The following is a 72089-nucleotide window of genomic DNA, read 5'->3' on the forward strand; positions in this document are numbered from 1 at the left end:
TGATATATACATGCAGAATTGATGTATGGTCAAAAACCTATCATGTCGATAGAAGAGATGACTCACATGGAGTGTGCTACCTTGGGAGGAGGAGTTGAATCGAGAAGACTTGTTGGCCTTGCGCATTAGACAGTTGGAAAGAAAGTCAGAAGACACAGAGGTAGCAGTTGCAAAATTAAGGGCAGCAAGGATACAGAACAAGAAACAGCTTGACAAAAGATATAGATTGAGGCCAATAACGATACAAGATGGGATTGGGTATTGGTTTATGATAGCAGTTTAGACAACTAGCATACTGCCATGCATAAAGTTTCCAAAAGATGGTTTGGACCTTATGTGGTAAGACATGTATTTGATAATGCTACTTATGCATTAAATAAGCTGGATGGGATAGCCATAAAACTTCCGATAGCAAGGAAAATAATCAAATTATTCAAGAGGCGTGAATCTAATGCCTATGAGTTGCCATAATTGGAAGAAAATAGTGGCCATGATATAGGGGTTAGCTAGGAGGATATGGAAGATGAAGAACCAAAGGATATGGTTGCAGAGGATGAGAACGATTTAGAATCTAGTGACAACTAGGATTTTGGCACATACCGGAGGATGTGTAGATTCAAAGGGGGTGGATGTTGTAACATTACGCGGACACAGTGTGAAAAACTTTGGAATGCGTCATCATCCGACTTTCTTATTGATCAAGTGAGTCAATGTGATCTAAGTCATTAGTACTAGTGTGAGTGGCATGAATGGTCCAAAAAATACTAGATTTTTGGATAATTTTAGCTTATTTTTTATATTATTTATTGTAAAAATCCAAAAAAATCTAGGAAAGCTTCTACATTAGGATGACATGCAAAAAGTAAGTTGTTTTTTTAGCCAGTTATTGGATTTTTCATAAAAAAGACAGATGAACGATATCGCGTGCGTCGCGATCACTACTGACAGGCTGAAAACTACACTTTGAATTGGAAGAAGAAGAAGAAGTGATCTGGGAGATCCCTGGGATTTTACCCTTCTTCCGAAGCCAACGAAGCCATCAGATTTGGGTTCCAAGCCACTGAGAAGGAGTTGTTATTTGGATGCACATTTTTGTTCTACAAAGAAGCTCCAGGAGATCTAATGCCTGGAGATTGTTTCTGAGTAGTACCAAACAAAGGATTTCAGGTTCTGTCAATACATATCAATTCAATTAATTGTGTTTTATCTTTGTCATGTTTACCTCTTGTCTATTCTTTTTATTCTCTTCCATCTCCTATCTATACTTCCTTCTACCTCTAATCCCTGGTGGATTTGACCTTTTGACAAAAACCCCTTCGACACCACCATGAGACTAAAGAAACTACAAATTGGAAAGCTTCTCCAATTTGTAGTGGTTACCCTTTGTGAATTGAAACAAAGAATCCACAAACACAATAAATGGAGTGAGGACATGTTTAGGCATGACAACTCTACTAGCAAACCCTACCTACACCTTTGATATCTTCTTAATCTTGGTTAAGAATTAGCATCAAACCAATCAAAGCTCTCATGCATAGTGACACCTAGGTCCAAAGGATAGCCCATATGAAACAAAATTTCACCCCTCTTAATTACCTTTAAATTGATTAATTAAAGCCAGGGTTATCAGTCCAATATGAAGCACCTCTATCTTACCTTTACCAATCATATTAAAAAAATGCAAATTCATGAAAGACCACCAACAAGGTTTGCCTTTAAAATGATTGAATTATCATCGATGAACATTTGAGAGTATAACTAATCACCATTTGGAATTAGTTGACCTTTTATCAAGCCCTACTACACCTTCATCTTGATTTGATTGAGAAGCGATTGAGTACCATGATGAAAGCAAAGGTGCAATACAATACCCTTGACAAATGGACTATTTCAACTCAATAGGCATGAATGGAAACCATAGTAGTTGCATTGTTGAATAAGGCAAAAATCATCTTGCAAAAATACATGCTGAAATCATAATAGTGCAATACCTTCAAAATGAAATGCCACTTGACCCTATCATAGCCTTGTCCAAATCCGTATTCAATGGTAGAAAATCATCTCCATTTTTCAAAGCCAACTCATGCCAAGTGAAATTCATGAGGGCATCATGGACCTTTCACCCAAATATAGAACCAAAGCCTTGTCCAAATCCATATTCAATTACAAAAAATCATCTCCATTTTTAAAGTCAACTCATGCCAAGTGAAAGTCATGAGGGCATCCTGGACCTTTCACCCAAATATAGAACCATAGGGATGCTTATGGAATGAGCTTAGGCAACACAAACTTGATGCATAGAGCCAACCATTCGGCCATAACCTTTTATGTTGTGTTTAGCACTTTGGTAGGACACCATTGGTTCAACTTCAATCTCTATCCACAACTCTACCACATACGAACCATATCTTCACATATAACTCTAAAGGAGAACCATTTGGCCCTAGGGATTTACCCCATTTTGCACTATGAAGAGCAAGCACCACTTCATTAAAAGTGAAAGACCTCTTAAGGAGTACATGGTGGATTTGCCCCATCTCATGTTGAGAATAAAAAACTCCATTTCAATCCAAAGTGAAAGACCTCTTAGGCACTAGAGGTGGGATTTATCTTGTTCTATGTTGTGGAGAGAAAACTCCACTTCATAAAAAATGAAAGACCTTTTAAATAGTAGAACTACCTCTATTTCTATCTTAGGACAAGATTTATTAAAAATTCATCTTTGTGAAAGCTAAAAATATTGGACAAATGATTATGAAACACCAAAGCAATACCTTCATCATGTTTTACCAAATTACAACTGAAGTCTTTGATCATGAGGACATTCTCCCCTTTCTACTTAGCTAATAGCATTGAGAAGAAGAACTTGTTTGGGGCTTCACCCTTCAAATCCCACCCTACTCTCAACAAAGCCTTAACATATAAAACTTTTTTACTCTCCTAAATTGCAAGGAAATCTTCAAGGTTTGGCAATAAATCAAGTAGAATATTGATGCTAAGAAAGAGAATATGAGAATTGATCATATATCCTCTACATGCTTGTAGCGCTATCACGTTCCTTTCTCCTTGAACAAGCTTAACGATGCCCATATTCCTTTGGCACTACTATAACAGTCTTTATGCAACCTTCCCAATGAGCCACGTGGTTGATTACTAGTCTTGCATGGTCAACCCACACTTGGATTACCTTCTCGAATAGTCCCACCTTTTCAAAATTTAGATATTTAATTTAGAGGTTATCTTTGCATGCACCAACCTTAATATAATCAGGCAAGAATGTTCTAAGTGCGAAATGGTATTAGCCATAGCATACCTCGACTAATGTAGCATCTATGTTTGGTTTGTGCATTTGTTATATTAGTTGTAATTGTTGTGATCACCTAGACTCACGAAATCTCATTGGAAGCTCATTGTCAAATTAGAAAGTGGTATCACCTCAGCACTATCTCCCTTCATGCATTGCATGTACAATAATTTGATGGAAACTTGAGAATGGAGCAATTGTCTTCATCAATGTAAAAACTATTGGTTGTATCAAATCATAGTCCATGAGCAAGATATTCCAATTATCCTTCGATAACCCTACTATTATCAATCCACTTGTGCAATTTGTTCGAGTCCCCATTCATTCAATATTTCCCATTTATTCTTTGTGAACATCACCCAATGCACATGTATCAATTAGTTGAAGAGCCCAAAAGCACAAAAGATTGTTTTAGACATTTGTCAACTACAAACCTCGGCCTACCCAAATATGATCTTCTTCTTGAGATCATAAAGCATGGTAGAGACATAAGTATTTGTGGTGTTTTTATTTAAGGAGGACATCTCATAACCTATAATGCTATTAAGCTCAAACCTTATGAGTATAACTATCCTATTTATGATCTTGAATTTCTTCATTCATGCTATGTCAAACTTTAGATGCATTATCCAATGGGAGCATAATTTGAACTTATATGATGAAACTAACCTTTGACCATATCCTTAATTACTAGTATCTTAAGATGTTATAGGGTAGATGAATTGAAACTATTCAAGGGATCAATGATACTTAACTATTGAGTTGTAAAAATACCATGATAGCATATGCCATTAGTATAGAGCTACCTCACATCACTATGTCAATCCAAATTAGCCTCTTCTTCCCCAATAGTCTCAAAACTATTTCATGATTTCTAAATTGCAAAAGTAATTCAAATACTTTGCATTTAGAACACGTACAAGAAGGCATCCAAAGATGGCACTGTAATAGTAGTATGTTGAGTGTTGAAATGACTTGTTTTTTGGATGATTTTTGTTGTTTTTGAGAGCTGAATGGTTGATTTTAAGGGATGATTGATTGATTAGGAAGTGGATTGAGAGTGTTTTGGATGATATTGATTGTGTTTTGGAAGTTCATGATGATTTTTTATGGTTTTGTGATGTTCTGATAGGTTTTGATAGGTTCTGTATACCTTCTGTTTTGTTCTGTTTTGGTCTGTTTTGTTCTGATTGTCTTCTGTAAGGAGGGATGGAGTATTGATTGATGAAGAATGAGATATTGTGAAAGCTTAGTGAATGGTTTGTGAGAGTTTGGAATGATTTGAGAATGAGTTATGAGGTTTTGATGACCTTCTGTAACCTTCTGTAGGTCTTCTGTAGAGCTTCTGTTCTGTACTGTTTCTGTTCTATTTCTGTACTGTCTCTGTTCTGGTACTGTTCTGTAGACTGTTCTGTAAGTGTTCTGTGGAATGTATGTGTGACTTTGGGAAAGTTTTCTAGCCTTGGAAAGAGGTGAATACAAGTGCAAAAGAGCTGAAAGAAGTGGAAGAAGTAGCTGTTGAAGACTCGAGAGAAGACTAGAGTGAAGTGACAGTAGTGAGCTGTGAAGAGACACTGTAGTGGCTCTGGTGACCTTTCATATCAGACATACCTCTTAGGAGGGGTATCCACGACCTAAGAGTGATTATTGAGAGTAATTTTTGAGAGATTGTAGTGAGGATATGATGTATGATTGATGGAGTGAGAGTGAGAGAGTCAGAGATAGCCAATTCTACTGAAACAGAGTGATTGTATATGAGAGATTGAGAGAGAAGACTATGAAGATATTGAAGATGAATACTATGTGATGTATTTCCATTCAAAGATGGTGTACTTCTTTGCTTTCTTTGTTCTATTGATGGATTTTGTGAAGATGTTGAAGAATATGGTTGATTCTATTAAAAACCGTGGGAGATTTACATGATGCTGCATGAAGATTTGTTGTGCCTGGTGTTCTTTTCTTCATTGTGATCATATGAAACATGATAAACAAGCTTGTTGATGTTACAAGATAGATTTTCTTGCAAGAGAATTCCCTTTTCCTTGGTGTTCCTCTCGGGGCTCCATAGTACAAGACACGCATCTTGCACATGACACTATTTACAAATATCTAATTGTTGGATCTCTAAAATGCAAAAGACACATGCTTTAGTTGGTCAAAATCCTCTATGGTGGACTAAAGAAGTTGTGTCCTTTGCAATTATAATGTATTCACCGAGCTTTGCCTTGCCAAAGTGAAAAATCAAAAGTAAGTTAAAACTTATACATTTGAAGACAAAGCTGGCAATACAAAAATCTAGACAATGGTCAAATAAGATTTCTATATGAGCAATGTGATAGTGTTATTGGAAGCAACAAATGCATACCACTGATGTGAGGTCAATAAAATATTTCAAACATCCATCAATCAATGTTAAGATGAAGAATATGCCCAAAGGAAAGAAACATGTCAAGGATAAAGGAACGAGGCATGCTATTCCAAATTATAATGCAAATTTGCAAGGAGAGCTATATGATACAAGGAACACGAACTAGAAGCATTAGGTCATATACATAGTTTAAAAGAAGCAACTCAATTCAAAGGAAGTTGAGGCAAGGGTGTTAACATGAGGGAGAAAATGCATGGAAAGAGATGTAGGCATCTAATTAAAGAAGCTTAATAGGTCACAATTAACACCATGATACCAACACCTTCTCATAGACTTAGACTATGCATGATGCACACCATAATATGCAACATGGTACTCAAACAAGCAAAGCACAAACATCATTGGTGCAAGTCAAGGTTGTCATTGATGGGAAGTGCCCTGTGAGACATATCAATGTAAATGTTGCTAAGGATATTTAAAGAGAAGCTATGTAGGCAACATTTGGCCAATTGTTGGTAGCACATCAATAACTAGACCATGCATGCTTCACCTTCCCAAGTAACTAGCTTGTATATAAAATCCAAGTTTGCTTGTCCACCACTTCACTTTGTCACTAGTTCCATGACATTGCCCACAATTGCAATAAGCTTCATCATGCTAGGTAGGAGTCCACAACAACCATGTTGACAATGTGTAGGAGCAATAGGCAACAAAGCATCGAGAGTCACCCTTACCATCACTAAATAGTTGCCTATAGCTAGTACATGTGCAATACAGCTAAGGGTGTAAGGAAGAAGATATAATACAAGGATGCTAGAAGAGGAGAGAAACTCAAGTAGCTTACTCCAATATCATAGGATGAAAGAAAATGAAGGATGATCAATTGCAAGAAGAATGGTGGGGTGGATACATAAATCAAAGATGCGAGAGGGTTTATATATTCTAAGTGGGGTATTGCAAGAGGCCAATGAAGGAAATAAGAAGTGAAAGAGCATCCAAAAGATGGGTAGCTGGGCAATTAGACCAAAGTGCCCAAAATAGAGACCTAAGTTCAAAGCACTTTGATGTTTCTAAGGTTCATAAGTTCTCACATGCCATTGAGCACTCCATGCTAACCCTCACTTGTTGAACACAAAGTAATAAGTGAGAATTAGTTGGGTATATATGGAGCTCACACATGAATGCAAAAATAGGTGGTTGGATGAGCATTTTGTAATTGGGGCCCTATTCATATTCATGTGAAGAAAGAATTTAAGATAAGTGCCATAATTTGAGTATGTCATCCCTCTCTTGCAACAACAAAAGGGGTGGAGTATAGGTCGAGGGATGGCTCCATAAGTGGTCTGCATTGGTGGACACATTTTGCTCTTGAGACCACAAATGATTAAGGTTCACTTCTAAGGGGCTAGTCAAACTTGTTTGCCCCAAGTTTAGGGTCATGAGCTAAGGCTTGAATTAGTTTGGTATTGAAACAAGATTCAAGTCTACATGCTTTAAGACATTGACTTGGCATTGCCAAAAATCAAACTTGTAACGATGAGAGTTGCTCAGGTATTGTCACTTTTGCCACATGTTGGAAAATTGGTTCTCTTGGTCATTTAGAGCCATGCCACATGCATACTTGGTCTACTTTTAGAGAGTACAACAAGCAAAGCAAATTGCATGTGCTAACTTTAAAACCCTCTTACTTACCATAAAAGGGAATTTCTTTACTTACAAGACATTAGACATAGTCTAATTATTATGTTTGTGTGTGACACAACCCTTAATGCTCAAGCTTATATGTTAGAGCAGCCTTTTTGGACCATGGCCTCTGGTCACTTTGAGTGGGAAACCATCAAAATTCCCACCCATCCAAGTGGGGTGATCTATTACCACCCATACTCTAGAGTCTAGGTAGATCCTAGTGGGAACATATTCATAGCTTCTCAATGTATGCACTCGTCACGCCAGGGCCAATGGGGGTGATGGCACATGTGACACGGGTTTCATTGCGATCGTACATCCTTGCTCAAAATAAGGCTTTTATATAAAACATAAAAAATAATAATTATTCAACGACTAGATGGTCTTGTTTGATTGGATGCTGCACGTTGCACGTCTTCCATGGCGAATGAGAGGTAAGCCTCTTTGCCCTGAGTTAGCATGGGCTCTTTTGGACGGTTTTAAGGCTGATTACACACCAAATGATGGACGCCCACTTTGCAAGTATTAACCAATCAAAATACTTCTGTACGTCTTCCATGGACGAATGAGAGGTAAGCCTCTTTGCCCTGAGTTAGCATAGGCTCTTTCGGACGGTTTTAAGGCTGGTTACACACCAAATGACGGACGCCCACTTTGCAAGTATTAACCAATCAAATAACTTCTTTAGAGGTTGGGTGTCTACAGTCCTTTACACTTTCGAGAGGACATGACCGGTTGTTTACCTGTTAAACAGGTGAACTCCCTGCCCACTTTTGGATAGGGAGTCTCCCTTGCCCAGTTTGTAAAGTGATGGACAAAAGTGCACTTTTTATATTTGCAACCAATCAAAAAATTTATAAATATAAGAATTTTTACTTTTTTATAAAATGTATCCATTTGGTGTGTAAAGGCTTTGTACCCATGTCTGTGCCCAATTTCAAAAATTACACGCCCACACTCTGGGTAAGGGTTGGGTGTCCCCGCCATTTGGTGTGTAACCATCCTAAGTGAAGGGTGAGAAAACCCCACTCCCCATGTTTGCACTAGGTGCGACTGAGCAACGTTGGGGGGAGTGGGGTCTCAATACCCCAAGGGCCCTGCTCCCCTGGCGCGACCTGCCTCTTTGCACCCATTGCACAAATCGACACGCGCCGGTGACAGAAGTCAGTATGCCTAAACATGACCCTCTTCTTCCCTTCTTTTAGCCTACCCAGCCCCCAACTCACTTAAAAGCTTTTAGTCCCGTGTCCTTTCATCGGTATCGACTCTTCTGCTCTCTCAAACCCTAAAAGTAAAGCCAGAACCATACCCTGTTCACCTTCTCCCTCGCCGTCTTTTTTTTCTCGTGTTCTCCCTCAGATCCTTTGAGCTCTTCCTCTCACAGATTGCTTGCTTTTGAATGTCCGGCATGCTAGGCTCCGAAGTCCCCTACGGCGGCCAATCTGATGATGGAGGCCGTGGTAGCCACGGTGGGGGCGGCGACAATGGTGGCGGACGAGGCTACGGCTCGTATGGTGGCAGCGGTGGCAGCGGTGGCAGAGGTAAAGCAGTTGGAAGCAGGATTTGAGCATTTATTCCTGTTTGATTGCCCTAGGTTTCGATGGTTCTGGATCTGACTTTGCAGGAGGTTACGGTGGCGGTGGGGGGAGTGGTGCGGGTCCTGGCGGTGGAGGGGGTGGGTTTGGTCGTGACAGCAGGCGACCTGGTGGGGGCCGTGGTGGAGGCAGCGGGGGTGGCAGCGGCCAGCGTGACGGGGATTGGGTTTGTCCAAACAGCAGGTCATCTTCGAACCTGTTTTGAATACTTTCTTTTGTTTTTATGCTTTCTAGGTATTTTTGTTTTGATATAGCTCTGCTACATTCTCTTGTATATCTGCCTTATGTTTTTTGCAACTTACGCCTGTAGCTGTGGCAATGTAAACTTTGCCCGAAGAACAGAATGTAACAAGTGTGGTGCAGCGAAGCCTCCTGGATCAGCACCTGTGTCTGGCCCCAATAGTGGGTATGGCAGTGGTGGAAATCGCAGTAGTGGCCGCTCTTATGGAGGTGGAGATGGTTATAATCCCCAAGGTGGTGGTGGAATAAGACAGGGGTCCAACTATGGCAATCAAGGTGGCAGCGGAGATGGCTACAGTGGTGGAGGAAATAGGCAAGCACACAATTATGGCAACCAAGGTGGGGGTGGAGATGGTTACAGTGGAGGCTACAGACAAGGCATCCCTGGTCAAGTTGGGGATAGCTACAATTCTCAAAGTGGCAGCAGTGGGTATAGACAGGGAAGCAACTATGGGAGTCAAGGTGGGCCTGGTGGTTACAGTGCTCCAAATGATCATAACCAGCCCGTTGGAGGTGCGGGCTATGGTTACAATAGTGGTGGTGGTGGTCAATTTCAAGGGAATACACAGGGTTCTGGCAATACATATGGGCCAGGGGGAGGGTACGCTAACCAAGCACATGGAGATAATAGGGGTGGTAGAGGTGGGTCTGGAGGTTTTGACAGCCATGGTCCTGACAGAGGGTCCAATTATCCCGACTCACGGAGAGATTATGGAAGGGATGAAGCAAAGTCGAGTGGCCAGTATGGTGGTTCAGAAGGTGTCAAGGTCAAGCAATGTGATGCCAGTTGTGGAGATTCTTGTGACAACTCCAGGATCTATATTTCTAATCTCCCGTTAGATGTTACAATTGATGAGCTGAGAGAGCTCTTTGGAGGAATTGGCCAAGTAAGACATCTGCACCCAATCTCTGGGGGTGTGTGTGTGTGTATGTGTGTGTGTGTGTTGGTTCTGAAGGGCTTTTAAGGTGTTGTTATTGTCTTGTGAATGAGGGCCCTGCCCTGTAACATAGGCTGAATGCCAATCTGCATGCATTGCCCTTTGCTTTTCAATTCACAACAATACTCCTCTAAGATCCATCAAGTGTCTATCCGTTCTGTATTTGCTACTGCACACCTATTAGCTATATGACCTTGCAGCAGAAAAACTGCTTTGGCCTGTGCATGTGTGTGCATAGGCCTATTTCTACATTATATGTGGCTGTAGACTTGAGGCCTTTCTCTGATCAAGCCCCTTCTGTTTGACCTTCAAAGTTTTGTTTAAGCTTTCAATGGTTAATGTTATCAGCAAGGCTTAAAAGGTGCCCTTGTGAATGTAAATTCTCCTTGAGTTTGGATAACAGGGTTTTTCCACTGTGTGCAGAGTTAGATGATTTTTCTTTTTAGATTTTGAAAGCTTTATTATACGAATGACCTCTACTCATGACGTCGCAGATTTTTGTAGCCTGCTGTGGATAAGGCTGAATCAGGTTGGTAGAAACTGCAAACTTTAAATTTGTGCATTGATGAAACAATGCCATTACTTAGGTTGGGGGATGTGTGCGCCCCCTTAAGTTCTTATTTCTTCATTGACTTTGAAGAGAGCTTTTCTTTACCTCACATTAACACACTAGTGCATGTGTACCCGGTTCAGCCAGATTTGTTTCACTTGCAGGAGTCTGGCATTTTCTCTTTGCTTGCCTGTGTGCGTGCCCCCAATGGCGATGATGCTACGGTTTGTACTCAGATGTGCAAATTTCATCACTTGTAGGTGAGTGCCAATGGTAGGCTTCAGTCAGATTTACCCCAATTTGCTTTGCATTCACAGAAACTGCATGGAAGTGGTAGCTCCATGTCATCTTTTAACTTGGTCAGCTTTTTGTGAATCACGTACATAGCAGGCCATCTTCTAGCTGCTATATTTTATGTTACCCGTACCCCCTGCTTCAGTTAATGATGATTTAATTAAACACTTCACCATTAAACACACGCTATCTGACTTCTCCACCGATAGGTTTGGTTGCTAATTGAAGGAGTAAACTTTTAATGACACATTTGGTCACAGCATTTACTTCATGGCAATTGCTGAGGAATCAGGCTTCTGTATTGCTTGTAATACTTTTATGAACACAGGGAAGAGACATTTTGTTTGGTCAATCGATATCTGTCAGGAGATTTAGTTTTCTGACAGACTACCTGTGTGGGTTTTTCACCGAATTCTGCTGACGAGAAGCTTTTGAGTTTTTGGCTGTTTTGATGTTTCTGTTTAATATTGTTGTTTAGATGTTTCTCTCCAAAATCTTTTTGATTACAGATACACACAGAAGTAAGCCTTAGCTTTGAAACTGTAGAATTTGTACCTCTCACAATCATGTTTTGATAAGCATCACATAAATAAGCCTTAGCTTTGAAACTGTAGAATTTGTTCTTCTCACAATCCTGTTTTGATAAATGCTTATCCTGGCAGCCTTTGGATCTAGTGAGAGGCAATAGCAATGGTATGATTTGAAGAAAAGTATCTTTTCAGAATGATGAGTGCTAGCATTAATATCTTCAAAGCTTGACTCAAGGTTTGTTGGTCTCATCGTGCATGTCCACAGCTAGCATCTGCTGATGCCTTTGATTATATATGATTCTCAACAGTAAAAACAAAACTGTTTTTCAGTCTTTGCAGCTTCTAGAGCTGCTTTTTGATGTCTGTGCTGAAGAATTTGGGTTATATTTGTGTGTTATGTTGAGGTAGCAAAATGCTTTAAGTTTTCCTCTTTTTCTTATGAACCCTGTGCATGAAGCTTTACTGAATTTGGCTGCCCATTATCTATTGTAATTTGAAGGAATCTGACAATAGGCATGGATGATAGGTGGCAAAGATAAAGCAGAAACGTGGCTATAAAGATCAGTGGCCATGGAATATCAAAATCTATACAGATGAAGCTGGACAAAACAAAGGAGATGCAGTATTGTCTTATGAGGATCCCTCAGCTGCACATTCTGCTGGTGGCTTCTTTAATGGTATGCTCTGTAATAATAGTAAAATTATTTAGCTGACAGCAGTTGTCTATTCTGAGCCGTTAATATTTGGACTTTGACAGATTATGTCTTAAGGGGTCATCAAATCAAGGTTACAATGGCTGAAAAATCAGCTCCTCGGTCAGGTGGTGGTGGTTATGGTCAAGGGTACGATAATCTGTGTACACTTTTCCCCTGCTTTCCATAATCAGGTTGCAGGTTTTCCCTTAGTGTATGAGATGCATGAGTGTTGAGGTTACTGCTTTTTGCTGAACTTGAATAGTTAGGGTTCCGGTTCCTGCAACAGGGCAGCATAGAACAAAGATATTTGGAGGCTGAGTTCCACTAGCTGTAAACTTGAATTGAGCTTTCTGGTTTACATTGGCTCACTGATATTGCATCTTCTTTAAGAATATCCTTTTGAATTGCGCTATCACTTTTCTTGTCAGTTATCAAGCTGTTAGTTCCCTGGCAGTATACTGCATAAACTTATGTGCATTCATTTGATACCCCTGAAAGGCTGCCACCAAAAATACAGTATAGTTGGAGCTGTAGAGCAATGGTGTGGCTGTTATTCTGGATCTGTGAGGCTATACTAAGGTTTGTGCATCTGTGTGGCTATCTAGTAAAGGCCATCTGAGGCTTGACTTGAAAGAGATATATGGGTGTTGGACCTAGACAAGATCTCATGATTTTAAATTTGAAGTCTGGAGAGGGTCATATAGAGATAAAGCAGTTGTTGGTGTTTCATGTCACAAGACGAAATATCTATTTGTTGAAGATTGAGCATATCTTTTTTGGGGTGCATAGAGGCTTGTATAAAACTATATTAGAGCTCTTATCTTAGAAAGTGGCAGATCAGCGGTAGTTAATTCATTGCAGAAGGTAGACACCAAAGATCTCATTGAGCTGTAACTACGTACTGTCATGAGGTGGGATACCGTTATTTTGAATGAAGTATTGCCATAATAGCTAGTTGAGAACATGGAGCTCTGTACAAGTCTTTCTTGGACTACAATGAGCTGCAATTCTGTGGTGCCTTTTCTGAGTTAAAAGTCTCCCATATTTATTTTTATGCCAAATTTATCAACCATGAGAGTGACGTGTTTTGAGGTTTTTTTTGCAGTCATGGAGGAGATCGAGGTGGTGGATATGGTGGTGGTGGTGGTCCAGATCGGCGATTTGGTGGTGGTCATCGTTCAAGGCCATACTGATTACCCTTGCAGTGGTCTCATAGCTGCAGCATGTGCTCTATTGCATTGTTGAAAGGTAGGTTACTGTTAGACCTCTCAAGAAACAGATATATGATTACCTGTGAAATTGGTTAGACTGCTTGGGCAGTTGATTTTTTATTTTGATTCTGTAGATGGAATCTTCTGTGTTTGCTCAACTACAGGTGATCTGAGCTAAGTCACTTCCTTCTTTGCATTCTTTGCACAAATGCACTCCAGAGATTATCTTATTCTCACGTTCCGTTCAGCCATTCTAGATAGAGGTTAGCAATACTCCAGATCATCTGATATATGTTGTGAAGTTGCCCTCTTTCATCAAGATGTACAAGGAGAGTACTAGGAAAATGATGCTTGTGGTTTTGAGTCCACATCAACATAATGCCATACCATCATGGGGCCTTTCTTCTCAGAAGTCTCACTGTTTCAATTGTTGAAAATAAAGGCTTTTTGTTTGAAAAGAATAAGCCTTGTCTGCTAACTTTTTGTTGGTAACTGTCTGGTTGATAATGTGTGTTGGGGAATGTCAGAGCTGGGTGTTTGTTGATGGCAAAATGTATGGGTACCACCAGGCTATTGGGCTGAGTTTTTCAGTCTGTATTCTTAGAAGTCCAGTGGAAATGTAGTGTCTATTGGAGGTGGCATTTTTATTTGAGGTGAGAAAGTCACTGATAAGCTGCACATCTGCAAGATGTGGCTTTTTGGCAAATTCCTAATGCAAATCTTTCTTTTAACTTCTAATGTACGATTGCATACTTCTACACGCTCTTAACAATAATATGCCGATGTCTGTTTTTCACTTTTGTAATTGTGCACTTTTAAAACAATCATAAATCTGGGAATCCTAAGAGCTCCTGGCAGTAAGTACACCGTATTTCTTTTATACATGCTACAGCATCTAAGCATCTGTGGGTATAAACTTCCTAGTGTGTGTCTAGGAATTTTTTAACAATTGTGAAAGTTGTGGGATATACCAATATGCTCCAGATGCTGGGTTCATGCAAGATGATTTCTGTGGGTGTAAACTTCTAACGTGCGAAGGAGTCTAGAAACAATTTAGCAATCATGGAAGATCTTCAGATTGAGGCTTTGGGCATTTCATTTTTCTGACCATTTGTCTTGGTATTTTGCAAGGCAGGAGTGATGGTATGTTTAATAGGTTGATTGTAAGTGCTCAAATGCACCAAGGATGTCCAAAATGTGGTTTGTTCAGTGCTTATGCATCAAGCATTTCGCGTAAGGCTGTTGACTGTTCTGTCACTGTAGTTACTTGTTGGGACAACAATCCCCTTCAATCTACCCTGTGCTGAAAACCTTGCCTGTTGCAATGCTAGATCATATCATGTCTTCTTAGTTCAAATATTTTGTCAATCCCTTGTAAATATTCAAAGGATTGACCCTACAGGAATCTGAGTGATGCTGGGTTCAAGACCTTGTTTCTTGAGATGTATCATCACGTTTGGAATCAAATATTCTATCCCTCCCTGATAAATGCACCCCTATTCCTCTTCCCCTTGCTAAAAGAAAGGGGGGAAGAAAAATGACTTCCATATCACTCCTCCACATTCGTTATTTTTCTATGGTGCAAAACTCTCAACAATTTTAAGCAGCATAGACCCAGAGTAAGCATTTTTGATGTAGCACAAGCCTAGCATACAGATAATTGTACAGCTCGAATGTGCTCATTTGTATAAGTGACATGTCAAAAGGGCAATTTAATGTTTGTTGTTTTACTTTGCAGAAATACTGAGGTTATCCTTAAAAAGCAGTATCCTGCTAGAGCTCCCCACTGTTTTCTAACTTCAACACATTGAGGACTCTACAGAAGCTGGGTTATAGGTTCTTTGTTTTTTTGCTATTAAAATGACAATCATCATATAACGATTTGTTATGATAGTGATGGTGTGATTGTGTCATCTCTTCAAATATGACTTGCTTTGCAGCACTCACTGAGGCTACCTAGTTGTCAAGATTTTCTCTATTGATAGTGCAGCTGTTATTAATATCACTTGTGCCAAGGGTTTACACGTGTATTGTTGAGGTGGTGGGCATTGATAAATTCTCACATTGTTCTTGTATGCATGTTATTGACCTTAATTGTGCAGAAGTTGTGTATGGACTTCAGTGCTCACATGCTAAAGCTTCTAATGTGCCTTTCCTTGGTGGTATATCTTGGGGCCTGATGATACTCTGAGATGATCTCTTTTGATGCTTGATCATTTTGTTCATCTACTGTTGACATTCAATATACTAGCGTGACATTCAATATACTAGCTGGTTCAATCTGCTGCTAGGTTGCACATGGACCGGAGTAGGCTAGAACAAATTATTGTAATTGTGTGAACTCATGATACATTGAATGCTTGTGTCAATTAATGATATTTTTGAATGTTTGCCTTTTCGAGACCCTATTGTTTGGCTAAACTCATTGATTGTTGCAAATTGGTTTTGTTTGTCATTGCATCTCATGTTGATCTTGTTACTTAATGTTTTTGTTTCTGCTAATGATATTTCCATGTGATGTTTGGAACTGTGGTAAATTTAGGGGATTGTCTTTATTCTCTAAAGATGCTGCAAGTGCCTTTTTCATAGGATTCCAACTTTGAAAGGAAAGCTGCCATAAATGTGGAGAATTGAATGCTTTCATGATTCTATCATTGGAAATCGCTTGCAGCAATCATCCCAATCTTGGTGGGCTACTTTCCAATGATTTAACCGTTCATTGCAACTAAATGCACAAACCTAACATTTTGCTACATGGTGTTACACCACTTGACTAGGGAATTGTCTCATTGAATCCAACATCTGAATGCACAAACTTAACATTTTGTCAACTGTGCTCACAAGGCTCCATAAAGGAATTGCAATTTTGATGTCATAATTGCATAAATCTAGTACACTCCACAATGGATAGTGGAATGAAAATAAATGCATGTTACCTTCACATGAGAGAAGGATCTATTGAAGGGGTGTTTTCAACGTTAGCAAAGCCCACTTAAGTTACATGCAATAGCTCATAGTGAAAAGGAAGGAGCATGGACTACTCAATGTGGAGCATCTCGGGCACTAAAGGGAGGCAAGGCAAGGAAAACCAATAGTAGATGCACATGAGGGAAGCCATGAAGCAGCATTTCATTGATGGAGATAAAGAAATTGGGATCAACCAACGGTAGTATGAGCATGGATAACAAAAGAATGCTACATTTTTGTACCAGTGCCTGCTTGAGGCGGGCAGTTTAAGGCTTTCTTCAGAAACATATGGCCAGCAGAGATGAATTGATGGAATTCATAAAGAAGAAAATAATAGGGGATGCGTGTCATGTATGTGCTCTACTTCTTTTATGCTACACCATGGTTATAGTTTTCCTATTCTTTGAGGCTATGAATGTAATGTATGTGCTCTACTTGTTTTATGTTGCACCACATTTATAATTTTCTTAGTGAATGTGAAACTTCAATTAATGTCTTTCTAGGCTCGTAAGAAAGTTGGGGTGCAAGATCCTCATGATTTAACTATGCTTTCAAGTGAGTTTGGAGAATTTGAGGGAGAGGACTCTGCTAATGGTGTCCTTAAGGAACATAATAGTTTGGGGAGTGAGCTTGAGGAAGATGACTTTGACCATGATGTTGTGCCCCTTCCAAGATGGAAGTGTGGTGTGAGATGGCTATGCGCATTGAGTGCTATTGTGGTTGCCTTGTAATTTGAGTTCATGGTTGCAAATGTAGGCATGATGGTGGAGATATCATGTCCCACCTCACATGCAAGTTTTGAAGCACGTCACACTTTTTCTAATATATGATCATTTAATTATGATGTAAGTTGTAAATTTTGTTTAGAAGTTTGAATTTTGAACCTTAAAAATTTTGTGTTGAAGTTTTAAATTCTTATATTAAGGAACCTATATCATCAAGTAGTAGAAGCATATACAAGTGGAGTCCAAAAGGCTAGAGCTAGTTGTGAGATTGATTAACCTCTAATGGCTTTGTTGCTATGGTTAGTTGAGATGTCCACCCAATCCATCACGTTGTTTACACTATGGTTAGTATGTACCATGACAAAGGATGCCCTATGACACTTCTACATGGTTGATCCTATGTGGCCTTCTAGTTATGAAGGAGAAGATTGACCACACACCAAACAAAGTGTTAAAGAATTTCTTTAATACTGTTGGTATTGGAGCCCATTATTATTATTTGGTCATTCATCAAATGTTAGTGATTGTTATTTTGGAATGTTTTATAGGCCTAGTGATAATTAGATTGTGCTTTAAAAATTAATGGATTTGTAAATGTAGGGGCATTGCTCTTTGTTCAGGCCAACACCTTGGATGATGGTATTTGCAAGTTACCATTCTTACCATGTATTTTGTACTTCGATTTTTTCGGCGTTGTCTCCCTTATGAAGAAGAGAATAATATTCTTTCTTAGTATCAAATTTTTTCTAGGTTGATGGTTTATATGAGGTGTCTTGTCATCGCACTATGCCTTCAACCATTTTTCATGTGTAGAGCTCTTAAGGGCATGGGATGAATGAGCAGTTTAGAGGTCACTTGTAAATGAAGGTTTAAGGAATACATGTGCCTTTGAAATCCAATCCACATGTTATGGAGTAATTAGGAGGTTAGTGAAAGGGGCCCTTTTAAAGAAATGATGTGCGAAATAGGTAAGTATTTATATTATTTTCTTCCCTATTGATGATGGTATTTCTACTCCATTCCCTATGACTTCTCTGCATTGGCAACTAACCAAATTTTGGTTCACTCACATGGATGTTGTGGAGTTGAAGAATAGACCAATGGGTGGTGTAGAAGCTTCTTTATTACCAATGATGCTTACATCATTTAGGATAGTTATATGGCTTGTTGCTATGTTGTTTTCCATGGGGTGCTTTATGTATTTTGAGAACAAGAAACTTGCATAATTTCAGAATATAAAAAAGCATATGGATTTGATGTATTTTGAGAACAATATATTCCATCTTGTTTGTGTCTACATTGAATTTGTGGAAATGGTAGTTCATTTAGCTTGCTTGTTCCATTGCTCTGTAAGCTTTGCAAATGAGAATATTTGCCATATGGATTTGCTATGCCTACATTTATGACTTTATGGAGATGACATCGTCATTGGTTCGTTTTATCCATTGTGATACAAAATTCGATAACAATAAAATTTGCTTAATGGATGTTATTATTCAAAATTTATCTTGTTTGACAAGAATGTAATTTGATTTATGAATTTGGTGATGCTATTTGCACTAAATCTAGGAAATATGCTATCAATTTAAGAACAGTAAATGTTTGATGATGTGTAGCTACACTCAAATAATTTAACAATAGTAAAATTTGATTGCAATTAATTTTGATAATTGTGAAATTTGATGATGGCATCTCCATTTTGATCATTTGACAATTATAAAATTTGTTTATGGTCCCATTGACATTTGACAATAGTAAAGTTTGCATCTTGGTATCAATTTGGCCTATGTGTGTACTTTTGCAAGCAATGCTACTAGACTTGCATTTTAGCCTTTTTGGTGGGGTTAGTATAGGCTTCAAGGCTAATTGCAAATGCGATTTGGAGGGTTATTTTATGCAACCCAAGCTATTAGAGTTGCATTATATTCGCTTTGGTGGGATATTGGATTTGCAATTTGGATTTTCTAGTGGGTTACTAAAGGTGAATGGTTGCTTCAATCACATTATGGCCCCATTGGTGGGCCTTTGTAGGTAGCAAGAGTTTATTCCATGATGATTGTTGTTTGACATCTTTGGTTGATGCATGTTGCCTCCTCAACATCAAGGGTTTGGACCTTTGTACTTGTGTGATTCTGGAGAGTGGTGAGACAAGTGTGTAAATCGAAGGTTGATAATAAGATGCTTAATGTGATGCATTGTTAAAACTACGAAACACAATGTTGGGAAAAATAAGTTAGAACTGAATACCTTATGTTCACCAAAACAAGAGCAATAATGCATGCGTTCCAAAGAGGAATCTTGGAAGCCCATGGATCATTTCAAGAGACTAGGAAAAGGCATGTATATATAAGCCCCTAGATAATATTCAGTCACTACAGGAAAACATGTACGTTCAAGTCTACATGTAATTTTTGTTCAATAGAAAGAAGCATTTGCATACAAGCCCGTGGATAATATTTGGGTCATTAGAAAAAAGCCACGATAATCATGGTTTGAGAAGCATGCATATATGTGATATTTCCAATTGAGGTTGCACACATAAAACTTTGCTTCCAATCATTGTTTTGGTGCATGCAAAATTGTGATTGTTCCATAGTAAATCCACAATGCTCTTAGTCATACATTCACTATTATAAACAAGAGTGTAGTGACTATAGATGGAGCATCCTTTTTTGTGAGTAAAATAGCATATGTATAGCATGTAAAAGTCACCATTAGGTCCATCACAAGGGTCATTGTGCAAAAACAATGGTAATAAGTAGGTTTATGCTTGGGGAGGTGTCTTCCACATTAATGTTTATGCCTCAATGTTCGACGGTGTGGCTTCTTTGGTGGGTGTCCCAAAAGATATTTGTTAATATTCAGCTTGTCAATGGGGGGTGGCACATCCAATGACATGTATGATTGATTTTCATATACAAGATATGTCTCAATCACATTGACTTGAATCCTATGAATACTCCCCTTCATGGCCATATCAACTTGTGTAGGTGGAATAAAATTGCTAATGCTATCATTGCATTGATTGAGATGTAGAAAGAAAGTCTCTTGCTTTGCCTTGTTGAGCAATGGAAGTTAATGCTTCATCCTTGCTAGTTCATGCTTAGTTTTACCATGGGACAACATGTGCTCACATCACATAGATAATGTATGCGCAACTCTTAATTGCACATGGGTGAATTGGAAGGTGATATAGATATTCTCTTGAGCCTAGAGAATGTCCAAAATGAAGAACGTGAATATACAATAGATAGTAGCCTTCTCTCTTTGAACCATTCTACCTCTACAGAGCACTTTGCCACCTCCATGACATAAATACTCGACAATAAACTTTGATGATTGTGATACATGCTTAGTAGACTGGTTGAGCATAAGGTTTCCCATTGCTTTATCTAGTTGAGCTTGATTGTGTGGTAATGAATTTAGTGGCCTCAACAAATTTTGCAACTTTTTTTTGCCAAGAATTGGTTGAATAGTAGATGTGGATGATTCTTTGTTCAAGTCCTTACATCCATAAGCATCAACAAACATCATGACATAAGCTACATGAATCCTTAGCGTTTAACATGCTCTTTTAAGCATTGAGTTGTTGTGTTAGACCATAATGAGCTTTTGCTTTCAATATCTATATGATATGACTTCACAAGATTCATCCACTCTTCCACGTATGCAATCCTCAAGTGCTCACTTGATCTAAATCATACGGGTGATGGTCCATTTGGTTGCTGAACTACACATAAATAATCTCTCATCATTCTCCACTTCTTTAAGTCAACACACCTAGTGATGTGTGCTTTGAGTGCATCTAGTATAACAAGCATGGATCCAGTCAAATATGACTCTATGAAACAGTAACTCTTTTTGTTGAACACAAATTAGTACTCTCAGACGTATGAATATGAGACTTTGGTATTTCAATTCCATAAGCTTCCTTGCACTCAGATGATGTGTCCTTATTGGTAATAGAAACATCGTTAGATGACGTTTCATCTCTATATCATCAACCAAAACATCCATCTCCACAAAGCTACAAGAAAAAGAACAATCCATAGGTTTCAAACCATATACAAAGTACCTATATATTGTGCCACTCTTAAGTTGATCAATTAGGTATGTGAATATGTTGTTAAATGGCTCTGAATGTTGCATAATTTGCATGTTCTCTAATAGAAATCACAGGCCATGAATAGTGCAAATGCTAATATTATTGCAATTTCTAAATTTACTAAGACTTACTTGGTTAGCTAGCTCAAGTGTGTGATTCTGCTTGTGTAAGCCACTCATATTACACTTTCATGCCACATGGCAATTTGATCTACCAAAAAATGTGGCTTTAGGGCCACCCATTGCAGGGAGAGGCATGATCCAAGCCCATGAAATGGTAGAATGTTGGAACTCTTTATAGCCAAGCCATGTACCAATGAGGTTCCCATAGAAACAAGAACCTTCAAATGACAATGGAATTGTTCACATATGTCTAAAATGTGGTATAACATACATGTAATAGGATTTCCCTAAGAAGAAAGCTAGCACAAGTAAAATAACCATACCTTTGGTGCCACTAAGCCCATGCATGAATTACAAGAAAGAAAATGGCCATTAAGAGAGACTACTACACCTATAGATGAATTACAAGATAGTAAATGGCCATTAAAATAGACCGCTACCCATTTCCGTATAGTGAACATATGATTGAGCATGTGGTAAGGAAAGAAGCTTACAATTTCCTCAATGTGCAAGTCCACCTAGATGATAAGACGCGATGCAACCTTTGCCAATGAATGGGGATTTTTGTGTACATTGTCATGCCCTTTGAAAGACTAATGCATAGCCGCCTTCCAATGCTTGATGTGCACCATATTCAAGGACATGTTGAAACAATGACTTGAAGTGTATGTTGCCAACCTATGTGTCAATCCAATTGGGAAGAACACTTATAGAAGTTGAGGCTGGTCTTTGAAGGTTGAGGCAATATCAACCCTCTTTTAACCTTCAAACTACTAACAACTAAGATTTAGGTGAACTTGGACTTAGCTACACCAATAAACCTAAAGTGATATCAATGCTTCTTAGGCCATACCAAGTATTATAGGTGCCTTATCATGAACTATGATGCTTTCATAGAAGGACCCTTATACAAGCTCGTGATTATGTGGGATTGAAACCAAATAATGACAAGCTACATATAAAACTCTTAAGAAGACTCTCACAACTACACCAATCTTACAAGTCCTAGATATGACACTCACATTTCATGTGTACATTAATGCATCAAATATTGCTATGGGAGCAAGCAATATTGTGCCAACCTAGTAAGCACAACATGGACTTTCTAGTGAGCTTTGCTAACAAGTAGGTCATAGATGCTAAAATGAATTACTAAACTACAATAAGAGAGGGATTGGGAATGGTGTATGCAATTAAGAAAATTTGTCACTACTTCTCTACTCCATTTATATTCTTCATGGACTATGAAGCATTGATTTATCTAGTAAACAAACCATGCACTATAGGACACATTTTGAAGTGGCTACTAATTCTACTAGAATTTGACTTCACTATGATTGTACATAAAGGAAGGAAACATTACATGGTTAATCATATGTCCAAAGTAACAAGTAGTGAGAAGTTCATTAGAATCGACAATAATCTTTGAGACACTCACTTGTGCAGAGTTCAACAAGAGACTCAACTATATAAGGATAACATGACACCCTATTGGGCAGATGATATCATATATATCTTGGAGAATAGACTATTTAAACACTAATTGAAAATGCAAGACTCACTTGCCTTTCTAGTAAGACATGACCTGAGCAAATGATTGTAGGATATACATATCGCCTTGGAAAAGATGGCCTCTTGAGGAGATGTATGGATGAGCATGAGATGGAGGATGTACTCCAAGGAGCACATGGAAGAATAGGAGGAGGCCACTTCAATGCCAACACAATGGCTTGAAAGGTGCTTCAATCACAACTATGATGGCCTCCATTGTTTAAAGATGTGACTCTCTTTTCAAAACATTGTGATGAGTGCAAATGCATCAAAGTGTTATTCCAAAAGGACAAAATGGAACTCACACTAGTAATGGCTAGTAGATTTCATAAGATCTAGTAGTCCCACTACTCAATATTCTCAAGCATGACACACCATCTTGCCATAAATTACATGAAAAAATGGGCAAAGGTTGGAGCAAAGGTTGAGGCCACTTCCAAGAATAATACCCAAGCAATGAGTAAGCCCTTATAGGAGCAAGTCATCTCAAGATTCAATTACCCTGTCAAGATTGTAAGTGACCAAGGGGTGCATTTTGTCAATCAAGTCATTGAGCACTTACTCTCTATGTTACTGGTCATTTGCATAAAATTTACACCATAATATCCTCAAGCTAAAGGAGGCCAAGTAGAGTAAACTGACAAAATATTGATAAGTATATTTACCAAAACTATCTTTCTCTTTGGGATGAATAGGCATAATAAACTCATGGCCACGTCATGGACCTATCAAACATCTTACAAGGTATCCATGGGCCAAACTCCATTCATATTGATGTATGGCACTAATGACATCATGCTTGTGGAGTTTTTGATTCTTATGTTTGAGAATAGTGGTACAATAACAATGGGAAGGCACAAAAGCTGCCCAAGTCACCTTACAGAATGATAATATTTAACTAAGATGCAACTCTTGGTGACACATACCTAATTGTGGAGGAGGCATAACAAAAGGTTTGACTTGATAAACATGTGCAATAGAGAAGCTTCAAGATGGGTGACCTGGATGCCCTTGTATTCAATCAAAGGATATGATCAAAAGCGATTTCGGGCCCCCTTAGACCTTATTTCTTCTATGTTATCAAGAGATCAAGAACTAGAAATCTTGGGACGGGAGAGTAGAATAAATCTTAGCAAAAAGAAGAAGAAGAAGTACTACCACTAGGGCATGATAAATGTGAACTCCCAATGGAGGCTTCTAACATCCTAGTTAGAGCTATTACAATATCAAAACAAACTTAGTACAAACAAATAGAATGACAAGTTGAGCTTAATCAATTTGCTTGTCTAAGTCACATGCATTTCCCAAACTAGAGGATCAAGTTTCCATGTCAAAGATGTTACAATTTAACCTCAACTTCAAAGAAGAATTCATCATTCCACCCACATATCTTAGATTACACCAAAAAGAGAGATTAATGTTAATGTTCTAATTGATGACAAGTTCAACTTTAATATGTTAGCATGCTACTTTTGGAATCAAGTCAACCAACTAGAATTAGTATCCATAGATATGAAGCTCAATTCCTATGGCGGCCTTCACATCTTCATGGAAAATGTAAAATCATGATTGATGGTCGTGGAAACTAAGTGTACCCCCATGTCTTCTATGTTATGTTGAACCGAGAAGACATTGGAAAGCAAATCCTTTTGGAATGAACATTGAAAACTTAGGTGCAAAGTGCAATGTTGACTATGTTGACAAATACATTCATTTAAGTCTTTTAGAAGCGAGAGCCATCTCCACTTTTAAAAAGAAGTAAACATTATTGACCTTGGCACCCATAGTCTCAACTAGCAAGGAGGGTAAACACTTGCAATGGAAATTGATTGATGCACAAGAAAGGAAACTACATCTTATAAGCAAGTCAAAGCCCATTAGAAATAGTAAGAAGACTAGCCATTATCAATGGCAATAAAAGACCCAATCAATAGTGGTGCAAAATCAATCTTGACCCCCAAAAGTTAAGAAAAGCAAGCACAAATCTCCAACTAAATGTGTAACCTAGAATCCACAATGGTAGTAGCTTGTGTTTACTAGTAGTGCTACTCCAACAAGCAATCTTGAGCCACTAACATTGAAGAAAAACACTTCTCAAAAGCCTATGGATCCACAATAGAAAGACCAACCAAATATTGCCAATCACAAGGCGAAGGATCTCTTATAGTCAAAGGTAGAATAAGTGGCCATGCAAAAGAAGAATCTTGGTAAGTATTTGAAGGTGAGGGATAAGGACCACCAATAAATGAGTACCTCCAAGCCACACCCCACCTTGCCCCAAACCAAGTTATACTTGTAGCTCAATTTGTATGATGGTAGAAGCTCACAAAGGTTATTGAGCTTACTATGATTGAATGTTTTGCCTGGCTTGATACCAAGTTCTTGAAAGTGGCATATAAAATGGTTAACATGGGCAATGGCAATGACAATGAGGATATGTTTGAGACCATCACAAAACTTTAGGATGAGTCTTAAATCAAGGAGCTTAAACAAAAATATAACTTGAAATCTTGTGATATGTCGTGCCTCAAATAATAAATTCACTATTTTTTGTTTCTATATGTCATGATATAGGTGGAACAATCACTGGTAAATTCAATTTCACACCCATTTTTTCACATCTAAAAAGCAAACCTACGATTAATTTTATATATTATATTTCAAATCGATTTCCCGACCAAACATGTATATAATGGAATGTGCTTTTTGCATAAGCTAACCTTTTGGACAACCATTTCATGGACAATGTTGAGCAATGATGAGCTATCAAGATACTTCAATTCCACTCGACCATTTATACAACCACTTCTCTTAGGTTTATCATTTTGGGAAAAAACTTGAACTCCCCTCTTTCAAGCCTCAGCAACACCCCCTTTGATATTATCACATATCTTTGCATCTTAGCAGTTGCATGACCATTTGACCTAGATCTATTAGCAAAATTGTAATATAATCCAAATTCTATAGCTAGTGAATGCCAAAGGCATAAACACTTTCTTATTGTACATAAATAAATAAAACCAATTCTTTGGTAGGTAAGTAATTCTTCACTTCTTAGTTGTACATAAATGACTAAAACCCAATCCTTTTGTGTATAAAAAATTATTCACAACCTGAAAACCCCATGCACACAACAAGAATACATACGACCATCAAGAACTGCTTAACCCTACAATGCTGGGAAGCATTGCAAATCTTGTGTAAGGGAGGGAAATATATCTAAGCTAAAGGTGAAAAGGTTCAATTTTTTAAATTCACACTTGACATTAATGCATCCATTTCACTCTCTTATACTAGATAATTCTCAAAAGAAAAATTTGTTCTTGGGGTGTAGACGGCATGCAAATAAGAAGTGGCCCTTGTTAGAGACATGAGAAATAAATACAATATCATCTTTACGATAGAACAACAAAATTTTGATCTAAGTTCAAAGCTGTGGAGTTAAGGGGAGTTAAAATTCTAACTATTAAGCAGCTTAGACAAGGTCATTGAAAGCAACAACTTAAGGAGGATCTTGGTGGAGCAATGTGGTCTCAAGAAGTATGCAAAAGTGATTTGTGGACTAGCCCATAATGTCACATGCAAGGAGGCTATCCTACCTCACTAGCCAAATTCCAAGATTAGATCTATCTTGCTTAGAATTGGTAATGAACAAATAATCTAGTAAATACCACTCACACCTAGGCTTATGAAAGAAGTCCTAAGAATCATGCAAGGTGAGAAAAAGTATGAAGAAATCCAGAAGGCCACATTTGTCACAATAGATGGAACAAAATCTAATCATTATGCATTTCTTATAGAAATGGGAGAGAATGGGGATGCGTTTTATCACTAGCTTACCTACTATTAAGGGAGGATTTGACTTCATAATGGTAGTAATTGTCATAGATTAACTAGGATATTTCATTCTAGTTAAAAGAATCTTAACATAAAGTTTCAATTATTCCATTGAAAAAAGCTGGGATTTAACATTAGCTTTCTAATTGTAAAGATAGACAAGCAACTAGAGAGAAAATTGTTGATGAAAAAGAGGGATAGGAAAAGGAGAAGAGAGAGAAGGGAATAAGTATCAATATTCTACCAAAATGATAGGTTCCTTGTAACCAAGTTAATTTTTCTTTGATAGAAAATGTTTAACAAGCTTTGAATTACAATTGAACAAGTGTAAGGTTTTCAAGTCACATATGAGAGTATCTTTCTATTTGCACACGCTTATGCCTTGCACTAGAGTTGCGCATTCATCATGCATGCTAGTTCAAAAGCTCTTTTGCTTAATCTTGTTTTGCTTCTCTATCCTTCCCTATATTAAGTGCCAAATTTGTTGGACTTTGGGTTGCAAGAATGCACATACATGCAACGTGAGAGTATACAACATAAAGTGGATTGAGAGGAATAATGTAGAATTTTTACAACACTAAATATACCATAGAGTGCATAGACATATATACAAGGGAAGGGCAAAAACTTCCTAATGAGAGAAAGAGTGCCCCTATGGTTCTAATGATCCAATGTACAGATGTGAAGCTACAGTTTTGGCCAAAGTTCTATATATTATGAACTTTTTCTTCTCCAAGAGCCACCAAGAAATTATGGTATGGAGGTTACCCAAGTATTTGTCAAGAGGTTTCTATATGAGAATCTAAAGGGGCTAGTTGACTGGGCCTTATTTCTAGGAAGCATCATTGTAAATACGGATGCTACCAGTCTGTAGGTCAAGACGTAGAGATGGGGAGTTTCACATTTCTCCTCCTCATTTCAAAACTCTCAACAATTGTCAAGGGGCATATTTTTTATATGCATGAGGTAAAGAAGACCTTGTCATTTAGTCCACGTTTCTTTGCAGACTTGGAAAAATGCACAATCTCTTAGAAAGCAACCATGCAATGGCACTATTGGAACACACTGAAGTTGTGTGAAACCATGAAGTGCAAAATGTGTATAGAGATGAATTATTTTGTTCCCTTGTGCATAGTCTCCAAGGGTAGTTGCAAGATACACATGCCTCTTTACAATAGTTAGATGACTATGAAGATGCATAGGATGCATCAAAAGTGGAAGACTTGAAAAAATATAATTTAAGGGTTACCATTGATGATATGGGCATTTTATGAAGCAATCATTGACAAGGCATCAACAAAAGCTATATACCAAGGTTGAAGAGGAGCATATTGTTTTGCTATATGTGCTACCACCAAAAGCCACCTCTTGATAGGGCCATATTTAATCTGAAAAGAAAGTATAGTGCTCATGCATGACAAAGATGCGCTTGCCATAACCACATTGCTAAAAGACCATGCTCATCACATGTAATGTTTTGCCCATTGTTGTTTCCATGCACAACGAGATGTGCATGGGTACTAGATGTACACAAAGAGTCTCATCAACAATGTGGTCTTTGTTTCTCCTAGAGAATAGTGGTGCCTTCTAACAAGGAGCTTCACAAGTACCATATTCAATACTCTTCAACAACTATGATGCTCAAAAAAGCATTAAGCCAAAGTATCCTTTCTAACATTCACATTCAACTAATTGTAAGTGTCTTTTATCCATGATGATGAGAGGTCTCAAAGTGGTAGCTACTAGTCTAGGACTAAAAGCTACCACTTCTAGGGGTAGCTAGTTAGTAGCTACCAATTCTAGTCTAGTAGTTACCGATCTTGGGGGTCTCATAGTTGCCAACTTGGGACTAGCTACCAGTCTACCAATTCCAAATTGGTAGCTAGTTGGTAGCTACAGTCTCATACCGTTAGCTACTCACCCCAGACTGGTAGTTATCAATTTGAGGGGACTCATAAATGCCAATTTGGAACATGTAGTTACCAATCTACTAATCCCAGTAGGGGTGGTAGCTACCATTGGGACTCGTTGACTGAGATTGCTAGCTATGAGTTCCATCTAGAATTGGTAGTTGATAGACAACTAACAATTCTAGATTGGTAAATATTAGTCCCAACTATGGTACCTACCATTCTGGACTGGTAAACTCATTAGCTACCAGTCCCATATCATAACCTACCAACCCTAAACTAATGAACCAGTAGCTACCACTTGTAACTAGTAATTATTGGTCCCAAATTGGTCTAGGACTAGTAGCTATTAAGATCTAGACTAGTAAACCATTCACTACCGGACTGATAGTCTAAAACTAGTGGCTCTCTCAATCTTGGATTGGTAGCTACTATGTTGGTACTAGCAGCTACCATTGGGATTGGTAGCTCTAAATTTGGACTAGCAGCTACTAGTTTCAGAGTGGTAGCTATTAGTCTAGGACTAGTAGCTACTAGTGATTGCTAGCTACTATAGCTTTTGGTCTGGGACTTGTAGCTACCAATAGGTAGCACTGGCAGATGATATTATTAGACTAGCTACTTTAGGGGGAGTGTAGCTACTATTGGTAGTTGCCTATTGTTATATTGTTTTCGTTATGGATAGACTAGTGATTTTTTAAATACTACTTTTCATGATAGCAAAATCCGAGTCTACACAAAATAAGAAGACAAAGGAAGAAAGTTATTCTTTATCTCCTAGATCTTTCCTTGCATCATCCTTTGTGACAACTATGTATTCTTTATCTGCATGTGGAGACAACTGTGTATTCTTTACCTCCATGTCCACATGCATGTGGACATCGAGGTAAAGAATACCCAATCGTCACCATGGATGATATAGGGAAGGAGCTAGGTACCATCTTTAACCTATTTGTTCTAAATTTGGTAGATCTTTGTACTTTCTCCTGATATCTTTCACATGCATGATGTATATGCTTATGGGATGTATGGTTCACTGGAACTATGAGGTATTGACAATCTTTCATACTTGTGGTCTATGCCTATTCACTACTAGTTACATTTTTAATATCTCAATTGCTATCTAGATATTCCTAGTAATGAAGCCTCTTATTTTGTTTGTTTGCTTGCAGTTGGATTGACATACACTATTGCATTTACTACATCATTGCTATAATTGCTATTTTCAACATTCTTTTGGAGAGCAAACACTTTGATTTGGTAGTCTCTTGATTGCAGTTGTAGTGGATAGCCGTATACCCTTTTGTTTCCCACCTCTTTTTTGCCCTTTTGGATCAATTTTTTGGAGTTGTTTTGTTGTAATTACAGTAGTCCCACACTCTTGTCATTTTCATGAAAAGCTTGATGGTAACAACTTCCAATATTGGAAGATGCAAATATGGCAAGTATTGGTGTAGAAGAAGTAGGTTAGGTCATTAAAAACAAAGGGCATAAATCCAAAATGTTAGGATAGAGATGATTGGGATGAGCTTAATGAGTTATGCAAGTCCACTATCATACTATCTTTGTCTAAGGAGGTGTATTTCAATGTTATCTCTACTGAGAGTGGTGCATATGATCTATGGAAGAAGATCCTTAATCTTTATGACAAGCAAAGTCTTGCATGTCAATTTTATTGATTGAAGAAGCTTATGGACCTTCATCTGAAGGAGAGAACCCCTATTTCTACTCATTTCAATGAGTTCCACTCTCTTTTCAACCGGTTGGTCTCACTAGACATCAAGTTTGAGGATAAAATAAAGTCTTTATTCTTGCTTGTCACATTACTAGAATCACGGGATACCTTTCGTACTTCTATGAGTGCTAATCCCCCTTGAGGGTGGTTTTAAATGCAATGATGTATAGAGTGCTTTACTCTCATAGAAGAAACAAATGGGAAGAATATTGACACATCCTGCACTTCTCGTGCACTTTACTGTTAGAAGCACAAATGGTAATAATAACTATGGTAGAGACTCATGGGCCAAGAGGAACAAGTCTCAATCTTGTGGGCAATAGTTGTCATGTATATATGGTCAACTTTGCATCATTTATGTGGTATTCAATTGTGCTGCATATGCAATACCCATAATTTTGGTCGCATATGTGATGCTCGCTAGGTTTGGCCACCTTGTCACTCTACCCCTTAATCTGTTGTAGTAAGAGTGTTTTTATTGAAAGTACAAAGGAAAAATAGAGAGGAAAAGGATCCATGGTCACCTATGAATTGCACTTTGCTTGAATGGGCATGTGTGATTTCTTTGGATGCATGGAAGAATCAAAAGTGAATAAGTAGATATTTATGGTTTTTGCAAGTGGTGGATAGGATGAAATGTAGGGAATTATAACAAAAAAGTTTTTGTGAAGGAATCACAACTCATATGATTGTAAGTCCTCTTTGACATGTCATTATTGTGGGCAGTAGGGTCACATTAGGTTGTAGTGCCATAAAATGTGCAATGTTAGATGCAATGACAAAAGGCAAGGGGAAAGTATAGGAAAATGCAAAGCCCACTGAGATTTTGCCTAAGTTCAATGTGAAGATGAGGAGATAACAATTATGATGACTACATTCTTGCAGTTTCATCTCTTGATGCTACTTAGTTGATTGATGCACCGTGCACTTACTCTCAAAGTTGGCTTCTTGATCTAGGGGCTTCATTCCATATTACCCTACTGCATCGCCATTTGTTTCATAACCATTGTACTGTTATGGGTCTTGTTAGACTAGAAGATGACATTGCATTGGATATCATTGGCATACGTGATGGTAGATTGTAATTTGCTACTAGTGCTTCTTTATGCTTCATGATATGTGCCATGTCTTGGCTTTGACTAAAAGCCTTATTTTAGCTAGACAATTGGATGATGAGTATCATGTATCTCTTGGTAATTCTTCATGGAAGATTACCTATGGTAGTCTCATTTTTTGCTACAGGTACCAAGGTTGGTAGCCTCTACCTTTTGCTTGTTTCTGAGAAGGTTGACCATGTTTTGGTTGTGACCAATCTTTCACATGTATATTTATGGCATCATTGTCTTGGGGACATGTATTTGAAATGAATGAAATAATTGATTCATTTTCATTATCTTCCACCCTTAGATCATTCTTGTTTTGATTCATGTGATTATTGTTTATATAGTAGGAAAACTTGTAAATCGCATAAGAAGTCTGTTCTACACATGTGCCATGCCTTTGGCTCTTGTGCATTTAGATGTTTGTGGCCCCATGCTCTATCAGTCCTTGAGTGGAACAAAGTATTTTGTTATGTTCATAGGTGATTGTTTGCATAAGGTTTGGGCCTATCTCATTAAGCAAAAATTAGATGTTTTGCCTACGTTTCAACATTTTCTTGCCATGGTTAAGAACCAGTCTGGGTATAGGCCAAAAGGCCTATAGTATGAAAATGGGGGTGAATATGTATCTAAGTTTTTTGAGAAGCTATGTGATAAGAGGCATATCAAGTGCCAATTGATTGCCCCATACAACGCGCCCTAGAATAGTATTTTGAAGTGCATGAACATGACTACTTAGGAAAGAGTCTATAGTATGCTTAGTCAAGCAAGCTTACCCCAGTACATCTCATTAATGGATCCCCATATTCCCAAAGATAAGAGTAATAAGTTGGATCTGAAGTTTGACAAATGTATCTTTCTTGGAGATGGGGATACAAGTGAGATATGCTATCTATCGTCTTTAGGATCCATAGACTCAGAAGGTTATCCGCAACCATGGTGTTATTTTTCATGAGAAAAATATGCATATGAGACCGGAACAAGTGATTGAGGTATGTAGGGTAATGTTTCAGGAGAAGCTTCCTATTACAATATAGCTTTTCCCAATGAAACAACTTGCTATAGCTATTGATGGTATAGTGACCCAAGATCTACATGTGATGCAGGATCATGATATTGGACAAAGAAGGTAGGTTGTACAGGCCCCACAACCAATTTTGAGATTCATTGATAGAGCTTCATGTCCTTCTGATCATTATGAGGCCTCTATGGATTATGTTATGGTGAGAGACTCTACTAAGCCACTTACCTACTATGAGGAGGCTATGCACAAAGGTGATTCTCATTCTTGGGAGAGGGCTATGCAATCTCAGTTTGATTCACTATAGAAGAACTATACATAGGACTTAGTTTCCATGCGGATGGAAAGAATGTGTTGCTATGCAAGTGGATTTGCAACTTGAAGAATACTTGTAGTCACCCAAAGCTAGCATATAAGGCTGGATTGGTTGATAAGGGCTTTAGCTAAAAAAGGGAGTCGATTTTGATGAGATCTTCTATTTTATGGTCAAGATTACTACCCTACACTTAGCCATGACCTTGGTTGCTTAGTTGGATTTGGATATTTATCAAATGGATGTTAGAATGACTTTTCTACATGGGGATCTGCATGATGACATTTATATGCAGTAGCCTAAGGGCTTTGTGAAAAAAGGTAGAGAACACCTGGTGTGCAAATTGAAGAGACTTTAAGGGCTTAAGCAAGAACCTAGGGAATGGTACCATAAGTTTGATGCTTTCATGAATTCATAGGGATATTCTCCTAGTGATATGGATCTGTGTTTATACATAAAGAAGGCCAGTGGTAGTGGCCTTCTTATCTTGGTACCTTATAATACTGATGGCATGCTTATTGCTAGGAGTGCTCATGTTGAGCACTGGATGCTTTAAATACTTTTCTCAAGAAGAGATTTGAGATAAAGGACATGGTACATGCCTCACACATACTTAATATAAGCATTAGGGCAATCTCTCTAAGGAATTTCTCTATAGAAATAGAAAAAAGTAGCAAGGTAATTATACATCAAGTAGTAGAAACAATGATGACAAAAGTGAACAATTGTTTGTTATGCAACACTTTATGAATACTATAGATGCTAATGATTCATCAAAGAATGATGTATGGTATGTAGATTTGGGTGCCTCTAACCACATGACTTCTCATGGAGAGTGGTTTAGAAAGATGCATAGTCCATAGTTTCTGGCAAAGTTTCTAGGCTATGTGGAGATAGAGGACAATACAGCTCACCCCATTACTCATGTTGGAAATGAGTATGTAGAATGGAAAAGCTAAGCACTTGGCAGATATGCTATATGTACAAAATATTACAAAAAACTTGGTTTATGTTGATCAAATGGTAGAACACAGATTGTAGATTCAATTCACATCTGATGATTGTTATGTAGAAGATCTCAAAAATGATTATAGGTTGATTGCAAAAGGGAAACATGCTAGCAGATTGTTTACTCTTGATGTAAGTCTGCGTGAAATGGATGTTGCCATGTTTACACAAGGTTCATGTGTTGTGGATGATATTGAAATTTGGCATATGAAAATCAATCATGTGAATGTGCAATAACTGAAAGACATGAAGTCAAAACAAATTGTTGTTGATGGCTTTCCCAAGTTTAGGGTTGATGGGATGCATAAAGTATGTGAAGCATATCAATTTGGAAAGCAAGCGAGACATTCGTTTCCACATGAAAAACATGTATGTAAGAAGCTACTTGAATTGATACATTCTAATGTGTGAGGTCCTACAAAGATTGCAACTTTGAGTGGTTGCAAGTATTATGTTTCCTTCATTGAAGATCATACTCGCAAAGTATGGGTTTAATTTATGCATGAGAAAAGTAAGGTGTTCACTTACTTTAAAAGCTTTAAGAATTTGGTCGAGAAGGAGACATGGTTGCATATTAAATGCCTAAGGTTGAATGGAGTGAGAGAATATCTCTTCGATGAGTTTTTTTATTTTTTGTAGAAAAATGGTATACATAGGCAGTATACATGTAGATATACACCGTAGCAAAACGGAGTTGCTGAGTGAAAAAATAGGTATATTATAGAGGTGGCTCTTGCACTCGTGTCAGAAAGAAACTTGTCTCATTACTATTGGGCTAAAGCAGTTGCTATTACTATATACATTATGAATAGGATACCCAGTAATGTTGTACATGGTATGATACCTAAAGAGAAATTTACGGATAGAAAACCAAATCTATTCCATTTGAAAGTATTTGGATATATTGCTTATGTGCATATGCCTAATTAGTTGTGCAATAAATTGGATCCCAAAGCAAAAAAATGTGTGTTTATTGGAAATCTCTTAAGCAAAAAGGATATAGATATTAAAATGCTATTAGACATGAGCTCAGAGTTAGCACAAATGTCGTTTTTTTATAAAATGAGTAGTTGGTATAGTAATGTGCAGAATATAGTTGGGGTTGATGAGCATGAGAGTGTGGTTGTGTAGAAAAAGCAAGTCAGCAATAGTCACAGACATTGATTGGACCACAAGAGTCTCCTAGTCATGGTTCTGTCGATTGACCTTAGAATGGTAGATTGAGGTCACAAGTTACTCCATCAAGTACATCATAAATGTCAAGAAAAGGTAAAGAGAATTCCATCTATTAAAACACCTAGTGTGTGGAAATCACAAGAGGATGCTAAAGCACCTGGTAATGATCAAGGTCCATCTAGGTCAAGTAGAGGGAGAAAGCCAATGCAACGATTGACATATGATAACTATGTAGCTCATCACTAGCATGCATCACTAAGGTTTTGTAGAATATGGAATCCACTTGTTTTGAAGATGCAATGGTTGGGTAATGAGTATTGGGATCATACTATGGATGAAGAAATGGCTACACTTATGGATAATGATACATGGGAGTTGGTCACCTTACTTGAAGGCAAGAAATCTATTGATTGCAAATGGGTTTATAAGATTAAGCATAAAGATGGCCATATCTATTGAGCACTATAAGGCATGACTGGTTACCAAACGGTATGTGCAAACTCATGGTATTGATTATGAGGAGACTTTTACTCTATTGTCTAAAATGGCCACTATAAGAGGGTTGTCATAGTAGTGGCTACATCAAAGGGTTGGATAATGTATCAAATGGATGTAAAAAATGTATTCTTTCATGAGGAGTTGCAAGAGGAAGTTTATGTGGAACAACCACCTAGTTATGTAGATAAGAGTCATCTTGATTATGCATGTAGGCTTTGTAAGGTCTTATATGGGCTAAAGCAAGCACCCAAGGCATGGCATGATAGAATTGCAAAATACATTGTTAGCATTGGATTTCATAGAGCACAGGATGATCACTCACTCTATATATGTGAGAATGATGCAGATATTATGGTCATTACTATATATGTGGATGACTTGATTATTATGAGTGATAGTGAGACAGAGATTGACAATGTGAAGGATCTTCTCAAGACTAAATTTGAGATGAAAGATTTGGGAGAGTTGTGCTATTTTCTTGGCATTGAGATAATTAGGACTTCAAATGGTATGTGGTTGTCATAGAGACAATATGCATTGGATATATTGAAGTATAGTATGGCTGATTGCAAGCCTATGTCTATATCTTTGGATATTAATGCTAAGCTTAGTGCACATGAGGGTGACTTGATTAAGGATGTCACTATGTATCGAAAGATTGTGGGTAGCCTTATCTATTTGCCAATCACTAGGCTAGACCTAAACTACACAATTGATTTGGAGAATTAGTTTATGCAGAGCTTTCATAGAAGCCACATTTGGATGCAATGTGGCACACATTGCTCAATGTCAAGTCTAGATTGGACTATGCCTTATTCTATGATACAATTGTACCATGGTTACATAGATGCAAATTGGGCTGATATTATTTTAGAGACACGAGATCTACTAGTGGTTTTATGTTTTCCTTTGGTAGTAGTGTTGTTACTTGGAGCAGTAAGAAACAACTGGCACTTGCCTTGTACAAGACATAGGCAAAGTACAAAGGTGCTGCAATTGCAGCATGTGAGGTAGCTTGGTTACACAAGCTACAAGCTACTTGGTGATTTGGGGATGCAGGTGAACAAGAAGGTTATCATCTACTATGATAACCTTAGTAGCATTCAATTGGCTAGGAATCTAGTGTATCATGCGTGAACCAAACACATAGAGGTCCATTACCATTTCATTCAAGAGCAAGTTCTAGCAAGTGATATTGAGTTGGTTTATGTTAGTACAAAGGATGAAGCTACTGACATTTTCATGAAAGCCTTGGGAGATGAGAAGCTTCAATACTTAATGACTATACCTAGAGTTCATGAGCTCATGTTGAGCTCTGAGGGGAAGTGTTGAGATATTGAGCTCTACATGATCTAGCATCCACTACTATACGTGCCTTGATGATGTGACACAATATTATTTACTATTGTGTTAGGTAACCAACATGAGGATATGCCAGTGATTCTACAGCTAGACTACACCCAGGTAGTCCATCCTTAGTTACGACACATTCATTGTGCTACCTCTTCTTTCGTGGTGGGAGGTTCATAATTAGTGACCGCGTGTACATATATTGTGGTACTTTCATATTATTTGTAGACTTAGTTCGTTTGTGTGGAAGAAGAAGAAAGAACAAGAAAAATATTTTAGCTCTATCTCTAGTGTGTGCTCAAGTCTCCATTGCTTTTGTGTGTGTACTCTTGGTCTCTTCACCTCTCTTCCCTCTTTTTTATTTTCATTTGTCTACTACCAAGGCTGAGTACATTGTAGCCACCATTGAGGCTTATAGGAGGCCCTACGGTTAGGTCGTGTGTTGCAAATATTGGTATGACTATAACTCCTACATTGCATCCAGATTCGATGAGTGCCATTCAATTGGATCGTAATCTGGTCTTCCATGCAAAGACACCATATCAAGGTGTGGTATCACTTCATCAAATAGGTATTCGAGAACAAGTCCATTAAGCTTGTCAAGATCCCTACAAATATGAATTTCGTAGATCTGCTCATCAAAACTCTCCTAGTGAAACAATATGCCTTCCTTAGGAACTTGATGGGAGCAAATGAGGTTATGTATTTTCTCATCCTGTTGTACTCTATGTACAAGTCGTATTGCTCTCCTTTTTCTTTTATTCCTCACTAGGACATATTCACCTTTAAGTGAAAGGTAGTTGGGGGTTGAAAGCTACAAGTGCCTAGCCACCTACATTTACTTGTATACAATACCCACACACCTATACACTGCAGGTGTGGTGGATACCCATCACACTGTTACTTTATTCTTTATTCATTAGTGGCAATAGAATAAGGGAATGTAGGTCACACATTGTGATTGTTGGAGATCCCACATGTTGAACTCTCTTATTGCTTGAACCTCCTCCATAGCTCTCACTCCCTTCTTACTTCCACTCATGCTTCCACCTTTCACTCACATTTCACATACAAAAAGGAGAGTGTACCTATGTGCATTCTCATCACAACCACCACCCAAAGGCCTTACCTTGCATGTACATCATCAAACCCCCAAGCATACATAAACATAGATGGTGTAGACTAAAGTTAAGAATAGCAAGGCTCCTCATGAAGAGAGCAACCAATTCTAACACAAGGTAGGGTAGCTTCGAGTGTTGAGGCAATAGAAGAGCCTTGTATATCATAGCCACATGTTGATGCATCATACCCATAGCCTCATTTATCATACCCATAGCCCCATGTATCATAGCCAAAATTTTCACATCCTCATTTGTCATAGCCAAAACTTTCTAATCAAATTATATTGCTTTGTAATCAAATCAATGCATTGCTTAACTATACAATCAAAAACTATTATTTTTATTGTGCTTACAAATGTTATGCATATAGCATTGATATAAAAGATTTTCTTATTATCAATGATTTCTTTTACAAACATTGCAATAGCATGAACACTTGTTTCAAGCACAATAACTTTACATAAAATATTTCTCTCAAATATTTGAGGCGATGAATATGCATTCTAGAACCATTAATATCAATTCAACAATTGCATCTTAAATAACTAGGCCATCTACTTACCTTGCAACCATTACACTTGAAAAGGTACCTAGTGGGCACATCTAGGTCCTTGTCATTTACCAATTCCATTTGCATTTGACATAAAGAGATGTTTACTCTTACAATGAGCATTATTAAGAGATCATCCTCTAACCAAATATCTAGCATCATTAACAATTTTTCAATTGTCACAATACTTCCATTTACATCATTTCACCTCATGTAATAAAAATAAAAATTTGAGATGCAATCATGCATTTATAGATGATGAAATCTCATTATACTCCGGAAGTAATCTTATCTACTTCCTTTACATCCTAACTTTGACTTGAAAATCCATTAATTTCACTGATTTGCATAGAAACATTGATCATGTCTTTTGAACTTCTTCATCGTAAAAGAAGTCCATAAAGACTTGCAATGGCATGAAGATTGTGATCTTCACCTAAGAACTAGCTACATTAGATTACAAGCATCTTCAAATATAGCTAGAAATATTTAATGTGAAAGATTCATTTGTTCTTTGTTTGAGTATTGACCATTCTACATTGTCCAACAAAGGGAGTGGAAGAGACCTCAGATATCCATATCCTGTAATGCTTGGGGGTGTTGTGTAGAATCTGTTGTAAAGCAAAATCACATGCTTGGCCAAGGACCTGATTGATCTAACATTGTAAAGCTATTCGCAATAGAACCATGAAATGCATCGAAAGTCTCAACTATGCTTTCAATAGGTTTCCAATCTTCAAGGTTTAAAAGATATATCTACAAACATGTGGATAGTACAAATTTAGCAACTACCTCAAGCACATAACCTAATATGAGGCCTTATTGATATACTTCAACTTAAAGTTTGGTCTATGGTGTAGAATGTCAATGGGTTAGTTTCTTCAATGTAATTTCAAGTGTGTACATGTATATTGTATAAGTATTTCCTTGATTTTTGTTCCTAGTCCTTCAATTTTGAAATATTTGACTCAAACCTTGTAAGTATTGATGAATTCATTCCGATGTCTTCTCCTCTTCTTTGTCTATAGCATAACCCAACTACTAGTGGACATAGTTGAAGGAATCCACATGTGTGGTTATAAAGATCATAGTTGTCATATATTTTGATTGTTCTAATAGAGGAGGGATGTGGAGACTTGTTGCTTCCATTCAAATAAAAGATAGAGCAAAAGAAGGCCTTGAATGAAAAGTAGAAGCGAGAATAGAAAATCTCATGCAAAATGTTGGGAGGAGAGGCACTAGATTGAAGTATTAGAGAATTTTGAGACCAAGTAGGGATATCTTAGGAGGGAAATAATTTATTTGTGAGATGCGATATTTTTGGGAAAACCACAAGGAGACGACAAGGTAGTGTAGTGCTAAACAAAAAATATAGCTATCCATTGTTTTAAATGATCCACTAGCCTCTTGCTTTTTGTGCCTTGATGACTTTGGCCTTTGAAGGCAGCATAAAAATATGGAGTATAAATATTGTTCTCCTTTCAATTTCTTGTTTGTGGAGTATATATTAAAAGACATAGAAATAGAATAGTCAATACGATAGCTCTTTTCTTAAATTTCCAACATGTTTTCTCTAGAGATTTGGCACGCATATTCTCACTACCATAATCATCCCCTCCCTTACCATCCAACAACCAAACCCATTTATCATTTTTTCAAATTTAAATTGGTGTCACATTCTATGGGCCATTCTCCATGAGGAGAGTTGATAATGCTAGGCTAGGATAGAATTTTGTAGCCCTAAAGCCATAGTGCACCCACATCTAGTTCCATAAGGCATGTATGAAACTATGGTGTTTCAATATACTAGTCACCCCAACACTTATGTCTGCAATCACTTTTCAGGGTCTTAATGTTCAAAATAGGTGGAGGATGGAGAGATCACTAATGTTGATCATCATGCCAAGATGCATGGATGTGCACATATTGTTTAGAATGTGTGGTGCCATATGCTAGATGTGAGACTTATCACACCACCTTTGAGTTGAGGCAAGTAGATTAGAGAGAATATGCCAACTATGGAACCTAGCAATGGAGATAGAAGAGCATTGCATAGGTAGTTGCCCTGTTTGCTATGAAATGTGAGGGCACTACCATTGCCTTTCTAATTAGGAGTTTTTCCCCCTTCACTAGCTCATGGGCTTCCTCCACAAAAGAAGCCTTGGGCTACATCTTTAGAAGAACGGACCAAGATTCACCAACCCAACCTCGTGTTTTAGTAGTAAGTGCCTCTCTTAAGGTCCCACCACCACTTATAGAGACCTCACCAACTAACCCACTAAATAGAGGACCACCCAAGGTGACCATGGATAGAGCTATAGAGTTGTGCAGTTCTAGGTCTGCCCACCTAACACTAAGGTGTCACCCACAAGCTCATCGTATGAGCCATCATATCACACTCCTACCAAATATTCACAAAGCATCACCTCAAGAGATGTCATCATGGATGTATTGAGATCCCTTCATAGTAGCCTTATGCTAGATAGTTTAGATAATATGTATACCGTGAGCTCTTATACACATATCCGAGTCCACTTTCTTGTTTTTTTCTTGTTTAATCAATGACAAAACAGAATATGGTTTAGCTATACTCATCGTTTCAATCTCATACGACATTCTAGTCTTCAATAGAAGTTAATACCTCTCTCTCTCTCTCTCTCTCTCTCTCTCTCTCTCTCTCTCTCTCTATGTGGCTATTTGCAACAAATATTTATTCAATGTGTTTTAAGGGATCATTTAACCAATTATGTTAGAATTTTAGGAACCATACTTTTATGACCCAACATAAATTGCTTTCATTTCAATGCATGGCATTGGCTTTCCATTTGTACGTATCTACAAACTTTTTAAACTTCATAATTTACACAAAATATTTAATTTAATTTAAGTTATTTTCATTTGAATGCCTGACATTGTGTTTGAAATTTACATGTCTGTAATGACCCATAGATTCCCATGTAGATTATTGTATCTAATGTGCTTTGTTGTCATTTCAAAGCATGGCATTGTGTTTAGAATTATGTATGGTTCTAGTGAGATTAGATTAGAAGATTTTCATAGTTTTTTGTTATAATGTATTACAATTGCCACTTGAAGATGCATGATGTTCATACTTTCTTTCTCATTATTATTGCCACATGAAGGCTTCAAAATTTTTGTACTCTTTGTGATAATACTGCCACTTCGAGGCAAGATATAATATGTTTGGGATTTTAATATATTTTTTATTAAGTTAGTCTTATAAGTCACATGTTCACTATTGTATTGAGTATATACTATTCTCCTTGTATGCATTGTATTGAGTTAGGATTGGTGCATATCTCAAACAATATTGAACTTCAAAGTTCACACAAGATTCATCATTATTATGGAGTGTAGACTATCATGATTTGAAGGCATGATATTCTCACTAGGCTTGTGCGTTTCTCAAGGCTCATTGCTCATATTTTAGAGTAAAATGCAATCAATGGAAGGCATGATATTGTGTTCAAGGTTGTGCATGTTCTGCATGATATAAGATTGGATGGTTTACCAATACACTATCATCACTCAATGTAAATTTATATCATTTGAAGGTAAGACAATGTGATTACAGTTGTACAAATACCCAATGATATTAACCTTGAAGGTTTACAAATGCATTTTTGCAATACAATGTTAAGCATTTACGCTTGTGCATGGACAACAGTTTTTTGTGGCTTATGAATCACATGGATATTGTTTAACTTTGCTGATCTCAAAGGTCAAATGTGTGACGTGTAGATTCATACACCTCTATTTATATTTTGGCTTGTTGTATGTAGACAAGTATATATATAGTTGCAATTCAATGTAAATTGGAAGGCATGATAACCTCATACACATTGTTGCAATCCTACAATTTTCATAATTTGAAGGCATCCTCTCGTATTAGCAAGAATAAGATAGTCCTATACAAGACACTTTCATTTCAAGCAAGGTATGCATGTCCACAATAACATTGTAAGGCATGGGTTAATTGTGTCATTGAGTTATAACATTACTATTTAGGCACATTAAGAAAATGTTGTTGCTTAATACCAAACTTCCTTGAATTAAAACCAACAATAACTTGACACAAACAATGTGACCTTCAACGCAACTAATTGGGCAATCATACAATGAGCTTGAATTGAGGCCACAGTTAATCAAAGCTGAAACCATTCTCCTTCCCATTTCCTTTGATCAAGTACCAAGTCTGCTTCAAATCAATCTAGAGACTCAAGCTTGTTTGTATTAAGTTACAAGCAACTACAGATTTGCCATTTTACGGACCATTAAATCTTGTCAAATGATGACAATCTATCATCTATCATATAACATTATCAAAATGCAAACTCACTGCCAAAGACTCACATGTAAGGAAGCAGGTATTAATGTCACTTGGAGACACTGAATATGGCATTGCAATTATCTTTGAAGGGTAGCTTTTGTCTTGCCCAAAATACTGGGCAGCACTACAATAAGGCTTTAAATTTTGCAATCAACAGATTAAAAAAGTAATCACCAAGCCCTTAGTTCCACCAAGAGTTCGAGGCTTCTCTTAGCACGGGAAAATGTTTCAAGGTCAACATAAAAATCTCACAATCTTTATATAGAACAAACATGAACATTTAAATTCCCACTCCTTTCATGAACTGCAAAGGATTCCTAAAGAGAATTCGAATGCCAAAATCATGGACAACATACACTGACAATATAGAACGAGGACAAGAACAATCCAACCCTTCCTTCATGGACATTAAAGAATATCAAGAGATTATTGGGTTACATGGGCAACACAATGCTATCCAGAAGGTTTTCAGAGCAGCACATGATTCCCTTGTCAACACGTTGTACAGGGTTTCTTTGGATGTAATGGGGATTGGATGGAGAATGAAGTGAAACAGCGATTTGGGTTTGGATCCAGTGTAGAACATAATAAAATATGTTTTTCTTAGGGTAAAGGGGCTCATCATGTAATAGGGGCCAATGATACAAGAATCCTTGCTATATTAATGTGGTCTCTAAAATAGCAGATGAATTGCGTGCACATGCAACTACTGTTCAAAAGCCATTAACAATGTAATTTTGGCACTGGAAGTTTGGAAGAGGCTGAATTGACATATCTTGTTCTGATGGTTAACATAAGTGAATATCTGAATATTGTTTGAGCATGGTTAGCATACCTTGTGTGGATGAGAAACTTAGGAACCTGCCTACTAAAACGTAATTCAGAGAATTCAAATGCCTGCACACATAGTTGTACTTATGCCTCTGAAAAGATGTAAGATTTACCGATTCACTATGGATTCCAGCACTCATTGCTAAAAATAATGGCTCAACTTACTTATGCCTCTGAAAATATGTAAGATTTACCGATTCCCTATGGATTTCAGCACTAATTGCTAAAAATAATGGCTCAATTTAAAATCATAAGATTAACATTTTAAGAGTTACATAGGACTGGAGAGATTTGTATTGGCCATTTTGGAGTTTCTATGAAATGGGAAACAATGCTTTTCCCCTGACATATAGATCATCATGCCTGTTGATGTGGTTAAACCCATTACTATCATCAAGGTTATCATCCACAAGCTCCACATCCACCTCTTCATCATCACCTTCATACTGTATTCAAAGCCATAGGTTAGTAACAATAAGTGAGAACCAGACAACTACACGCCAACCTCTACCAAAAAGGCTTCCTAATTGCAACTTCATAAATCAACTTGATCAGACTTCTAATTGTGCATCAAATATGATTTGAAAGCACTGCCGAAAAGATAGCACTACATAATTAATTGTGCACCCACAACCAGAATGAACAAAGTCCCAAAACAAGACAAGTCACTCAAGGATATCAATAATAAATAACAGATGGTTTTTCACTACAGCACTGACTGCACTACCTAGATCATCCTTTCTCCACAGCCTGCTACAGGTCTAGTAATTTTTTTATTTACACAGCTCTAGCTAGACTATTGACCACACGTACTTGTTTCAGTTAGATATGCTCGCTCAATGCCCCACCCTTGTAAGGTGCCACCAACGATCTACAATGCTCCAAGTTGTAAGGCCCCCATTACGAGAAGCCATGTGTAAACCCGGACATTGGTTGGGTCATGACCTATATATTAGATGAGGTCTATGTGACCACATGGCAAAAGGTGACCTTTGTGAATCTAGCCGTTAGGTTAGATAGAATAGTTATGTTGGTAGCAACTCAAGGCACAATGCATCAAGTTATGGGGTGTGGGAGCTATCAAGGACCCCTATTTTGAGGTCCAAGCGCCATGGAAGCGGTCCCTAGCCTGGGAGGTCTCAAGAAGGCCAATGGCCCCCTTGATGAGGATCAAAGGACAGCATCCCTAGCCTAACGGTAAAGGTAATATTCCTTAGCTGACAAAGGAAGGTTCATGATATGGTCGAACAAACTAACCAAACTACCTCTTGGGGCTATAAAAGAAAGACCCCTCCCACGCCACTTTCACCCAGTCAAAGTTCTTCATTCTAGCCTTAAGCTCTTCGCTCTATCTGGATCGCCATCTAAGCTTTGGACAGAGCCATCTTTGTATTAGTTTGTTTGGAATTAAAAAAGTTTATGTTCTTCTCATATTTGCTATGTATTCTCTACTCCTTGCTCAAATTCTATTCATTGTGCCATATAATTTTTATGGTTTGTAAAGTTTATTCTGAGTAATATAATTAGGCACCCGCTTTTTTTGGAAAACAAACAATAAATGACAGGATTTGCCACCAAAGATCACTGCGCGAACAGACAGTTCGGACCTGGAGAATTTATTTTATGCACTCAGATGATGACTGCAAACATCATCTTGGATCCACCTATACTCAACTCTTTACTTGCTGATGACTATAAATAGAAAATGGCATGCTGGTAGCTTGCCAAGCTTTGCACAACAGTACAGAGTGTGAAACTACATTTACCAAAACCCTGTACGCTACAGCAAAACAACACTTCATAAGTTACAGTAGAGCAAGCGACAGGAGTTGCTGACATCAAAGATTCTCCATGTTGGCTGTTTGACATACCAAACCAATGCACAATACGAGCATTCTTCTAATAATGCCTAGTAAAACATGCACCTTAAAGATATACAACCAGCAGCAAAGCACAAGTAGAGAGATCACTGGAGAACCATGGTAAAGAAAATAGCTAAATTTGTAGCTCTTACTAAAACAGCACTCCCACCTGGGAATATTGGTTTGACACAACAGCTGGCATTTGCAGATGCTCAGTTAGAGCTTCCCTACTCCCGTTGATGCTAAGCCTTCTGGAAAAGGTATCCATTGACAGACGCTCAGGGTTAGCACCGCCTGAATCATGTTTAGTGTCATCATTCTCCACAAAATCGTCTTCAGCATGTGCTGCAAGCCCTGTTGATGGCAGATTTGAGTTCATATCCCACCTTCTGGCCTGCATGTAATTCGAACACCGCCAATGAAAAGATCTTCATTTAGGCCTCAGAATTCACAGAGTCAATCTGGATACTTCTAAATTTACATAATGATGCATGAAAATGGAAAATGATCAGGGGCAGAAAACCCCCATCAAAACCTTCAAACACTTTCAAAGACTTTCAATTCTGTAGTACAGTGCTGGAAACAAGTAATACCTTGTTAGCCTGGTCTAGAGAATGCGACGAAACAACTTTATCAATCTTCTCACTAAGTAATCTTCCAGATATACCATTCAACTGTTCCCCTTCATGTGCTTTAATCTGCATGAAGCCTAAGCTGTTTTCTTGTGGATCAGACCTGCTCAACTTTGATGGTTTTTGTTTACCATGAGAGCGGGTCTTTTGTCTAACTTCACCTGGGCAAAGAAAGGAACATTTTTAGGATACAAATCTTTCCTTAATAAAAGTAACCATCGTAGGTGGCCTCTCAGCCCTTGATAACATTGGGTCTACACAGCAGAGTGGGTGTATTACCAATATTCTCGACATTGTTGCCTTCCATGTCACTATCATCTTTAGCAGCAGAGTTAATCATTTGATACACTTGTGTCTCTGCTTTTCTACAGGTGCCAGGTTCTGCTTCCCCATCACTCACTATGTTAACATCCGAATCCTCTCCATGTGACAAAAACTTGTTAGCATCCGCCAAAGAACAATCCTCTGTCAGCTTGAGCAACCGTGCTTGTGTCCTGTGTGAGTGCACAAGTTTGAACCATCTTGGTCACACACAACTTTAAAGATCCAAATAGAATACATAAATTCAGAAAGAATTAAATAGAAGATTTACTTTCTTGCCTCCTCCTGTGCCCTTTCATTCCGTTGTAGCAGCTTCACAAACTTTTTTATCTTAGAACTACACCTGAACCACATGAAAATCAGTGCTGTTGGCAACAAGTCAACAATCTGGTTTTCTTATTGACAAATCTAATTTTGACTTGCAGATCACATGTGATGATTCTAGTTATGCAATTTCATAGTTGCAGATTTTGAAACTCTCTAAGGAACCATTTACATGCTGATAGCAGAAACATGCACTTTCATCAGAAAGCATGAGATAGTTCTCATCAAGCTGAACTGTTATGTTAGCTAAAGTTTGAATAGCCAGCTCTGCTTTTATTTACACACTAATTAAAAGCAACAATTGGCATAAGTATTTATGCCTACCTATAAAATTGTAAAAGAAATACAAAAACTGACCGTTTATATTCTTCATGTTCCTTATGCAGCTTCAAATCAAGCTCTGAGATTTTGGCACACTGCTCCTTAATATTTGTGGCCTTTTGCTCAAGCAATGACTGAGCAACAAGGACTAGACCATAAGCAAAATATGGGTGACAACCATAAGAGCATACCCCATTGAAAAATAAGATTACCTCAACTTGGATTGAGCGCTCATTCAAAGAATCAATCTCTGTGTAAGCTTCCTGCAACTGAAAAGTACCCGCCAAAAAAAACTTAGCACGGACAAACTCTGCATGATTTTAGCCCCTTAAGGCACAAAATGCCTTCTGTTTTCTCCCAACAATGAACAAGGGGCCAATACAATATATACAAACACAAATCAACATATAATAAGTCCAGACTTCAAATGGAAATGTACAGAACACAAAAACATCTGAAAGAAGATCAACAAGTGCCTGTTCTTCAAGTAAGTTTCTCGGGTCAGGAGAAGGTGACTTAGAAGGTGACTTTGGATGCTTCTCCTGATTTTCATCCACCCAGTTGGCCTGGTCTGCTGGATCTCCAGATACATCACTAAAATTCCTGTCTGGTTCATCCACTCGTAGTCTTTTTTTTTCTCTGCGTTGTTGCATAGCATCAAATATCAGTCACAGAAAAAATATACAGACAAACTACAGATTCGTGAAGTCTAAACTAATGCAAAAACCTGATTCAACTGAACCAGTACAGCTATGTGAAAAAATCATGCACTTGGAGACCTTGCATAGCTTTTAAAATTCCTACAGACCACACTGTCCACAAGATAATAAATACATCTCATAGTGGTTGAAAATTTTAGGGAAAGACCTTTTGTGTGAATCTGATTTGAGAGGAGAGAGTGATCTACTTGATCGGCCCCGTAATGGAGACCTTGAATGACTGCGGCCTACATGTAAAAATAATCATAAGTCAATACTTCATTGTAAATGAACAAAAGGCATTAATAAATGTGTATGAAGACTGACAGAATAAAATGCTCTAATTGATCAATGCTCCACAAATAATAGAACGTTAAGAACAAAACAAGTCATGTCAGTATTATCTCAAGAACCACAGCATGAAGGATGCAGCATTTAGTTCTATAGATCTCATGGCTTCAAAAATACAAGTCTGTTAAAAGAACAGCCTACACCAATACTTTCTCTGTTACCATCCAGGAGAAAAATCCTGCAGTCAAGCTATGCTGAATTAAGCATTGGCACCATCGTGACATTGAAGAATGCTAATAAACTTTCCCTTCAACAGCTTGAATCCCACCATGCACACACACTATGCCCTTAACCCCTGGCAAGAGCCACACTGATTTGAGTTGGTTTGGAGGACCCCCTCACAACAAACACAAGCAGCCCACAAGGTTGTACTCTGGACCTTTATACCTAGGCAAAGGAAAGGGGATTGTCTCTACCTCCAGTAGTCACAAAGACTTGGCCTCACAACCTCTTGTTCGGAACCTCGTATCTTAACCATCCAGGCTGATATTACAGACGGCATATTATAAGAAGAAATTATTTGGACATAACAGAGTGCTAAAATATTTGTTCTTTTCCCTTCGACTGAATTTGGTGCAAAAGCTCTTTTTTACAAACCAAGCTTTTGAGTTTAGAGTCATGAATTGAAAAATTCAAGAATGAATAAATATTTTCTTAAAAAAGAAAAGCAGCCAGCACCAAGGCTATTCCCTGCATAGCAACATCCCAATTGAGACTTAGGGGGAACTAGTTTCCCTTCATATTAAAGCTCCAGCAAAGGAAAATGCCTTTTGGCGATCTCCACTGATAAGATTAGCTAGCTTTATCTTTCTAAGCAAGTTACAGAATATCAACCTTCTCAATCATTTACCAGCACCAGCATACAAAACAGTTCTGCTGCAGGGAAGCCATATCTTGATACCTTGCAGTAGCAATATGCCAAAAAACCGAGGAGGAGAAAGAAAATTAATTCAGTAAAGGAAGACATTTAACCCTTGAGGCCAGACTAAACTGCAGCTCCTCCCACTAATAAAACCAAACAAAGTGAACTTGAGGCATTTCTGTTTTTCTGCACTCAGAACATCTAAAGTAGGTTAGAGATGATCATCTCATTGGTATCCATTATAGTTCAAAAGCCTGATGATGTTTGTGTAAGGAACCATCTGAGGTGTAACAGAGGGAGAGTTCAAAGAAATTGAAGGTACAGCATAAAGAGTTCTGCAAGTACAAACGTACTGAGAAACCACATTGTAAAAGCTGAACCCTCTTTAGTATCCGAATCGGTCACATTAGTACTAAAAAAGCCAGAATAGACACAAATCCAAGACCCATGATATCAGGCCTTTTGAAGATAACTCGTCTACTCAATTCCATGGATAGTGTTCAAGCAAATGTGCTAGAAAAAGCAATCCATTGGTCTATGATCTGCATCAAAGCTTCAAAGTTCGATTATCAACAATAAGGTAAAGGCCTGGACATGCATGTACCTTATATAAGTATCAGGCACTCCCACAGATCAAACTTGCAAATTACATGCATAGCAAAATTGGGCATCTAGAAGCACTAGTGATTAGGTTAGTAAAGCTAATTTCCTACAAACAGCAAATCTTGGAATGCTGGGCTGCATTCCTGTAGCAAAATACAAAATTCATAATAATTCTGTCCCTGTGCGCCCACATTGCAGGGAACACACATATGAAATATGCACTTCAACCCATTTGCTTAGCAGATGGTATTTTGTTTATTCTTACTTCGTAAGGTACAGTTATAAATTAACCATATGAGAATTCTTACCTACTGCAAGTAATAAAAATGGGATAAAACTTGGTAGCACAAACAAGATGCATAAAAGAGCAGTGTGGATTCCTCAAGAGGAATCAACAAGCTCAGAGAATAGAACTGAAGGCACTGTCCAACCGTAGGGTTGCACACAAGAAGGCAGAATACCACCATCACAAACAACTTGCTTAGACAGCACCCTGGCTCCAAGAAAGTAGCAAGTCTAAGAGGAGCACAATCCCTTCTTAAAACATCCACTAATTGGGGGCATCAGGGGCATTTCAACAATCCATTGCAGCCAATATAAAAGATAACCGGCAATGTTAGTTTATCCTTTTGAGTCTTAAGCACACATGAAGGCTACTAGGCCAATCGAGGGGTGGCAAAGTCCACCTACTTGCACCACCAGATGGGTCGAACCATGTCTTCTTCCCTTATTCTTCTCACTTTTTCTGGAATCATGGAATATTCCTGTGCTCTGCTATCCATGGATCTAGAGTTTAAACCACCTCCAAGCTAGCAGGAACAGGTTCAATCCACAGTTTAGGATATTCCATAGATGATGTCATGTTTGAATTTTGTGAGTGCCAGCTTCTTGTAAGTGAACCTATGCCATAGATAATATTTAAATTTTGTAACTGCCAGCTTCTTGTCAAAGAACCTACTGCCTTGACTAGTCTTCTTTCAGGAAAGAAAAGCAATGATAACTTGTGCATTTCAAACTTATTGTATCAGTCGGTCGAAAAACCATCTCTTCTTTTCTTGTTTGTTGTTGACTTCCATGCTCCAAATTACAATATCAGACTAATCCCAAAAAGAGAGTTCAAGCTATTCAAAATATGATGCACCAAGGACACTGTCAATAAATCAGTAATGAGTTCCTTCAAGCAATTCTAAATGGACTTGACTTCAACAATAATGCTATGGCATCAGACACACCCCGAACAAAGGTATAGAGACTAATACTGTAGGCAAGACTATCAACAGCTCGGTAACTCAAAATGTAAATGTGGTACATCTAGTGTACAGCTCTAAAACCACTACCATCTGCACTGGAAAGAGACATTACTGGAAGTAGTGGTACATCCAGCTAGAGTACAACCTTGTTTACTCAGTGTTTTAGTGGTGCACCTAGCTACGGTACAAACTAGTGTGCTCAGAATGTACTAGAGGTACATCTTGACAGAGTACAACCTTGTGAACTCAGAGTATAGTAGTGGTACATCTGAAATACAACCTTCTGAACTCCGTGCTAGAGATGCATCTAGCAGGTATTGAACTCAAAATGCATTAAAGCTACATCTACATTACAGCATCCGAGCATCAAAACAGCAGAATGGATTTTCCCCCTTCCAAAACTTCCTACCAAAAGCACATCGGTACCTTGCCAACCTTCTCCGTAAGCAAGCAGAAATATATTAGACACTTGTGGTCTTAAAGCTATCATACAGTCTGAGTTATGAATAACTGGAAAAACCCATAAAAATGCCACCATAGAAAACAAAATGCTTAGCAACAGCTAAGTAGATGTCAAGTGCCAACTCTCATAAAAGAGACAGTATGTTCAGGGTATCTATAGCACAGTACTTGTTCAAAACCACAAGCATATGTTCAAAACCACAAGCATAAGCACAAAACGAATTGTCAGAAGCACACTATCATTTATTGCAAAGTTGTAATTTTCAGTTTTCCCCAACTATAGTAAACACCACAAGCAACTAATCTGACTTCATCATCAACCCAAACATACGATATTTCCTGTGATCACCACACTTTCAAAGACATCCAGAAGCAGACCAAACAGTCATTTCAAAATCAGCTAGAATACCTCGATCTGAGTGCCCTTGACGGCCTCTTGTTTCTCTTCCTGGTGAAAACCTCTTACTGCGAGGAGAGTGCCGACGTTGGAGCCTCTCTCTCAAATCACCTCCACGGAAATCTCGTCTACCTGTCCATGTAAGAATATCAGCCTTACTTCCTATAGTGATACTAAAACATTATCTTGGATTTTTCAGAATAGCAGTGACTACACCCAATACAGAAAAGCTTACCAAGGGTAGAAGAACATGAGAAAACATAATACTGGCCAGTATAAATCTTCCATCAGGATTCAGAACAAGCCAGCTCCAAGAGCTTATATGCCTTTCTTTATAAATAACCACAACAACGCTTCTATAACCCCAGCAGAACTTTACCATCCAGTAGAAATCTCAGCTCAAAGGCACTTGAATATAAAGGGATAGAATCAAATTTTGAGGTCTGGCTTGCTTGTTGCACAGTAAATAGAGCATTTATAGATTGTCCAAATGGGAACTGCCTCTGACAAAAAAAATAACAAGGACTGCCCACAAATATACGAACTGTCTCTGACAAGAAATAACATAGACTGTCTCTGTATCATCAAGACAATAGCTTACAAATATTCTCTCTGAAGGAAAATCATGAAACTCATCCCACTGCCAGATAAGCATTCATATAACTGTTGAAAAATATGATTGGCAGATAAAGCACTCATATGACTGTCTCCAATAGGAAATAAGAAGAACTGTCCTTGTTTCTCAAACAATACTATTTTTAAAACATGATGCTGCCTTCCATCCAGAACAAAAAAAGTACTAATAATTAACCAAGATCAAAAGGCCCTGAACTGCACCAAAAGATTACAAAGCTGAAGGCCCATGCCTGGCTTATGATCTGCAAAACTATCTTCAAAGAAGGAAGATACAAGTCACATGGCTGAAGCGGTGATAAAAGCACAAAAACCCTCCACACTACAAACGTGACCATACCATCTCAATAAAAAAACCCTTACTTCGTACAAAATAGGAAGGCAGCAACCACACCCAAGGCGAGCTAAATTATCTTCTGTGCAGTACGGTAGCGAGTCAAACCAAGGGATTGACTGCAAGATATTACAGCCAGAAGCATAAAAGACTGACATAATTGAGAAGGAAAGCACACATCCAGACAGATAAAACATGAAAATTAGCCAACCATACAATGGACTTGAACAACTTACACCTAATTAGAACATGCCAACGAACTTCAATGATAAATGATGTCATCTTCTCCATAACTTTGACTCCCTTTGAGATGAATCACAGCCCTCTAACAAAAACTCAATCTTTTTTCCCAGCCATTATAGTATGTACATTGGTTGCCAAATAATGCAAAATGTTTGGATGTGTAAGAGCTCGTCTCTTGGACTCTCATGTTAGAAGTCTATTTCCTGCTGAAGGCTGAGCATCTTGAAGAGCCCATTTCCAAACCATGACCCATGGTTGCAATCTTGATTAGTTCACATGTGAGAAACTAACAGACTAGTATGACAAATCCATAAGCAGGCTAGTCGTAATTGATCCCCAAAATAAAAGGCGGGCCAATATAATATCATATGCTACTAAACCTAATCAAGACTCGGCCCAATACCAACTTAACCCACTTAGACTTCTGCTCTCCAAGAGCTTACATGCTACTTGGGCTTTCGAGTAATGTTGAACTCTACTACCTTCACTATTGCCCATACTGCTGACTACAGACTACAACCTGAAAGTATAGCATTATTTAGACCTCCCTTTTTATAAATCTCACTACCAACAACCAAGCTCCAACTTATCCCATGCATACTGCCTTTGAGATATTCATTTTCTACACTTGCAGGACTCATTAGTAAAGTTGCTATCTGAAATCGCTCTTCTTTCTATCTGAAATAACTGCACATATGAGATATGCAATACAGCTTCTCAAATTGACCAAAGACACGCTTGCAAACATGTATACAACACCAACTGCATGCTTTCTGCTGAATGCTCACTCACAAAGAAAGGCAAGAGCAGAACCACAAATATGAAATACACTCAGCTCAGAGCTTTCAAAAACCTACCCTGGGTTGCATTGTACTGTAAACATTTTCAAGGTCAAATTGCCTTGTGTCAAATTGTCCCAAAAAGTCTACGAGTGCTGAAGATGGCACAAGTGCATTCAAAAGTGATATATTAAGATACACTTTCATAAATAATCATGCCCACTGTCAACAGCAGGCTACAATTAAAGAAGGGCATTACCGGTCATATTTGATAATTCAAAGCCAAACCACTAATATTGCCAAAAGATGATTGGACAGACAAGCTGTAGATATGCTAAACAACTCAGAACCAACCAGCGACACATATACACACACTGCTACCAGAAGGAACCATTGAAATTCTAATCCCTGTAAACAGGTTGTGACCATCAAAATCACTATCACATACTTGCACATGGGTGCGCACACACTTGCACAGATACCTAAAAGAGAGAAAGTCCGACATACCGTTGAATCCTGCTCCACCGCCTGCGTGCCGCCGAAGCTCTGCATCGCCATGAGCGAAGGAGCAGCTTTGACGAAGGCAACGGCCCCGCTGGTACAGGATGCACAGCTTCGTCTTATAGAGGTCGCGGGGAAAGGACATCCTTCCCAAAACGCCCGAGACAGAAATGCGACAGAAGCGAAAAGAACGAAGATCGATCAAAACCCTCACCGGCCGTCACGATCAATGAACGAGCGAAGAAACGAAGTAGAGCCTCTTCTTCTTTTCCGTTCTTCTTCTTCGTCTTCTCCTTCCTTCCTTCCCCCTTTTCTTCTTCTTCTTCGTCGTATCTATCGTATGGAGAGGGAGAGGGAGAGGGAGAGGGAGAGAGAGCACCTAGGCTTGGTAGAGAGTGTGTTTCTTGTGAATGAAAGAGGGTGCTTCTTGTCTTGTCTTAATCAACAACTCATTAATCGCGCTTTGCACTCTTGTAATCCCAATCCAAAACTCAAGAATTGCACTTTGTACTTTTGATATTGCTGAGGAGTTTGCAAGGTTACTCCTTGTTTATTTCGCATTTTTTGAGAAAAAAGCCAATCAAATTATGCATTTTACTGGTAACAAACATCATGCTTCATATGTATAAAACTTTCAAACAATCCATCTTAAATGTTGACAATATTGGCCCCTCATTGTCGATCATACTTCGTGTGAAAAAACCATAATTTTGAAGTCCGTTGTGCCTCATTAATTCTAAAATATGTACTATCAAAAAGTATATATTTATATTTATATATTATAAGGGTTCACGATGAAATATCGAGGAGCAAACGTACATAAGCCACACATGCAATAATGTGCAAAACTAAGACAATCTCAAGAGATAGTAAACCTCAATATTTAGTACTCAATTTAATCATTAAGAACTATCATTTTTCAAATGAATTGCAACACACCTTTTAAGGACTCATAATGGAATTAATATCGAAGAACTATAAATGTGATAAACTAATTGAGTTGCAAAAATTAAAGGCTAAAAACCAAAATAAAAGTGTTGCAACATAAAGCACGCTAAATCTAGACACAAGAAAAGCAATACAACAAATGCATAATTTAATAAAGGCCATTTAAAACATCCTTCTCTTTCATGAATGGGCTTCATCAATAAGCATTGGTGCATCTATGGCATTGTGCATTAGAGAAGTTGTCCTGCATTTTTCATATGGATTACTAGCACCTTTATATAGTGGTACCATTGGTCTTCGTAAACTTCATTGTACCTAAAGAAGCATACAAAACACCTATTAGTAATAGACTTAGATGTAAAGAGTAAGAATGCTAAGCAAAATGATAATGACATTCACCTACATGCAAAGTTGGTCTACAAACCTCCATTTCACAAGATGCCATCATATTGAGGTGCAATTGATATATGAGAAACGTTTCGCTTATCCTACTAATTCATTCCATGAACAACACAAATAGTGAAAAGAACTACATGCAGCATAATAACCAAAGCAAAAAATGCTTCGAATCAAAAAGTTAAGACACGTGCATGCTTACATCAAAAAGTTGGGGAGATTGTAGCACATGTAAACATATAAAAGAGCACTATATAAAATGTCAAATGCAACATGCACCCTTGAATAACACCGAGAGAGGCAAGCATTGTCAAGATGTTGTTATTATTCATCTTATTCGGACATATGTCAAGTAGTATATTTGAAATGGTCATGGGGATGTCTAGGATGACAAAGGATTTTCCATGTTCCATCTCCATATGAAGGTCTATTCAAAACATCACAATATTTGACAATTATAAATGCCCAATGTCAAATAAGGAAAAAAATGTGATTTAGTACACCATTGGTAAGTGGATGGTATGTCAAAGAGATATGCAAATAAGCACATTGTCACTCAATTAATTCTAATTCCAACCTCCCTCATCCGCAATATACAATCATCCCTAGTTGCTCCATACTTTGGTTGAGGTATGTTTACTTCCAAGCTCTACTTAAGTGCTTTTCTAGTTAGTTGTATCTTCTTCTTAAGCTCCTTGATCGAATCATCTTTGCATGGTTTTGATGCTTCGAGCAAGGTATTGGTAAAGTTGTGTTGTTGCATCTACATTATCTGCTCAGTTATTTTAGCCCTCTCCTTTGCCACGTTTTGTTCGTGTTCTGATTGGCCAACCTGAGAGCGGAATTTAGGTGACGGGAAGTGCTTAAAAATAGCTAAAAATTATGAATATCAAGGGAAAAATATTCACTGTCAAAGGCGGCGGCTCGATCTAGGACGATTTTAAACGCCAAAGTGCTTTAAAGGCGCCCGAGCGACACTTGGTGATTTTTCATAATTTTTCAGACAGTCGTGCGGGTTGACACAAGCTACTGGCCAATGCGGGATGCTAAGCCGGACGCCCAGGATTTTTCAAAGCTCGATTCCGAGTCCGGACGGGGAAATGGCCAAGAAACCGGTCAAGATTTGAAGAGGTGGACAAAATTTGGCCAAAATGGGCAAGTGACCCTTGGGAGCCCAAATTTAAATGTCACATGAAAGTTTGGGAGAGAAGAGATGCAACAAATCGTGGGAAGGAAACGTGAGCAGATGGCGCCGAAATTCACGCCATGATGTTGATCATGCTTCTCCCTGCCTGCAAACAACCCCCCTGTTTGACAATGGCCCCTCATTCCCCTCCGTATCCTGACTCTATCGCCGCCCTTCGCCCGTCGAATGATGGCCTGGTTTGGAATTTCTGATTCTAGTCTTTCTCTCTCCTCCCTCTCTCTCTTCTAAGAGGCAGTTCATGTGTGGGAAGGAGCAATGAAGAAAGAATGATGGAGGCTTGTCCGGCATGGACCGGATTGCTCCACGGGCTGAGAATGGTGATTTGTGATGTTGCTGGACATGAAGTGTTGCTGTTTTCCTGATCTACAGCCATGGACACAAAACCCGAAACACGCGTTTAAGCGGTAAACTACAAAATTACAAAGAAAATTTAGTGTTTTATGCTTTTGATTGATGGAATGCCGTTCATATGGACTAAGATTTGATTATGCTGCTGATTCTTCTGAGTTCTTACTGTTTATAACCAGAAATCATGAAAAACATGCATTTCATGGCTCGAAATAATGTCAAGAAACCCGAAAACGCATGAAAAAGGGGGAAAAACAAGGGTTTTGGGCATATAAATGGGGAAAACCGTCGATACACATCAACTAATCTTTCAATTTTGTTGCAAATGAACTAAGGGCCACAGCCCACAAACTGGTTTTCATTTTCAGCAATTTAAAAAATACAAGAAAATGAAGAAAATGGGGGAAAATGATAAAAAAACCATGAAAAATAGGGGAAAAATACATTTGAGGCTACGAAAAATATAGAAAAATGGGATTTATGTTTGTTGATGTATAACAAGGCTGGGGCATGAAGTTATGCTTCAGTTCAGCCTTGTTTATATGTTTTAGTGCGTGTTTCCTTCCTTTCTTCACATAAAATGACAAGGAAACCCTAAAAGAAATGAATGTAATGATGCACTATCAAAACGGGGAAGGGTAGAGTTGTGGAAAAAATGGTTAAATGCCGCTGAGCATGATGAATAATTTGCTGATTTTATATGTATTGCATCTAGAACGGAATAATAATGATAAAAATTAAAACCTAGTAGCACGAAGATCACTTCGGTGCTAGGTGTTGCAGCGAAGCACAAAGCGGTTAGAAAGAAAAGCATGAAACAGATGTTTTGCACTTGCACGCTGCTGGTTTTTTAAAATGTTTGAGCACTAGGCATCCACCTCTTTGCATGATCATTTAGAGGAAATTAAAAGTATCAGAGTTAGCTCCTGGATATGCATAGCAATTGTCTTCAGTAGGCCCTTGACCCACCGTTGAGAGCGTGAGGTTCCTATGCTGTAGGCTAGTCGAGGGTTATAGGGGAAGTCAAGTAAGGACAATGGTACATTCCTGGATACGTTTATTTGGTACCTTGAGTGACGTTTGTGCGAAATGTCTAAATGTTGAGCGACGCATCGAGGGGCCAATCCCCAAGGTGTAGGAGAGTCGCAGAGGGTTGACGGCATTCAGCCGTAGGAGGAACCCCATGTGTATGTGATTCGAGCCTTTTGGCCATGTGAAAGGGACTCCCTCTGAGGAGCAATATTGGGTTAGGATCAGTTGGACTACAACGTATTACAAACGCAATGTTTAGGAAGGCAGAGATTTTGATAGACGCTCCTGGCCGCGAGGCCGAGGGGTTATCTTGTGCATAGTGACGAGGTCCGGCTAGTGCATGAGCCAGTGCCGGCCCGTTTTTAGGTCCATCTGTGGTGCGTCTGCCGGGAGCTGCTTAAAAGTGGCAGTTCTCGAATCCTGGTTGTTTAAGGACCAACTAGCAGTTTATGCCAAAGGATACTGAGATTGATCCGTTATTTATTGATAAGCATCGTCTAGCAGAAATCCAAAAGCAAGAAAGAGACGAAAGAGCTAGGCGACGTGCTGAAATTTTTAGGAGATATTCCCCTAAGCGTAGCGGTGCTGAACCCTTACGAGGGAGTGGATCTAGTGGTCTTAGGACCACAAGTAGTAAGTTAGGAGAAGGTGGAAGCTCTAGTGCTCCCCTTCCTGCCATAAGCCAGTCCACGTCAATTGCGGGAGGTGTAACCCCACCGTTCCCTATTCCTAGTGCAAATCCAATCCACGTCATGGCGCAGCCTATTGCAATTCCAGCAGGAACGACGGATTTGCCGGCTCTAGGTTATCCGCTACCCATTTTTAATGGGCTAGTTGAGGAAGATGCGGAACTCCACATTAGGGAGTTTCAAAAGCTGATGTTTAATTGTCGCATTCAAGAAGAAGGGCATTTAATGATGTTCTTCAATATGACTCTCAAAGGAAGAGCCGCTATATGGTATCATGGTTTAGAAGCCGGAACCATATTGAACATTGATGCATTTTATGGAGCTTTTCGAAGGGAGTTTGCCCCTGAAAGGGGTGGGCAATATTGGTTGCGTGTACTCAACGTGACCCGCCAAGATCCACACGAGGATATTCGTGCTTATGCGAAGAAGATAAAAGAGGTATTCCGTAAGTTGGACACCTCTATTCCTATCCCCGCAGCTGCCCAATTGCAATATTTCCTACATGGTTTGGACTTTAATATCCAATTGCAGTTGAGTAGTGTTCCCTTGGGGGATATAGATACTGCCATTACACGAGCACAAGAGGTGGAATCCCGACTACAAGCAGCCTATGCTTCTCGCGGCAATTCGAATATGGGTTTAGTATTGGGAAACAATATGGCAATAGCCAATGGCAGTAGTGGCCAAGGGATAGCGATGGCTAATCCTAGTGGGAGAGGGAACATGACGCAGAATGTCCCTTTATTACCAGCTCCCCCTAGCATGTCGATGCCTACGGGCAGTCAAATGGCTCCAAGTAGTGGAGGCCAGGCGGTCAATTCTAACACCATGCCTGCAGCTCAACAGCCTGTGCCTAATCGAATTGTTAGGCCGATTGAACGACATGGTAATGACCAAGGCTATGAGTCGAGTTCTTCCAATGTTCTTGGCGAGGTTAAGGACATGATGAAGCATTATACCGACATGATTACGGAGCAGTATCGACAAATAGCGGTTGATGTCAACTTCCTTAAAAAACAACAAAATTTGATAGGAAGTAGATACCCGGAGGAGGGTGCACCGTCGAGGTTTAGTTGCAAATGGTGTGGCGGGCAGCACTATCCAAGAAATTACCCAAATGTTAAGTGCGATATTTGTGGAAAATCCGGCCATCTAGCGGCTACTTGCTGGAGTAAGATCAGTTCTCTCCAGCGGGGTAGTCGGCAACCAGGGCCTGTTAATCATCGTGCTCAAGGAAATGATTCCCAGCCAGAAAATGGGCCTAAACAAATACTTCAACGACCAAAGACTACAGTGGAAGAGCTACCAAGTGGTAGTGGGGTTAGTTTGATTGAGGCTGTACGCGTTAATGATGCTGAAACCTCTAATCTACGAGCTGTCCTTACAAGAGGTAAAAAGGGTAGAGAAGCCGACATGGATAAGCCTGTCGACGGAAACCCTAAACAAGGCGACAAAGGAACGCAAGTTTTGGACCCTGCCCTAGAAGGGGGACCTTTGAAGCCCGTAGAGAGTAAAGCCGATAAGGAAGCACCAAAGAAGAAGGTGAAAGTTAAGAAAGAGGCAATAAAGCCAGCTCAGCGACCTAAAGAGCGGATGATTTGGCGTGAAAAGCGAGCTCTTTCGAACTATCATGAATTCGATTTGGCGGGCTCTCTTTGCGAAGTCAAGCCGGATGTGAACCTTTTGCAGCTTATTAAGCTTTCCCCAGGAGTACGCAAGGAATTTAGAAAGATCCTACGTACCGGGTACATCGTAGAACCTTTGGGTATTGCGCGAGTTGGTGATGACTGGTTTGAGCATGCTGAGAAGCATTGCCCAAGGGTTGCAGCCTATGTCGATGGGATATTAGTAGATTATGCCATTGTCGACACGGGATCATCTGTTAACATTATGAGTTCTGAACTGATGGAAAGGTTGGGTCTTGCGATTCAGAAAGATACTTCCACAATTCTCAGAATGGCAGATGACAGTTTGAGACAGTCGGAAGGCTGCATTACTAAGGTCCATGTCACTGTTGCAAATGTAGAATGCATGTTGGACTTTAGGGTGATTCGTTTTGCAGGGCGGCCAAGTTACCAAGTATTACTTGGACGACCTTGGATCTTGCAAGCGGATTGCCAAGTGGATATACCCGCCGGTCGATTAATATTCGGCAGAGGTGCTCAGCGTGTGGTGGTTGATGCTTATCCTGAGTCCCCGCAGAGTGAGAGGGCTCCTCTATCTTCTACAGAATTGGAGACATTAGAAGATTCATCTGTTAGTGAGGCATCATCGAGTGATGAGTCCAAAGAGGGATCCACCACGGAGGACATCTATCAGATCACTTTGAACGAGCCGATAGAGGCCCAAGATCGTATAAGAGATGCAGATGTTATCGAGCTAGACCTTGGTACGCTTGATGATTCGCGGCCAATCAAATTAGGCTCTATGCTCAGCTCAGCAGAAAGGGAGGACTATGTGGCCTTGATCCAGGAATTCCGTGATATCTTTGCCTGGAGTTATGATGAGTTGAGAGGCATCCCTCCCAGTCTTGCTGTTCATACAATTCCGTTGAAAGAGGGCAGTCGTCCTGTACGGCAGAAAGTAAGGCGTATGCCTTTCGAATTGAGGGACGGGCTGTTTGAAGAGTTACAGAAGCTTCGAAAAGCGGGTTTGATTTTTCCTGTGCAACACACGGAATGGTGTTCGCCAGTTGTGATTAGAAAGAAGAAGAATAATCGGATCCGTTTATGTGTAGACTTTAGGGAGCTGAATAAGCAGACAGTTAAGGACTACTACCCATTACCATTTATTGACCAGATTTTGGATCAATTAGCGGGTAGGGAGATATATTCATTTATGGATTGCTTTGCAGGATACAACCAAATGGCAATTGCAGAAGAGGACAAGTTGAAAACAACTTTTATCACTGTATTTGGTACTTTTGCGTACCACGTGATGGCTTTTGGTTTATGCAATGCGCCTGGTTCGTGGCAACGAACAGCCGATAAGACATTCGGTGACATATCCCCTGAAGAGTTGAGGGTGTTTATTGATGACTTAGGGGCCGCCACCGTGAGAGAAAGGCAGTTGATCATTTTGAGAAAATGCTTTGAGCGCTGTAGACAATTTTGCATTGCCCTAAACCCACGGAAGTGTGCTTTTGGAGTACCTTATGGGCTATTGCTGGGCCATGTGGTCAGTTCGGTAGGAATTGCGACAGACCCCGAGAAGGTCAAAGTTATAGTTGCCATGGGTCCACCACGCACTCCGAAAGAGGTTCATAGCTTTCTGTCTTCGGTTGGTTACTACCGTAGATTCATTAACGCCTTAGCAGAAAGAACGTTGCCGCTTACAAATTTATTGTCCTTTAGCTGTTCGTTTGTATGGGGTGACCCTTGTAAGGTAGCATTCGAGGATGTGAAACAAGAGCTAGCAAGAGCGCCCGTTTTAAAAGCACCTAAAAGAGGTGAGGTGTTCTATATATTCTCAGCAGCCACCATGTATAGTATCAGCTGCTGTTTAGCCCAAATTTGGGAAGAGAAGTGGTACCACCCGATTGCTTTTGCTAGTCGGAAGCTGGGGGTATCCGAAATCAATTACACCTACATGGAGAAGCTGTGTCTAGCGATGGTCTTTGGGACCAAGAAGTTCAGGCATTACATTCTCTATGAAAAAGTCGTGCTTTATACGAAGGCGGAGGGACTTCGACTATTGATGAATAAGTTACAGCCGCCTGATCGTTTAGCGAAGTGGTTGATCACTTTGCAGGAATTTGATTATGAAATCAAGAGTAAGCCACCAAGGTTGCAAGGCATCGTGGAATGTCTAGTGGACTTTGGGGAGCCGAAAGAATCTGTGGCTGAAGGTAGTGACATGGAGATGATATTTAAAATAGATACGGCATCTATTCCCTCCTGGTATGCTGCAATAACGCATTATTTATCAACAGGAGAGGCGGGATCCGAATTATCTAAGGCTGAGAAAAGGAAAATTAAGCAGCAAGCGTTAAAGTTTGCCTTGATCGCAGGTACATTATATCGGCAAGGGGTTGATGATATCTATCGCCGATGTGTGACGCCTGACGAGGTGCCATTCATTTTGGAAGAGTGTCATGATTCTGCTTGCGGTGGCCATTTTTCTGGACGGCTTACAGCACAAAAGGCTTTAAGAGCAGGTTATTGGTGGCCTGCCATCTTCCAGGATGCGTTTGCGTATGTTAAGAGATGCGATATTTGCCAACGACATGATAGTCGAGAGAATAGGAAACGACCACTCACCCCTATTATGGCGATACTTCCATTTGAGAAGTGGGGAATAGACTTTGTGGGTCCTATTACTCCGTCATCGACTATGCAAAAGAGGTACATCATTGTAGCAACTGACTACTTCACAAAGTGGTCAGAAGCACGTGCAACAAGGAAAGATGATGCTAAAGAAACTGCTAGTTTCCTTTTAGAGCAGATAATATGCCGGTTTGGTCCGTCGAAAGAATTAGTGTCGGACCGCGGAACCCATTTCCTGAATAAGGTGATCAAAGGTTTGACAGAGTTGTGGAACATCAAGCATAACAAGACAACCCCATATAATCCGCAAGCCAATGGGCAAGTCGAAAGCACCAACAAGCAGCTTGTGGGCATCCTGTCCAAAACTGTGTCAGAAAAGAAACGGGATTGGGATAAAAAGTTATACGTGGCAGTGTGGGCCTATAATACGACTTTCAAACGAGCCACTGGCCATACCCCGTTCAAGTTAGTAAATGGGGAGGAGTGTGTCTTGCCTTTAGAAATTGAGCTGCCGACTATTCGATTTGCTATCAATCATTCTTTGAGCGATGAAGACGCTCTTTTTGAGCGCTTGACGACATTGGCCCATTTAGACGAGCTTAAGTTGCAGAGCTTATTGCACCAAGAAGTGGCGAAGCGCCGAATGAAGAAGCTACACGACCTCAAAGCCAAGAAATACACCTTCAAGAAAGGACAGCTTGTTCTGTATTATGACGCACGACGTGAATTATTCCCAGGCAAGCTAGAACCCAAATGGGATGGGCCCTATAAGATCGTTAGGATAGGGAAGAATAAATCTACAGTGTTGTTAGCTGACCTTGAGGGGATAGAATTTAAAAATAAGTTTAATCGTAATAAGATTAAACCTTATTACTTCTGATTGCACTAATGCTATGACTGCCTTGCAGGTCTAGGCAAGATTGATCAAACATCTGCAAGGAAATCGTGATAGAGGTTGATGGGTCGTCTGATCCCTTATTTAGAACACGCATATTTGGAACAGAGATATCATCAGGGAAAGCTCATTTGGTGGAGCAAAGGATACAAGGTGATTGAGCAAGAAGACGGGACATTTATTTGGGAAATCAAGGTCTTCTGCCATCATTGCCTACAACTTTTGACGAGCATCCCTGTCGAATTCAATGATGATGGAGGGATGGAGCCTACAGTCCACCCGTTGAATATGCTGAATTTCGATTACCATAATTACGAGTAGAGTTCAGGATGGCAGGATATGTAAACCCTTTATGGACGTACACCTTGTACTTTGATGGGGCGTCCAGGGGTGCATGCAAAAAAGGAAGTGTAGGAGTTGTCATCCGAGACCCCCGCCGACGCATTGTCATGAAGTTAGCTGCTTATCTCGGGGCGAATTTTACCAATAATATGACAGAATACAAAGCCCTGATCATGGGTTTGAATATTGCAAAAAAGGGTGGTATCCGCCAGTTGTTGATAAAAGGGGACTCTCAGTTGGTTTTAAATCAACTCAATGGGACGTACATGGTGCAGAACCCGATCCTTTGTATGTACCATCACACTGCCATAGCCCTGCTAGACGAATTCGATAGAGTGTCTTTTCAGCTGATTCCACGGAATTGGAATCAGTTTGCCGATTCATTGGCTAATCTTGCGTATGAAGAGGACCTCTTCTTTAATTGTGGCCCTTGTCCCAATATATCTATTGATGGTGAGACAGGACCTGGTCGTTTGTGGGGTATGCTTTCTGAACATGCCCTCTTTGGCAGACGATGGTTGATTTGGGTGATGCAGAGGGTAAGCGAGACTCATCTACCTTTATTATCTCAGACCCACAGACTGATTCGACGACATGTGATGCGCACACCTCTTGCGATATACGCAGGAGGGATAGGTCATAATTTAATGCACCTAGTTTAGGGCTACAAGCCCTGTTCCCCTGGGAATAGTATGCTTTGATGTCTATCATGGTTGTTTCCAGGTGGATGTTCTGCATAGTATTGTTTGATTTCATTAGGCCAAGAGGGCCGATTTAGTTTTGTAGCAAAGTCATGTCTGATTTCATTAGGCCAAGAGGGCCATTTCCCTGTCTAGTGCGGGTGCGTTTAATTGGGTTTTGGTTTAGTGTTGTGCTGGACAGGTTTCGCGGGTTGTGGAATTTTGTGGAGCCTGGAGGAGCCTTTGCTGCGATGGAAGCTTCTTGTGGCCACTCTAGGTGATATTTCTCCTTTACGAGTACCTTTCTTTCCTGTTATATGTGTATTTGTACTTGTTGAGGGGATACTTTTTGTTTGGGACCGGCAACCAAGGCATGAAGTCCCAGGTTTAGGCTAAGTATGTTTGAGGGAGGTCGGAGTAGTCATTGCCTCCTGTAAAGACATTGTTAGACATTGAAAGACCTGTTTTAGAAGGAAGCCCTAGAGGCTCTGTTCTGCTAGCCTGCTAGGCAGCCGTTCTAGGAGTTCCTGTTAGTAGTGAGGCAGTTAGAGAAGCCTGCTAGAAGATCATAATAATGATGTCAAGAAATCCTGAATATCCTAAAAGATGAATATCAATACGAAGGTGTGTAAAAAGGGGTTCTAACCCCTATCAATGAAAAGAAAAGAAATGAAAATATATAAGCAGTTGATCATTGCCTTGCGAAGGCCTGGTAGGTTCCTGGGGACGAGTCAGACCTGGGGCCGATACCTTGTCTTCCTAGGGGTGGCTTCTTGCTGGAAAATAATATCACAACAAGGAAGGTTGGAGCGAAAATAAAAGTGAGCGTTAGAAAAGGATTAGGTGTCGCCTTGCGAGGGCTTGGTAGGTTCTTGGGTGCCGAGACAGGTCCTGAGACCGATGCCCTGTTCTCCTTGGGTCACTACGCTCAGCTCCCTCCTTTTTACATGCCCAAGTATGTTCATCCAATAAAAATCCTAAAAGAAGATATGTACTGAAAGAAACTACTCTTTGATCAGGCTATAGGAGTCCTCGCCTTGTAGGAGCTCCTAGTTGTGTTGTCTTTAGTTGGTCAGTAGTTCAGACTACCACTTAAGGCAACCTCTTTGATAGTTTTTTTGTTTGGCTGTGTTGGAGCAGTTGGTTAGTGACTCGCTTCGGATCTTCTATTAAATGATGCTAGGCCTACTCCTTGTGGATGTCATGCCTTGGTTTTGTCCAGGGGTAGGGGGAGCATTGTGCTGAGTTTTATGATGATAATTGGTTTGTATCAGTTTGATGCTTCTTTGGTTGTTTATGTGCAGATATGTTCGTGGATTCGACGGGCTGAGTCGCCCTATCCCGTGGTCGCCAATGAGAGCGGAATTTAGGTGACGGGAAGTGCTTAAAAATAGCTAAAAATTATGAATATCAAGGGAAAAATATTCACTGTCAAAGGCGGCGGCTCGATCTAGGACGATTTTAAGCGCCAAAGTGCTTTAAAGGCGCCCGAGCGACACTTGGTGATTTTTGATAATTTTTCAGACAGTCGTGCGGGTTGACACAAGCTACTGGCCAATGCGGGATGCTAAGCCGGACGCCCAGGATTTTTCAGAGCTCGATTCCGAGTCCGGACGGGGAAATGGCCAAGAAACCGGTCAAGATTTGAAGAGGTGGACAAAATTTGGCCAAAATGGGCAAGTGACCCTTGGGAGCCCAAATTTAAATGTCACATGAAAGTTTGGGAGAGAAGAGATGCAACAAATCGTGGGAAGGAAACGTGAGCAGATGGCGCCGAAATTCACGCCATGATGTTGATCATGCTTCTCCCTGCCTGCAAACAACCCCCCTGTTTGACAATGGCCCCTCATTCCCCTCCGTATCCTGACTCTATCGCCGCCCTTCGCCCGTCGAATGATGGCCTGGTTTGGAATTTCTGATTCTAGTCTTTCTCTCTCCTCCCTCTCTCTCTTCTAAGAGGCAGTTCATGTGTGGGAAGGAGCAATGAAGAAAGAATGATGGAGGCTTGTCCGGCATGGACCGGATTGCTCCACGGGCTGAGAATGGTGATTTGTGATGTTGCTGGACATGAAGTGTTGCTGTTTTCCTGATCTACAGCCATGGACACAAAACCCGAAACACGCGTTTAAGCGGTAAACTACAAAATTACAAAGAAAATTTAGTGTTTTATGCTTTTGATTGATGGAATGCCGTTCATATGGACTTAGATTTGATTATGCTGCTGATTCTTCTGAGTTCTTACTGTTTATAACCAGAAATCATGAAAAACATGCATTTCATGGCTCGAAATAATGTCAAGAAACCCGAAAACGCATGAAAAAGGGGGAAAAACAAGGGTTTTGGGCATATAAATGGGGAAAACCGTCGATACACATCAACTAATCTTTCAATTTTGTTGCAAATGAACTAAGGGCCACAGCCCACAAACTGGTTTTCATTTTCAGCAATTTAAAAAATACAAGAAAATGAAGAAAATGGGGGAAAATGATAAAAAAACCATGAAAAATAGGGGAAAAATACATTTGAGGCTACGAAAAATATAGAAAAATGGGATTTATGTTTGTTGATGTATAACAAGGCTGGGGCATGAAGTTATGCTTCAGTTCAGCCTTGTTTATATGTTTTAGTGCGTGTTTCCTTCCTTTCTTCACATAAAATGACAAGGAAACCCTAAAAGAAATGAATGTAATGATGCACTATCAAAACGGGGAAGGGTAGAGTTGTGGAAAAAATGGTTAAATGCCGCTGAGCATGATGAATAATTTGCTGATTTTATATGTATTGCATCTAGGACGGAATAATAATGATAAAAATTAAAACCTAGTAGCACGAAGATCACTTCGGTGCTAGGTGTTGCAGCGAAGCACAAAGCGGTTAAAAAGAAAAGCATGAAAGAGATGTTTTGCACTTGCACGCTGCTGGTTTTTTAAAATGTTTGAGCACTAGGCATCCACCTCTTTGCATGATCATTTAGAGGAAATTAAAAGTATCAGAGTTAGCTCCTGGATATGCATAGCAATTGTCTTCAGTAGGCCCTTGGCCCACCGTTGAGAGCGTGAGGTTCCTATGTTGTAGGCTAGTCGAGGGTTATAGGGGAAGTCAAGTAAGGACAATGGTACATTCCTGGATACGTTTATTTGGTACCTTGAGTGACGTTTGTGCGAAATGTCTAAATGTTGAGCGACGCATCGAGGGGCCAATCCCCAAGGTGTAGGAGAGTCGCAGAGGGTTGACGGCATTCAGCCGTAGGAGGAACCCCATGTGTATGTGATTCGAGCCTTTTGGCCATGTGAAAGGGACTCCCTCTGAGGAGCAATATTGGGTTAGGATCAGTTGGACTACAACGTATTACAAACGCAATGTTTAGGAAGGCAGAGATTTTGATAGACGCTCCTGGCCGCGAGGCCGAGGGGTTGTCTTGTGCGTAGTGACGAGGTCCGGCTAGTGCATGAGCCAGTGCCGGCCCGTTTTTAGGTCCATCTATTAAAAACCTTCTATTGGACCTAAAAATGGGCCAGCACTGGCTCATGCACTAGCCGCTTTAAAAACCAGCAGCGTGCAAGTGCAAAACATCTCTTTCATGCTTTTCTTTCTAACCGCTTTGTGCTTCGCTGCAACACCTAGCACCGAAGTGATCTTCGTGCTACTAGGTTTTAATTTTTATCATTATTATTCCGTCCTAGATGCAATACATATAAAATCAGCAAATTATTCATCATGCTCAGCGGCATTTAACCATTTTTTCCACAACTCTACCCTTCCCCGTTTTGATAGTGCATCATTACATTCATTTCTTTTAGGGTTTCCTTGTCATTTTATGTGAAGAAAGGAAGGAAACACGCACTAAAACATATAAACAAGGCTGAACTAAAGCATAACTTCATGCCCCAGCCTTGTTATACATCAACAAACATAAATCCCATTTTTCTATATTTTTCGTAGCCTCAAATGTATTTTTTCCCTATTTTTCATGGTTTTTTTATCATTTTTTCCCATTTTCTTCATTTTCTTGTATTTTTTAAATTGCTGAAAATGAAAACCAGTTTGTGGGCTGTGGCCCTTAGTTCATTTGCAACAAAATTGAAAGATTAGTTGATGTGTATCGACGGTTTTCCCCATTTATATGCCCAAAACCCTTGTTTTTCCCCCTTTTTCATGCGTTTTCGGGTTTCTTGACATTATTTCGAGCCATGAAATGCATGTTTTTCATGATTTCTGGTTATAAACAGTAAGAACTCAGAAGAATCAGCAGCATAATCAAATCTTAGTCCATATGAACGGCATTCCATCAATCAAAAGCATAAAACACTAAATTTTCTTTGTAATTTTGTAGTTTACCGCTTAAACGCGTGTTTCGGGTTTTGTGTCCATGGCTGTAGATCAGGAAAACAGCAACACTTCATGTCTAGCAACATCACAAATCACCATTCTCAGCCCGTGGAGCAATCCGGTCCATGCCGGACAAGCCTCCATCATTCTTTCTTCATTGCTCCTTCCCACACATGAACTGCCTCTTAGAAGAGAGAGAGGGAGGAGAGAGAAAGACTAGAATCAGAAATTCCAAACCAGGCCATCATTCGACGGGCGAAGGGCGGCGATAGAGTCAGGATACGGAGGGGAATGAGGGGCCATTGTCAAACAGGGGGGTTGTTTGCAGGCAGGGAGAAGCATGATCAACATCATGGCGTGAATTTCGGCGCCATCTGCTCACGTTTCCTTCCCACGATTTGTTGCATCTCTTCTCTCCCAAACTTTCATGTGACATTTAAATTTGGGCTCCCAAGGGTCACTTGCCCATTTTGGCCAAATTTTGTCCACCTCTTCAAATCTTGACCGGTTTCTTGGCCATTTCCCCGTCCGGACTCGGAATCGAGCTCTGAAAAATCCTGGGCGTCCGGCTTAGCATCCCGCATTGGCCAGTAGCTTGTGTCAACCCGCACGACTGTCTGAAAAATTATGAAAAATCACCAAGTGTCGCTCGGGCGCCTTTAAAGCACTTTGGCGCTTAAAATCGTCCTAGATCGAGCCGCCGCCTTTGACAGTGAATATTTTTCCCTTGATATTCATAATTTTTAGCTATTTTTAAGCACTTCCCGTCACCTAAATTCCGCTCTCACAACCTTGTGGTCAAATGATGTTCACCTTCTTTTCTTCTAGTTGGCTTCCAATCCCCTATTTTGCCACTTTCAAGGTTGCACACTACTTCCTCCATGCTTGGCTCAATTCTTTCCTTTCCAGTATTTTATAAACTAGCTATTTGGAGTTATTCATGATCATCCATTGCTTTTGCCACTTCACTAGCCAATTCCACTATCTTTCAATTTCCCTACTATACTTCCTTTTTAGCCTTTCTTGCTTCCTCAAACTCTCTCTTCAGTTGCTCTTGTAGTCATGCTTGTGCATTCAATTCCCCTTCTAGGTGAGCTTTATCCTTGATGACATCAACATTTTGACTTTTTAATCATACTTTTTCTCCCTTTTCAATTTGTAGTGCTCTTGCATCTCCTTGTACTTCCTTCAAGTATCCTACCTTGCTTTTGCCACCTCCCTCTTTAGGTTGCATGTATCTTCAATTACTTGCTTTCTATAGGTAGTAAAGGCTTCTTTTTCTATTTCAAGTACAACTAAGAAAACCTTCTATTATTTATCCTATTGGTCTTGTTGTTCTTCTAATTCGATTAGTGGGTCTTCAAAATCATGTGCAAGACCCTGGATGAGAAGAGGCATCGAGGTGGATGAACCTTCTTGCCATTTTTAATGCTCGCTTTTCTAATTCTACCTCCAAATTTTTTGGTTGTTTGACTCTAACAATGATAAAGTCTTCCAATCTTCCTTGAGAAGAAGTTGCAACATGTGCTTCTAGCTCATGTAGCTTATCTTCCAACTTACTTCTCTCTCACTAACTTCCAATATGGCTACGTGAATTGGGGGAGTATACTACTCTACTCACTACCTAGAACTCTCAAGCTTGCTTCTTGACTACTTCGAACTTCTGTTCTAGCTCAAATGCTCAAATTCATGAGTGCCAATTCTCTAAATCTACTTGGTTGCTCCACTCATCTGACTTTTTAATCATACTCTTTCACCCTTTTCAATTTGCATTGCTCTTGCATCTCCTTGTACTTCCTTCAAGTATCCTACCTTGCTTTTGCCACCTCCCTCTTTAGGTTGCATGTATCTCCAATTACTTGCTTTCTATAGGTAGTAAAGGCTTCTTTTTCTATTTCAAGTACAACCAAGACAACCTTTTATTATTGATCCTATTGGTCTTGTTGTTCTTCTAATTTGTTTAGTCGGTCTTCAAAATCATGTGCAAGACCCTACATGAGAAGAGGCATCGAGGTGGATGAACCTTTTGTTCTTGGCATTTTTTATGCTCTCTTTTCTAATTCTAACTCCAAATTTTCTAGTTGTTTGACTCTAACAATGATAAGTATTTTGATCTTCCTTGAGAAGAAGTTGCAACATGTGCTTCTAGCTCATGTAGCTTATCTTCCAACTTACTTCTGTCTCACTACCTTCCAATATGGCCACGTGAATTGGGGGAGTAACTTTGCTCATTACCTAGCACACTCGAGCTTACTTCCTAACTAGTTCCAACTTCTACTATGGCTCAAATGCTCAAATTCATCAGTGCCAATTCTTTAAATCTACTTGGTTGCTCCAATAATCTGACTTTTTAATCATACTCTTTCTCCCTTTTCAATTTGTATTGCTCTTGCATCTCCTCGTACTTCCTTCGAGTATCCTACCTTGCTTTTGCCACCTCCCTCTTTAGGTTGCATGTATCTCCAATTACTTGCTTTCTATAGATAGTAAAGGCTTCTTTTTCTATTTCAAGCACAACTAAGACAATCTTCTATTATTGATCCTATTTATTGGTCTTGTTGTTCTTCTAATTCGTTTAGTCGGTCTTCAAAATCATGTGCAAGACCCTCGATGAGAAGAGGTATCGAGGTGGATGAACCTTCTATTCTAGGCATTTTTAATGCTCTCTTTTCTAATTCTACCTCCAAATTTTATGGTTGTTTG

General features: G+C 39.2%; 2 protein-coding genes across 6 annotated transcripts; one reads left to right on the plus strand and one right to left on the minus strand.

The window, feature by feature from the left end:
• The first annotated feature begins 8549 nt into the window (after positions 1-8549).
• TAF15B (TBP-associated factor 15B) lies at positions 8550-16805 on the plus strand. Of its 5 annotated transcripts, none has more exons than XR_015691437.1 (7): positions 8550-8899; positions 8983-9136; positions 9264-10080; positions 12032-12182; positions 12263-12347; positions 13306-13448; positions 15150-16805. XR_015691437.1 is itself a non-coding variant. In XM_087682149.1 (6 exons), the coding sequence occupies exons 1-6, from the start codon at positions 8758-8760 to the stop codon at positions 13391-13393; spliced, it is 1437 nt and encodes a 478-aa protein (XP_087538275.1). In that variant the 5' UTR covers positions 8551-8757; the 3' UTR covers positions 13394-13601. The 5 variants fall into 5 exon arrangements, 2 of the variants coding, with proteins under 2 accessions (XP_087538275.1, XP_087538297.1); XR_015691435.1 differs by lacking the exon at positions 15150-16805 and adding an exon at positions 13546-13601 and having other exon boundaries at positions 8551-8899; XR_015691436.1 differs by lacking the exon at positions 15150-16805 and adding an exon at positions 13576-13601 and having other exon boundaries at positions 8551-8899.
• A 27097-nt stretch (positions 16806-43902) lies between these two features.
• LOC148041757 (Zinc finger C-x8-C-x5-C-x3-H type family protein) lies at positions 43903-54662 on the minus strand. The gene is made up of 11 exons (XM_087682183.1): positions 54262-54662; positions 51778-51897; positions 48010-48088; positions 47619-47781; positions 47355-47411; positions 47179-47276; positions 46769-46840; positions 46456-46670; positions 46138-46337; positions 45714-45938; positions 43903-44128 (listed from the first exon to the last, which is right to left on the minus strand). Exons 1-11 carry the CDS (start codon positions 54398-54400, stop codon positions 43997-43999), a joined length of 1500 nt encoding a protein of 499 aa, XP_087538309.1. The 5' UTR covers positions 54401-54662; the 3' UTR covers positions 43903-43996.
• Positions 54663-72089: the final 17427 nt, after the last annotated feature.

Source organism: Lygodium microphyllum, chromosome 1 (genome assembly GCF_053477565.2).
Source record: "Lygodium microphyllum isolate KBCC chromosome 1, Lygodium_microphyllum_v1.1.10, whole genome shotgun sequence".
Classification (NCBI taxonomy): Eukaryota; Viridiplantae; Streptophyta; class Polypodiopsida; order Schizaeales; family Lygodiaceae; genus Lygodium; species Lygodium microphyllum.

Excerpts from the sequence above, each read along its gene's own strand:
- TAF15B (XM_087682149.1), top strand. The coding sequence starts at position 8,758 with ATGTCCGGCATGCTAGGCTCCGAAGTCCCCTACGGCGGCCAATCTGAT. Across the intron at positions 9,137-9,263 it reads TGGGTTTGTCCAAACAGCAG|CTGTGGCAATGTAAACTTTG; the intron begins GTCATCTTCGAA and ends TTACGCCTGTAG. Across the intron at positions 12,348-13,305 it reads GGTGGTGGTTATGGTCAAGG|TCATGGAGGAGATCGAGGTG; the intron begins GTACGATAATCT and ends TTTTTTTTGCAG.
- LOC148041757 (XM_087682183.1), bottom strand. The coding sequence starts at position 54,400 with ATGTCCTTTCCCCGCGACCTCTATAAGACGAAGCTGTGCATCCTGTAC. Across the intron at positions 48,089-51,777 it reads TCAAGGGCACTCAGATCGAG|GCCGCAGTCATTCAAGGTCT; the intron begins GTATTCTAGCTG and ends TTTTACATGTAG. Across the intron at positions 47,782-48,009 it reads AAATCAGATTCACACAAAAG|AGAAAAAAAAAGACTACGAG; the intron begins GTCTTTCCCTAA and ends GCAACAACGCAG.